A 51,022-nucleotide genomic window follows, 5' to 3' on the forward strand; every position below is an offset into this window, starting at 1 on the left:
AATAGCATTCCTCATGAAACTGGTTGAGAGTGTGTGCAAAGCTGTTGGTGGCTACTTTGGCAAATGGTGGCTACTTTGAAGAATCTAAAATCTAAAATGTATTTTGATTTGTCTAACACCTGTTGTGGTTACAACATGATCCCATATGTTTTATCTACAATGTAGAAAATAGTTCAAATAAAGAAAATGAGTAGTCCAAACTTTTGACTGGTAAAAGTATATATTTATATATATATATATTTGAATCAGTTTGAGAATAAGATGTCACTGTTTCATTTGGCCTACTAATCATATAAATCGAACTTGGAATGACAAGGCGGTTCTCTGGTGGAGTCTAGTGCCTCATCACCTTCTTGAAGAGCCCTCCAGGTGATGGGATACACTCTCATTAGTGCCTAGTTAGTGATTTTTGTCCTAGTGGATCCAGTGTCGGTATCTATCACATGCTAATGAACCCCTTCAGTCTGTTCCCTCTTTTCTATTCACTGTGGAATTTACAGACAGTGTAGGCTTCCTGATTATGACAGTAAAAAAAGATGTCTTGCTCAGAAAAAGAAGTGAAAATATTGCACTTTTGATGCACAATGGGTTTATAATAAATGGCTGATAAATGTATAACATTAGGCCTACTATTATTATTATCATTGCAGTGCAGCATCCAGGCGTTGCAGAGCCTTCGTGTAACGCTTGTCGTCTGGGGAAGGAGAGGAGGAGCAAGGTGCAGCATGGTAAGTGTTCATATTATTTAATGAAATATGCAAACTAGACAAAACAACAAACACGACAAACAAACAGTCCTGAAAGGTGAAACAAAAACACTAAACAGGAAACAACCACCCACAAAACACAATGGAAAACGGGCTACCTAAATATGGTTCTCAATCAGGGACAACGATTGACAGCTGCCTCTGATTGAGAACCATACCAGACCTACACAGAAATAGAAAATCATAGACAAACTAACATGGACAACCCACTCAACTCACGCCCTGACCATACTAAAACAAAAGACAAGACAAAGGAACTAAGGTCAGAATGTTGCAAATATTGAAGATATTTTTTGTGAGATTATTATCTACTTCACATTACATGCTATTCAAGTCTCGTTTCCTTTCAAAACCACAAAAGGGATGAACATCAATTCATTTAACTCTAGACAGTGGAACAACGATTTCAAATAAGCAGACGGTGGTGCACCATACTGCCAGAATCCATATAAAAACTGCATATTTATCGCCAGACTTCTGAGCAGGCATTAGAATAGAATCTAATGCCACGCATTCTCTCCTCTTATTTTCATTAGGCTGTGATTATTAGAGCCACTAACTAGAGCCACTAATTTCGCATTAAAGACCATTGACTGCAGTGTCTTGATTCGAGGGTTTCAGACAATAATCAATCCGAATTTTATCCCAGATCATTTACCTTGACTCCGTGAATATTTGCTCCATGCCATGGCCACATTTGAAAATTGCATGGTGTCAAAACGCGCGGCGGTAAATAATGAGGTGAATGATGAGAGATCAGGATGTGCACATACAGTATCTCGCCGTGCTCCTCTCCAACAATCACACATCTTCACACAATTAGTCATTCATTAAATGGCTTCCTCAACAACCTTTATTTTCTCTCTCTCTAACACACACACACACACACACACACACACACACACACACACACACACACACACACACACACACACACACACACACACACACACACACACACACACACACACAATTTGACATTTGATAGTTATATTTTTTTCTCTCATCTTCCACTAATTTGAAGCTACACATTTCAAATTCCCAATCGCTAAATTGATTGGGTTGATGCTCATTTACCGCCTTTCTATACAATTCAAAAATGTTCAAATGCATTTTGGAGAACAGAAAAAACAAGCAGAAATTACCCTAGCCATTATCAACTTGGTTTCTGGGGGTTCATTCACCTCAGTCCATCTACAAACACAGCCTTTTAGCTATACCATTTTAATGTTATACCCCCTGGCAGGTCACCCATGATACAAGTCAGTATTCAACGTCCATACATGTCTTAGGTCAGATGACCTGGAAACTGGCCACTAGGAGCAACAATGAGCACTGTTACCTTCAAGTAGGCTTGGGTAAAAATAAAAGGTTCCTGGAGTCAATTCCCAGAACACATTTCTGAACATTTCTGAACTACCACATTTGGTAGTGTGTAGAAACGCCAACCGGATGCTTCACAATTATATATCCTGTAGGGACAGACGCTGGGAGATGAGAAGCAAGTACAGGGAGTGAATATTTAATAAATAACTGACAAGAAACAAAACAAGGACAGCATCTGGACAGGGGGAACAAAAATGACATTAATGCGGACACTGGGAAGTGACAGATATAGGGGAGGCAATCAATAAAGTAAAAGAGTCCACGTGAGTCCCATGATGCACTGATGTGCGAAACGGCGGTGACAGGTGTGCGTAATGATGGGCCGCCTGATACCCTCGAGCACCAGAGAGGGGGAGCGAGAGCAGGCATGACACATCCTGTGAAATATATGTCTCATTGTTCTATCTGTGTTGCCATCTTGTAAAGATTCAGCAACTCCACAGCCATACCCCTCCTCTCCGTTTCTGCAATGATTTTATCGACTATTTTGCCAAATCCGGACAGAATGTTTCTGTCCACGTACATACCAAATTTGATCCTCATCTCTGAGAAAATCTGAAAGTCAATTTGTTTATAATGCATTATTAACATATCTTGGATTCAGATGACAGTACTTGGCTATGTTACAATAGTTGTGCTTTTTACAATTTATTTCTATCAGACTTTTTGTCTACTTTACAACGGCTGACAAAGGGAGTGCTAGGAACTGTTTTAAGATGTCCTTGGTGCCTTGTTGTTTCATAAAAAGTTCTCTCTCTCTCTCTCTTTCAGTCCTTTTCATTTTGTCTTGTAGGGAACTTATGTTCGGTCTCTTTTTCTGGTACTCCACCTGCATATGTTTTCAACATGTAACTTCTGACTGAAGGAATCCTCACCAGTCTCAATCTGAAAATTAAATATAAATGTTGTCAAATATTGATACATAAAGCATCAAACACAATCAAAGTCTATAGAAAAAGGCTAAATGTTCTGTATTCACAAAGCATCTCAGAGTGCTGATCAAGGATCAGGTCCCCACCTGTCCATACAATCTATTTATGATATTAAAAACTGATCCTTGATCAGCGGTTCGACTTTGACCCACTGAATATGGGCCATTATTTTATAAGCAGTTACATTGGCTATTCTGGTCAGGTCTTCATTTTTGGTGTCATCTGGGCTTATTTTTTTTCCCTTTCTGCATTTCCTGTACTTGTGCAACACGAGCAAGTATCCTCGTGGCCATCGCCGATCCACTTTTCATTTTCCATTTGTTTTGTCTTTGTCTTACACACCTGGTTTCATCCCCCAATTACTTGTTCATTATTTAACCTTCTGTTCTCCATGGTTGTTTGCGAGGGATTGTTTGTTTGTAATACAGTCCGTTATTGTATGCTCGGTTTATTGTGTTGTATTTGTGAATATTTTGAGTAAATTACATTTATTACTCATATCTGCTGTCCTGCACCTGACTCCTCTACACCAGCTACACAGGCACTATTACAAACCCAGGGGATTGACAAATTCAAATGATTCTACATAGAACTGCAGACGAAGGCTCTGGTTTGTTAGGTTGGGATTTGATTGGAACAATTCATCGTCAGTGAAGTCTTCCAGAATTTCATCATTATGTGGGTTTTGTTCTTGACTCAAGATGGCCCCGACCTCTTCATTACTTGCAATTTTTGCAGTATGCTGACAAATGGGTGTATTGAAATTACTTTGTATTATAACCTTTTTTGCTGCTTAGGGGCACTTCAATTGGCCTGACCATGCCCAATTCTTTCACACAGTAATGCTCCAGCATCCACTCAGAGCTTATTGTTAAGCAAGTCCCTGAGATCGTCATCGTCATCCACATTTATTTTCTTATTTGTAAGGTGAAACCTCAGGGCATCACTGTAGTGTGTCATAAATGCATAAAAAATGTTTCTGAGGTCGTCAACAATGCTATTCTCTACCGTAACTGGGATGCAGTGTTCTTCACTGATTTTCACAATAAGAATACATATTATTTTTGAGACCTTCATTTAGTTCTTCAGTGTCGACCTCTGTGACTTGAACATGTTCATGTTCAGCCGTTGGTAGATTCTCTACATCGCTCACACCATCTTTAAATGGGATCAGTCCCAGTCTCAAACTCATCGTGGGGGCAATTATCATCTAAGTTGGCGCTTAAAAGCTCTCTGTAGTTTCGGCAGATGTGTGACAAATAGGCGCTGAAACATCTATTTGTTTTCACACACCCATTAAGTCCACAGGAAATTAGAAAAAAATGGTTCATGCTGGCCAATATGTGTGAGTAGTCTGGACACAGAGAAAGTATGTTGAGTGAAAAGAGTTCTTCATACAGATTGTGAACCTTGGAATGATGGGATGGAATTATGGAGATCATTGGTACTCAGCCGGCAGACACCTTCAAGGGACCAGTCTTTCACAGCCACACTCAAATTCCAGTTAACACTAAAAGCAAAAGTGAAATGTATTAGTGAGGCTAAAGCATTACCTATACCACCCTTTCCAGACAACCACCTGTCCTCCTAATTTGTATTTCTGGTTGTTCCATAACGAAGAAGAGCTTGTCAGGAAAGGTGAAGGAAAGGTCTCTCCCTTATTTGTCTAACGCCATGGGAATTTGCAGTCCCACATTAAAGTGTTGACTCAGATAATATGATGCTCTTAATGGGGCATTAAGTTATTCTTCCATGTCAACCAAAATGACATAAAACGAGCCTAGTTGGGCAGTTATGAAGGCTTCTTGATATACAGTTGAAGTCGGAAGTTTACATACACTTAGGTTGGAGTCATTAAAACTTGATTTTCAACCTCACCAAAAATGTCTTGTTAACAAACTATAGTTTTAACAAGTCGGTTAGGACATGTACTATGTGCATTTTCCAAAAATTGTTCAGACAGATTACAGGCCCTCCGATTTGACACACTGATCTCTATCAGAGAAGTAGTTGGTAAACCAACTAATCATTTGTGAAACAAAGGCTGTCGAGTCTGTCAATAAGAATGTGGTGATTGACAGAGTCGAAAGCCTTGGCCAGGTCGATGAATACGGCTGCACAGTAATGTCTCTTATCGATTGTGGTTATGATGTTGTTTAGGACCTTGAGCGTGGCTGAGGCGCACCCATGACCAGCTCTGAAACCAGATTGCATCGCGGAGAAGGTACGGTGGGATTCGAAATGGTCGGTAATCTGTTTGTTAACCTGGCTTTCAAAGACCTTAGAAAGACAGGGTAGGCTAGATATAGGTCTGTAGCAGTTTGGGTCAAGAGTGTCCACCCCCCTTTAAAGAGGGGGATGACCGCAGCAGCTTTCCAATCTTTGGGAATCTCATACGATACGAAAGAGAGGTTGAACAGGCTAGTAATAAGGCTTGCAACAATTGACAGATCATTTTAGAAAGATAAGGTCCAGATTGTCTAGCCTGGCTGATTTGTAGGGGTCCAGATTTTTCCGCTCTTTCAGAATATCAGCTATCTGGATTTGGGTGAAGGAGAAATGGTGGGGGCTTTGGCGGGTTGCTGTGGAGGGTGCCGGGCAGTTGACCGCGGTAGGGGGAGCCAGGTGGAAAGTATGGCCAGCCGTAGAGAAACGCTTATTGAAATTAAATTATAGTGGATTTATCAGTGGAGACAGTGTTTCCTAGCCTCAGAGCAGTGGGCAGCTGGGAGGAGGTGCTCTTATTCTCCATGGACTTTACAGTGTACCAAAACTTTGAGTTAGTACTATAGGATGCAAATTTCTGCTTGAAAAAGCAAGCCTTAGCTTTCCCAACTGCTTGTGTATATTTGTTCCTAACTTCCATGAAAAGTGGGGGCTGTTCGATGCTAATGCAGAACACCACAGGATGTTTTTGTGCTGGTCAAGGGCAGACAGGTCTGGAGTGAACCAAGGACTATACCTATTCCTAGTTCATTTTTTTGTTGTTGAATTGGGCATGCTTATTTAAGGAATGCACTTTTTGTTAAGTTTTCTTCCGTCGAAGGAGAGGAGGACCAAAACGCAGCATGGTTATCTTGATACATGTTTAATAAAGATAATAACGAACAATACAAAACGTACCTTGAAAAACCAAACCAGCCCTATCTGGTGCAAACAAACAGAGACAGGATCAATCACCCACAAAACACTCAAAGAGTGGGCTGCCTAAATATGGTTCCCAATCAGAGACAACGATAAACACCTGCCTCTGATTGAGAACCACTCCAGGCAACCATAGACTTTTCTAGACAACTATACTACACCGCTATCCCATAACCTACAAAAAAACCTAGACAAAACACACCACATAAATAACCCATGTCACACCCTGGCCTGACCAAAATAATAAAGAAAACACAAAACACTAAGACCAGGGCGTGACACTTTTAAAGAATAGCCAGGCATCATCTACTGACGGGATGAGGTCAATGTCATTCCAGGATACCCCGGCCAGGTCGATTAGAAAGGCCTGCTGGCAGAAGTGTTTTAGGGAGCATTTGACAGTGATGAGGGGTGGTCGTTTGGTCGCAGACCCATTATGGATGCAGGCAATGAGGCAGTGATCGCTGAGATCTTGATTGAAAACAGCAGAGGTGTATTTGGAGGGCGAGTTAGTTAGGATGACATTTATGAGGGATGTACCTGAGTTGTACCTGGTAGGTTCATTGATAATTTGTGTGAGATTGAGGGCATAAAGCTTGGATTGTAGGATGGCCGGGTGTTAAGTATGTCCCAGTTTAGGTCACCTAGCAGCACTAGCTCAGAAGATAGATGGGGGGCAATCAATTCACATATGGTATCGAGGGCACAGCAGGGGGCAGAGGGAGGTCTATAGCAAGCGGCAACAGTGAGAGACTTGTTTCTGGAAAGGTGCATTTTTAGAAGTAGAAGCTTGAATTGTTTGGGTACAGACTTAGATAGTAATACAGAACATCTTTACAGTAGATTGCAACACCGACCCCTTTGGCAGTTCTATCTTGGCGTAAAATGTTATAGTTAGCGATGGAGATTTCAGGGTTTTTGGTGGTTTTCCTAAACCAGGATTCAGACACGGCTAAAACATCCGGGTTAGCAGAGTGTGCTAAAGCAGTGAGTAAGACAAACTTAGGGAGTAGACTTCTAATGTTGACATGCATGAAACCAAGGCTTTTACGGTTACAGAAGTCAACAAATGAGAGCACATGGGGAGTGGGAGTGGAGCTAGGCACTGCAGGACCTGGATTAACCTCTACATCACCAGAGGGACAGAGGAGAATTAGGGTAAGGTTACGGCTAAATGCTATACGAACTGCCCATCTTGCACGTTCGGAACAGAGAGTAACATTTGATTTGATTTGATTTGAAAAGGAGCAGGTTTTGTATCAAAGATAATTGCGTAATTATCGTATTTCGTCGTCCTAACGTAGTCTACACTGCTATCTGCCCGGCAGCTAGCCAGCTAGCTAATGTCCACCGTCTACCGTCTACCGAATAGCAGCACTGTAGAAACTATTACACTCAACTGAACAACTTGATTAGTGTAGTGTTAGCTAGCTACATAGTCGTCTTTGCTGTCTTCGTATCCAAGATAATTGTGTAGTTTAGAGTGTGTAGTCTTAGAGTGATTATCTTAATTTACCGAGGTTAGCTAGCCAGCTATTTGTCATCCTTTAACGTAGGAGACACTGCTAGCTAGCCAACAGCTAGCCAACGTATACCGAATAGAACTTCCCCACTCAACAACCCGGTCGCATTCCGCTTCGCTCCACAGGTAGTATCACATTTTCATTTAATTTCATTACAGTACAACGGTTTGATTTGTTTGATCGTAGCTAGCTACATAGCTAGCTACATAGCTGTCTTTGTATCAAAGATAATTGTGTAGACTAGAGCGATTTTCTAGGTTAGCTAGCCAGCTATGGTCGTTCTTTTAACGCAACGTAACGTAATCAACACTGCTAGCTAGCCAGCTAGCCCCCGAATAGCAGCACTGTAGAAACTATTACACTCAACGGAACAACTTGATTAGTGTAGTGTCAACAACGCAGCCACTGCCAGCTAGCCTACTTCAGCAGTACTGTATCATTTTAATCATTTTAGTCAATAAGATTCTTGCTACGTAAGGTTAACTTTCTGAACATTCGAGACGTGTAGTCCACTTGTCATTCCAATCTCCTTTGCATTAGCGTAGCCTCTTCTGTAGCCTGTCAACTATGTGTCTGTCTATCCCTGTTCTCTCCTCTCTGCACAGACCATACAAACGCTCCACAACGCGTGGCCGCGGCCACCCTAATCTGGTGGTCCCAGCGCGCACGACCCACGTGGAGTTCCAGGTCTCCGGTAGCCTCTGGAACTGCCGATCTGCGGCCAACAAGGCAGAGTTCATCTCAGCCTATGCCTCCCTCCAGTCCCTCGACTTCTTGGCACTGACAGAAACATGGATCACCACAGATAACACTGCTACTCCCACTGCTCTCTCTTCGTCCGCCCACGTGTTCTCGCACACCCCGAGAGCTTCTGGTCAGCGGGGTGGTGGCACCGGGATCCTCATCTCTCCCAAGTGGTCATTCTCTCTTTCTCCCCTTACCCATCTGTCTATCGCCTCCTTTGAATTCCATGCTGTCACAGTTACCAGCCCTTTCAAGCTTAACATCCTTATCATTTATCGCCCTCCAGGTTCCCTCGGAGAGTTCATCAATGAGCTTGATGCCTTGATAAGCTCCTTTCCTGAGGACGGCTCACCTCACAGTTCTGGGCGACTTTAACCTCCCCACGTCTACCTTTGACTCATTCCTCTCTGCCTCCTTCTTTCCACTCCTCTCCTCTTTTGACCTCACCCTCTCACCTTCCCCCCCTACTCACAAGGCAGGCAATACGCTCAACCTCATCTTTACTAGATGCTGTTCTTCCACTAACCTCATTGCAACTCCCCTCCAAGTCTCCGACCACCACCTTGTATCCTTTTCCCTCTCGCTCTCATCCAACACTTCCAACACTGCCCCTACTCGGATGGTATCGCGCCGTCCCAACCTTCGCTCTCTCTCCCCCGCTACTCTCTCCTCTTCCATCCTATCATCTCTTCCCTCTGCTCAAACCTTCTCCAACCTATCTCCTGATTCTGCCTCCTCAACCCTCCTCTCTGAATCCTTTGACTCTCTATGTCCCCTATCCTCCAGGCCGGCTCGGTCCTCCCCTCCCGCTCCGTGGCTCGACGACTCATTGCGAGCTCACAGAACAGGGCTCCGGGCAGCCGAGCGGAAATGGAGGAAAACTCGCCTTCCTGCGGACCTAGCATCCTTTCACTCCCTCCTCTCTACATTTTCCTCCTCTGTCTCTGCTGCTAAAGCCACTTTCTACCACTCTAAATTCCAAGCATCTGCCTCTAACCATAGGAAGCTCTTTGCCACCTTCTCCTCCCTCCTGAATCACAGTTGACAACTCCATTGTGTCCTCCTCCCAGAGCGCTAAGAACCTTGGCGTGATCCTGGACAACACCCTGTCGTTCTCAACTAACATCAAGGCGGTGGCCCGTTCCTGTAGGTTCATGCTCTACAACATCCGCAGAGTACGACCCTGCCTCACACAGGAAGCGGCGCAGGTCCTAATCCAGGCACTTGTCATCTCCCCTCTGGATTACTGCAACTCGCTGTTGGCTGGGCTCCCTGCATGTGCCATTAAACCCCTACAACTCATCCAGAACGCCGCAGCCCGTCTGGTGTTCAACCTTCCCAAGTTCTCTCACGTCACCCCGCTCCTCCGTTCTCTCCACTGGCTTCCAGTTGAAGCTCGCATCCGCTACAAGACCATGGTGCTTGCCTACGGAGCTGTGAGGGGAACGGCACCTCAGTACCTCCAGGCTCTGATCAGGCCCTACACCCAAACAAGGGCACTGCGTTCATCCACCTCTGGCCTGCTCGCCTCCCTACCACTGAGGAAGTACAGTTCCCGCTCAGCCCAGTCAAAACTGTTCGCTGCTCTGGCCCAACAATGGTGGAACAAACTCCCTCACGACGCCAGGACAGCGGGGTCAATCACCACCTTCCGGAGACACCTGAAACCCCACCTCTTTAAGGAATACCTAGGATAGGATAAAGTAATCCTTCTCACCCCCCCCTTAAAAGATTTAGATGCACTATTGTAAAGTGGCTGCTCCATTGGATGTCATAAGGTGAACGCACCAATTTGTAAGTCGCTCTGGATAAGAGCATCTGCTAAATGACTTAAATGTAAATGTAGGTTTCTGGGCACAACAGCATAGATTCAAGGCATAGTGTACAGACCAATTTAAGGTAGGATGTGAGTACATTGGAGGTAAACCTAGGCTTTGAGTAATGATGAGAGAGATATAGTCTCTAGAGATGTTTAAACCAGGTGATGTCATCGCATATGTAGGAGGTGGAGCAACATGGTTGGTTAAGGCATATTGAGCAGGGCTAGAGGCTCTATAGTGAAATAAGACAGTAATCACTAACCAGGACAGTAATGGACAGGGCATATTGATATTAGAGAGAAGCATGCGTATGGGTCCAGTGAGTGGTTGGGCTGACTGGGGGACACGGCGATTCAGACAGTTAGCAGGCCGATGCTAACAGTTAGTAGGCTGGGGCTAAACAAGCTAGCAGTTAGCAGATCGGGTTAGCAAGCAAGCAGTTAGCAATGGCTAGCAGTTAGCAGACTGGGGCAGGCAAGCTAGCAGTTAGTAGACCGGGGCTAGAAAGTTAGCCTTTGGGGGACGTCGCGTTGGGGGTAAGTCTGTTTTTGCCTCTCCGTGCGGTGATGTCGATAGACCAGTCATGGTGTTAGTTGTGTTCCAAGTAGCTCTAGGTAGCTAGCAGAACTAGCAGGTTAGCAGAATGGGCCTTCAGCGGGCGTCACGCCTGAGGGGCCTGCTGGAATCCTCGGGCAGATTGTCGGTATTCCAGTCGTAGAGGTTCAGTGGGGTTCCGTGCCCCGTACCGGCAGTAGAAGGGGTCCGGATATTGTAGCCCAGGAGTGAGCCTGGAGATAGGTCTAGCATGGGCTAGCCCCATGATATTTGGTGCTTGCTCTGGGACGGAAAAGTTAGCCAGGAGTAGTCAACACGGGTTGCGGTTAGCTAGCTGTGATGATCCAGATGAAAAGGTTCAGAGTTTGTGTTAGGAATTTGGGGATATGGAGAGAAAAATAGGTCTGGTTTGAAGAGCGTTGTACAAACTGGCGAGAGCTTTCCGAGCTAAAGGTTAGTTGATGACCACTAGCAGTGGTTAGCTAATTGGTAGCTGGTAGCTAGTTAGCTTCAGTTGAGGTATTCCAGTTCGGAGGTAAATAGAAATACTTTAGGGAAAAAAACAGATCCACACCACATTGGGTGAGGCAGGTTGCAGGAGAGTATTTTGAAGTTGATGTTTAGGAAAAATATTTAAAAGAACGCGAAGAAACATATATACACACAGGGGACAAGACAAAGACAAAGACTGACTGCTACGCCATCTTGGATCAGAAGTCATCAGAAGTCATGTTTAGGGAGCATTAATCCTCTCTAAATCTTTACCTGTAATCTAGCTAGGTTATTCCTCTCTCTTTTAATAGTCTAAATAAACGGAGTAATAATTTTGCCTATGGTATTAAAGGTGTAAGCCGGTATGGACAGTGTAAACATGCTGATGACGTAATTCAGTTTAGGAGCTTTAACCATTTTTATAACATGTGGCATACCCCACAATGAGATTTGTAGTTTATCCCAGTTCTTAAACTGGAGTTGAATTTTGCTCAAATATACAGAATGAAAAATAAACATTTACCTTCCCCTAAGAAAAAAACTTCTCTTCTCACATAAAAAAGAAATCAAAATGACAAACATTCACCCTCCAGAACAACCAAAATTCACACCGTAAATACCATAATTCACCATTCAGTTTGTATTGGAAAAAACACATAACACAGAACACACTATAATCACACTGAAAATACATCCACATTATTTAGAAGCTAACCTGTTTGTAGATCCATTATGAGTTGATATGGTCAGAAATACAGAGGACAGAACAGGCCGCCCCAATACACCAACCTGAAAGACATCAATTAGACACAAACACAACATAAACAACATGAGTATTCGATATAAAATGCATCTAATTAATCTGATCAGTTTTATGTATTCTTCTTTTTGTCAAGTGTAACAACCTACATTTGGTCGTGTGTGTGTGTCTTACCTGTTCGTGGAGGTTGATACATTTCTCGATCAGAGCTCACAGCCCCCAAACTCTCCACCACTTAACTGGACCTGGACAGGATAAACCAGGTACTAAAGGGATGGGCTAAAGGGAGGAGGATGGAAGGAGATGGTGAGAGAGTGTATCATGAGTTTAAATGAGGACCGAAATGTCTCAATATTTAATCTAGCTAACGTAAACTTGTACATCGCCTTGGTCCTTACAATTGCCCTTATTTTAGCGCCCCAAAAAGGTAATACTTTCAGATCTGTAATGGTTCTCTTGTGGTGAAGGAGAGTCGGACCAAAATGCAGCAAGTAGATTGCGATCCATGTTTATTCAACAAACGTAACACGAATCTAAATACAAACACTACAAAACAAATAACGTAACGAAAACCGAAACAGCCTATACTTGCGTAAACTAACACAGAGACAGGACCAAAGACACTAAGGACAATCACCCACAAAACACTCAAAGAATATGGCTGCCTAAATATGGTTCCCGATCAGAGACAACAATAAACACCTGCCTCTGATTGAGAACTACTTCAGACAGCCATAGACCTAACTAGAACACCCCACTAAGCTACAATCCCAATACATACACATCACATACAAAACCCCATGCCACACCCTGGCCTGACCAAATAATTGAAGATAAACACAAAATACTTCGACCAGGGCGTGACAGAACCCCCCCCCCCCCTAAGGTGCGGACTCCCGAACGCACCTCAAAACACTAGGGAGGGTCCGGGTGGGCGTCTGTCCATGGTGGCGGCTCCGGCGCGGGACGTGGACCCCACTCACTCAATGTCTTAGTCCCCTCTCCTCGCGTCCTTGGATAGTCCACCCTCACCGCCAACCATGGCCTGGTAGTCCTCACCCAGAACCCCACTGGACTGAGGAGCAGATCGGGACTGAGGGGCAGCTCGGGAGTGAGAGGAAGCTCGGGAGTGAGAGGAAGCTCGGGAGTGAGAGGAAGCTCAGGCAGGTTGATGGATCTACCAGATCCTGGCTGGCTGGCAGATCCTGGCTGACTGGCAGATCCCGGCTGACTGGCAGATCCCGGCTGACTGGCGGATCCCGGCTGACTGGCGGATCCTGGCTGACTGGCGGATCCTGGCAGATCCTGGCTGACTGGCGGATCCTGGCAGATCCTGGCTGACTGGCGGATCCTGGCCGACTGGCGGATCCTGGCCGACTGGCAGTTCTGGCAGATCCCGACTGACTGGCGGATCTGGAAGAGTCTGGTTGACTGGCGGATCTGGAAGAGTCTGGTTGACTGGCGGATCTGGAAGAGTCTGGTTGTCTGGCGGATCTGGAAGAGTCTGGTTGACTGGCGGATCTGGAAGAGTCTGGTTGACTGGCGGATCTGGAAGAGTCTGGTTGACTGGCGGATCTGGAAGAGTCTGGCTGACTGGCGGATCTGGAAGAGTCTGGCTGACTGGCGGATCTGGAAGAGTCTGGCTGACTGGCGGATCTGGAAGAGTCTGGCTGACTGGCGGATCTGGAAGAGTCTGGTTGACTGGCGGATCTGGAAGTCTGGTTGACTGGCAGATCTGGAAGACTCTGGCTGACTGGCGGATCTGGAAGAGTCTGGCAGACTGGCAGATCTAGAAGAGTCTGGCAGACTGGCGGATCCTGGCAGATCTGGAAGAGTCTGGCTGACTGGCGGATCCTGGCAGACTGAAATATCTGGCTGCTCCATGCTGACTGGCGGCTCTGGCTGCTCCACGCTGACTGGCGGCTCTGGCTGCTCCATGTAGGCTGACAGCTCTGGCGGCTTCTTACAGACTGGGAGCTCTGGCGGCTCTGTGCAGACTGGCAGCTCCTTGCAGACTGGCAGCTCCTTGCAGACTGGCAGCTCCTTGCAGACTGGCAGCTCCTTGCAGACTGGCAGCTCCTTGCAGACTGGCAGCTCTGGCTGCTCCATGCAGACTGACAGCTCTGGCTGCTTCATGCAGACTGACAGCTCTGGCTGCTTCATGCAGACTGACAGCTCTGGCTGCTCCATGCAGATGGACAGCTCCTTGCAGACTGACAGCTCCGTGCAGACTGGCAGCTCCGTGCAGACTGGCAGCTCCGTGCAGACTGGCAGCTCTGGCTGCTCCATGTAGACTGACAGCTCCTTGCAGACTGACAGCTCTGGCTGCTCCATGCAGACTGGCAGCTCTGGCTGCTCCATGCAGACTGACAGCTCTGGCTGCTCCATGCAGACTGACAGCTCTGGCTGCTCCATGCAGACTGGCAGCTCTGGCTGCTCCATGCAGACTGGCAGCTCTGGCTGCTCCATGCAGACTGGCAGCTCTGGCTGCTCCATGCAGACTGGCAGTTCTGGCTGCGCTGAACAGGCAGGAGACTCCAGCAGCGCAGTAGAGGAGAAAGGCTCCGACAGCGCTGGAGAGGCGAGGCGTACTGTAGGCCTGATGCGTGGTGCTGGTACTGGTGGTACTAGACTGAGGACATGCACAGGAAGCCTGGTGCGGGGTGCTGCTACCGGAGGGCTGGGGTGTGGAGGTGGTACTGGATAGACCGGACCGTGCAGGCGCACTGGAGCTCTTGAGCACCGAGCCTGCCCAACCTTACCTGGCTCGATGCCCACTCTAGCCAGGCCAATACGAGGAGCTGGAATATACCGCACCGGGTCTCTCTAGCCCCCCGGTAAGCACAGGGAGTTTGCGCAGGTCTCCTACCTGGCGTAGCCCTACTCCCTGTGAGTCCCCCCCAATAAATTTTTGGGGCTGACTCTCGGGCTTCCTTGCCAACCGTGTTCCCTCATATCGCCGGCTCCTCTCTCCGGCTGCCTCTACTCTCCTCGCTGCCTCCACCTGTTCCCATGGAAGGCGATCCCTTCCCGCCAGGATCTCCTCCCATGTGTAGCAACCCTTGCCATCCAATATAGCGTCCCATGTCCAATCCTCATTGCACCGCTGTTGCTTCCTTTGTTGCTTCTCCTGTGGCTCCTACCTGTTGACACGCTGCTTGGTCCGTTTGTGGTGGGTGATTCTGTAACGGTTCTCTTGTGGTGAAGGAGAGTCAGACCAAAATGCAGCGTGTAGATTGCGATCCATGCTTATTCAACAAACGTAACACGAATCTAAATACAAACACTACAAAACAAATAACGTAACGAAAACTGAAACAGCCTATACTTGCGTAAACTAACACAGAGACAGGACCAAAGACACTAAGGACAATCACCCACGAAACACTAAGAATATGGCTGCCTAAATATGGTTCCCAATCAGAGACAACGATAAACACCTGCCTCTGATTGAGAACCACTTCAGACAGAGATAGACCTAACTAGAACACCCCACTAAGCTACAATCCCAATACATACACACCACATACAAAAACCCATGCCACAACCTGGCCTGACCAAATAAATGAAGATAAACGCAAAATACTTTGACCAGGGCGTGACAAGATCAACTGTAATGTCAATAGCATTGTAAAGCACAATTTCTCCCCTTTCCAACAGAATCAATTACATGATCTAAACACTGCCCGTTTCTGCATAATTCAAGCAGGCAAATGAGCCCCGTCGGATCTTTTTAAAAATGGCGGGTGGGGAAGCGAAACTAATGCATGATAGTGAGAAGGAGAGATGTTGTGTGGGAAAATAGCTTTTTTTCACTCGATCTGTCCAACTTATCACCTTATCGCTTCTAAAATGTAAATAAACACTATAGAGAGTTTATATAATGTGTATTACATACCTTTTGAAGGTTTGTGTCGAATTTGAATCAGGTTTTTAGGGCGGTGCTAAAGTGATCTTAGAAGTAAACAGCGGCTATGAGAATGATGATCGCATGTAATGATGACGCAAAAAATGACTAGGTATCCCCCCCTTACCCCAGTCACTGTCCATTTCTTGTTTTTAAAGGATGAGAGAAGTCCTACACCTGGTGAAGAGAGATTGTAAGACAGAAATAGTTGCTTTATGCGTGCTGTACGTTACGACATGACACGCCACGATGTAACGGAGGGTCCATTTTTTAAACTTTTCTCCAATTACCATGTTGATCAACACTTGAATAGAAACCTAGTTCACACCCCAGATTTTGAAGTTAACACAGTAACTACAGTCCCATTAGTTTTCTTTGTAGCCTCGTTTGAATGTTGCGGTTGCGCACATTTGTACGGAATGGGGCTAAAGTTAGCTAACGTTAAGTTTAACTAGCTAGCTAACATTAGCGAAAACGTACCAACACTTATACAACAATTACCAGCTAACATTACAGGCTGTGTAGCTTGGCTAGATGATGAAAAATGAAGAGTAAATTACATTATGTATTGATTTTTTGTTATTTGATAGTAATTAATCAAACTACTATCTTAGTTAGCAAATAGCTAAGGTTCACCCACCTTTCACATCGATCTGTTGCAAGTCATCTCTTATCTGTCGCAAGTCATCTCTTATCTGTCGCATCTCTCCAACCATTCGCGCGCTTCCTGCTTCCAGTTGTCTTTGGACCAACGTTCTCAATTTGAATTATACACCGTTTCCTCATGAGCGCACTGGTGGTTCCAAAATGAACCCCTCTTTTGAAAAGTCTTCTTCAAAGCACCCCTTAAGTCTGCAGGGTTCAAAAACAAACAGATGACGGTGTATAGGTTCTTATATTAACGGTACGTTTTTTTTTTTTTAACCTTATATTATACTAAAGGATCCTACCTTAAAGTTGGTTTTTAACTTAAATGATCCTCAAGGATCATCCAGGAACCTTTAATTTTTACAGTGTAGTTGCTTACTTGAGCCTACTGTGAGTTTGTTTCAAGTTTCAGACTGCGAGATGGAGATGTTAGCCATTTGAGAGAGTGGTGAATGTGATGCTAAAATAGCAAATCCAGGAGGCAAATCAGGAGGACACGGGCGAACATAACGAACAAACCACTGTTCATGATTCCACTCATTCTGAGCTTTAATCAACACTGGGAGTAATATTTATATGTTTACCCATAATATATTTTCTTTATTATGTACAAAACATATACACTGACTATACAAAACATTACGAACACATGCTATTTCCATAGCATAGTGTCACATCCTGACCTTAGTTCCTTTTTCTCTATTTTAGTTCCCTGGGAGGTCGTCAATGGAACTAAGCATTTGTTATTAACTGCCTTGTTAAATAAAGGTAAAAAAATATATATATATTGTAACGACCCTGGGTTTATAAAATCTGCCACACAGTCGATGGCGCGCTGGACTTCGGGCTAGAAGGTCGTGGGTTCGAGACCTGCTCCCTGCCTGTTTAATTACAATATGGTTTCAGATCCGATGCAAGAGAAATTGTCCGCCATGTTTTTTATTTTTATTAACAACAAATCAATACATAAAGCACATGAGGGAACGCAAGCATACATAGATTACAAACAATGGACAATCGAGCTAGGGGGTAAAATATCACATTACAATTACACAAGGACCTTAAGGAACATACATATACTTACAATTCTAACAGCTTTTTTGTTAGTAGACAGTCTTAAAATACAGTTCAATTTATTTTTGTAGTGTACAAAAACGTGGTTCTGTTTGTAAATGTACATTTGTGTACATGAAATTTGGCCAAAATAATAATGAAATTAATTACATAAAAATGTTTCAGCTTATTTCTATTGTATATAAAGAATCCAAACAGTATATCTCACCACAGTAGTGTAAAAGTGTCCGCCATGTTTTGTGTTTTGCTTAGGGCTCAGAGGGACTTCACGCACTCAAGAAGGCTCAACCAATCACCCTACCCTACATCGCGTGCTTTACACACCAGGAACAGGAAGTGATGGACTGTTATGAAGAGTGAGTTTTGGAATACAGTCACGGTTCGGAAGGTGCTTCTTCAAACATGTATATCTTCCAGGTGGCTGCGTTATTGATAGCGTTGCTATATTATGGCAATGCTCAAACGTCTACTGTCGCTGTGAACCACACCATCCTGGGTTCAGAGCTGAGCGCAGACGGATTGAAGCAGCTCGCTGCGATAGTGGCGCCACAGTCGCCGGTGTTTCACCCTAGCCGCGGTTCCTATTTTTCTCTCAATCTGTTGTCGGCGTTTCCAGAAGATCTGGAGGTCAGCGATTACTGCGTCGAGCTGCTGGCTATCTTTGGGCAGCGGTATTCAACATATGTAAATTGTTTGGTGTCCGCCGCGCGTCCTGTCAAAGTGTGCCAAAATTGTTATGGTTCCTACGACAACCTTATGGACATTTACACAAACATATCATCAGACCAGGTAGGCTAAGTAAGTTAACATTTGTGTTTTCTCAGAGGACTTCTTTGAGTTTATCATTGTGTTTTTAATATTAAGCGTTTCCATGTTTTTGCCCTGTGCTGCGGGTTAATTAAAATATAATCTATGGGTTAATAAGTGCGCCACTGTCACATGCGTCATGGGACCGTTGCTGGTAAGACCCTGGCTGCAGTACAAAGTGTATAGTGGTGGGGTGTGTATTGTGTAGTAGGGGAAATAGGAGATCACAAGATTAGCCATCCTAGTCACATGCCTGGTGACTAGGAGAACAAAAGCCATGACTGACTGTTGCCATAATGTGGATACATTTACATTTAAGTAATTTAGCAGACGCTCTTATCCAGAGCGACTTACAAATTGGATTAAATGTGTATCCTATAGCCTAATGGCAATGTTTTGTCTCATCAATTTCTCAGTACTTTAAGCTGTATCCACTGAATCCTCAATATAAGATAATGTACTTAGTCATAATAAACAATAGGGATGGTAAACGTCCTCAGTGAGACTGCTTGTGTGTCTGTTTCCAGATGGGCCCAGGGAATGTGAGCTGCAGAGACAGCCTCCTGCGTTCTGATAGGCTGATGTTGGTGTTCCTGCTCTACAACAACCTGGAGGACATCTGGACTGGTTCAGAATGTAACAGTAGGTGGACTGTTTTCTATTATAAACACATTAAGCATGTTTTGTTTATTGCTGATCTGTACTCATGTATACCAACCATTAGGAACACCTTCCTAATATTGAGTTGCATCTCCCCCACCCCCTTTGCCCTCAGAACAGTGTTAATTTGTCGGGGCATGGACTCTACAAGATGTCAAGCGTTTCACAGGGATGCTGGCCTATGTTGACTCCAATGCTTCCCACAGTTGTATTAACTTGACTGGATGTCCTTTGGGTGGTGGGCCATCCTTGATACACATGGGAAACTGTTGAGTGTGAGACCCTGCAGTGTTGCAGTTCTTGACACAAACTGGCACCTACTACCATACCCTGTTCAAACACACTTGTCTTGCCCATTCACCCTCTGAATGGCACACGTACACAATCCATGTCTCAAGGCTCAAAAATAATTTTTTAACCTGTCTCCTTCACTTCATCTACACTGATTGAAGTGGATTTAACAAGTGACATTAATAATGTATAAACTTTCACCTGGTCAGTCTGTCATGGACAGAGCAGGTGTTCTTAATGTTTTGTATGCTCATTGTATATTATTACCTTTTCTATGTCTCAATAAGTCCCTTGCTTCCTCTCCTTGCCTCCTTTCCTTTGTGATAGATTCTTTTAATATAATTGATGTGTGCCAGGAGGCAGAGTATATAAGTTTGATCTTCAACCCTGCCATGGTACATCATTTCTGAATGATATCTGACTTCATGTTTCTAAGGTTGTGTAAGCCTGGGACTCCACAGCCTGACCAATGACACCCTTTACTTCATGGCCACTCTCAACCAGTCCCTCAGATGTTTTGAGAAGTTCCAACAGGTGGGTCACTGTTGTAAGTCAAAGAGAGAAAGATTGTTTAGCTAGTACATACCAAAATGCATCTAAAATCACTAGGGAGGGAGAGGGGAGTATAGAGATGAAGTTTATAAATAACTAAAACGGTTTCCACCTTTTTGTGTGATTTAATTTTTTTCCAGGGGAACCACTCAGCGCTATGTAAGGAGTGCAAGGCCACATACAGAGGACTGAATGAGCTGTACAGCCGCATGGAGAAGAATCGCACACTCTGCATAGACATCGAGGACTCTGTATGTATTTCACAGCCACAGTTTGTCATTACATCTTGTGCCTTGTCATTCATGTTAGCCTCTGAGGTCCAGGCTTGTCACATACTGTTTTAAAGCCTGGTGAAGTTCTCCTCAGAAAGACTATTAAAAAGGGGTGGATTATGATGGCATCGAGATGGAAACTAGTGACACGTTTACGCTTATCAAACCAATTAAATATTTCTTATTTCTACCTCAGAGCCAATAAAATGCAAGTGTTGAATGCCCGTGCTCCCATTCAAATTCAAAATCTAATACTGAAGTACAACAAACTTTCAATAATCAAGTCAACGAGATGAGATTTGGAAGGATGGCCACGTGAGACTACATTAATGTATAATGTACACTAAAGATATAGAATGTACTCTCAATAAAAGTTTTTGTGCTATATATAGTGGAATTCTGTTTGTGCACTAGTGCCCAGGAGACTGCAAAATACATTGGAGAAGTTTAGCAAGCTTCCCCACTTCAGTGAGAGAACAACTAATAGATATGTGGAAGTATGTGTTTTGTGTTTAGACATGCAGACAAATTGGTTGTTTGATTAATTAGATCAGATCTTTTGCCAATAATTGCCTGTCAAAACGTAGCCATTGAGAAAGAAACAGCGAGATGTCACCAGGGTTGCGGCCCAATCATCACTCCTTTCTGTCAAAGTGTGCACTTGCTCAATTTCCTTTATGGATATGAAAGGAAATGACTGGTATGGAAAATCTCTCTAGCCCAAGCCAACACCAATCCAATGCTTTTAAACTTGTGTGGAGTAGTGAATGGGTGCATACTTCAGAACAAGGAGAGATTATTGGGAAACACCCTAGTTCTGGTGGTGCCAGTGAGTTTCAAAGGAGGAGGTGACATAGAGACTAGTAACTAGAAAGGGCCACTCGAGACAAGGCCAAAGCCAGAAATGGAGCAAGGGAGTCAGATGGACAAAAAAAGAGTGAGTGACTTAAGAATAGAGAAGTGGGCGAGAGACTTTGTGGTTCTTTAAGCTCTTGTGTTGATGGTGGGTGGGGGGGATTCTTGCCTTGTTTCAGATGAATATGACCCGCAGACTGTGGAGCAAGAATTTCAATTGTTCCTTCCCCCGGGCAGAGAATGTTCCTGTCATTGCCGTGTCTAGCTTCATGCTCTTTCTGCCCATCATCTTCTACTTGAGCAGTTTCCTTCACTCGGAACAAAAGAAACGCAAGCTCATACACCGTGAGTAACCAGCTTAAAACATCCATTGTTGCACAGAGAGTTTTGACGGGTTGGTTGGGTGGGAGGCAGTAGGGGTGGGAGGCAGTAGGGGTGGGAGGCAGTAGGGGTGGGAGGCAGTAGGGGTGGGAGGCAGTAGGGGTGGGAGGCAGTAGGGGTGGGAGGCAGTAGGGGTGGGAGGCTGTAGGGGTGGGAGGCTGTAGGGGTGGGAGGCTGTAGGGGTGGGGGGGTTTATTGGGGTGTCACAGGCTTTTAAAGTGAAGTATGTATGGAAGCTGGGGTGTCTCCTGCATGCATTTTCCTGGTTTATAGAGATTTTATTGAAGGGGAGAAGGGAGTTCTTCAATGAGTGCCCCTAATAATGTGGGCTTGAGAAGGAGGGGTGAGGTAATCCAGGGTGTTGGGAGTGGTGGAGTTGAGCAGTGTAGGAGTTTCCTTGTTAATAGTGGGTTTTGGGCCTACTAACGATCTAAGCCGGAGAGTCAGAGTAATACCTTACGTTGTTTCTTTGACACATGTCATTATGGTGAATCAACAATCTTAGATGAAATGTTCCTGTTTTAAATGTTGTTTAGAGGTGATGGATGGTGGCTAACAGTAACACTTCCTGATTCCTCTCCAGCCAAACGAGCCAAGTCTAACACCAGCCTCGTGAACATCCAGGACAGGTTAAGCTGAGGAGAGAGAAGGATAAGGAAGAAAGCATTATGATGAAGAAATGGAAGAGGATGAGGAGGAATGTTCCTTTGGTTTGTCCAAAACCTCTCCTGTATGCAAATGTCATTTCTTCTGTGACTGTGGTTTCAACCAGTTCTGTAATGACAGAGAAGTCAAAAAGAGGGCGAGAAGGATGCCAATCATCAGTATTTTTTTTCCTAAGATATTTCCTAAGATATTATAGCAAACGGAAACAGAATATTTGTAACAGAAGATTAGTTATAATTGCACTGTTCATGTCCCGCTTTGAACCGCCTACCCCCACCCCACCCATTGCTTCTACAACAAACAATAGAAATGCACCATGACCTGCTGCTGATTTAAAAGCAATGGGGAGTTAGTCCATTTTTTTGTATTTAATTATGTGTCAAGAGATGAGAAATTGATTTTTGTCTCTACTGTAATGCCGCTGTGACACAGACTGGCAGACAGAAAGCACTTGATGTCTCTTAGATGTGACATATACCTACCGTGTAAAAGTGGATGACAGCTGAGGTCCAAAATTATTGGTCACATTTGGGAAAGATGAGCAAAAAAGACTATCAAATAATACAAATGTTCTGTATTGCATGCAAACAAATATATAAATGATATTCATTTACTAATACAATTGCTCAGAGAAAATAATTGGCACCCCTGTTTTCACTACTCCATCACCCTTCCCTTACATGTGAGCAAAGCTCTCTTTTTTCATGTCATCCAACAAATTTAAACGCCTGGAGCTTGCTAAATGGCATTTGCACTTGGATTGGAACTGGTGCTATGGTCAGATGACATGAAAATCGAGCTCTTTGGCCACTCATACCAGTGGAATGTTTTGCATCAGAAGAAAGATGCTTCTGCAGAAAATAAACCCCTCTACTGTAAAATATAGTGGATCTTTGTTATGGGGCTTCCACTGGTCCTGGGGCCCTGGTTAAGGTCAATGGTATCATGAACTTTACGTAGTACCAGAACATTTTCGCCAGGAGGCTGAAACTTGGCCACAAATAGACCTGCTAGCAAGACAATATCCCCAAGCACATATCAAAATCCACAAAGAAATGGTTAATTGGCCATAAAATCGCTCTCTGGACTTGAAAGCCATTTAAAACCTGTAGTTCGCATTGAAGAGGACAAAGACGAAGGATATCAGGGATCTGAAAAGATTATGTATGAAGGAATGGTCTGAACAAATCAATGTTTTTTGGTCACGTACACAGTTTAGCAAATGTTATAGCGGGTGCAGCAAAATGCTTATGTTACTAGCTCCTAACCATGCAGTAAAATGTCAAATGGGTGGGTCAATGACGGATAAGGTTTTAAAAATGTGTTAATGCTTATTAAAGTTATTTCTACCTTCATTCGTGTGTGTGTGTGTATATATATATATATATATATATATATATGTGTATATATATATATATATATCACACACACACTATCGATCAAACGTTTTACGAAGAAGGACAGTGATGGAATGCTGCATCAGATTACCTGGCCTCCACAATCCCCTGACCTCAACCAAATTGAGATGGTTTCGGTGGAGTCGGACCACAGTGTGAAGGAAAAGCAGCCAACAAGTGCTCAGCATCTGTGGGAACTCCTTCAAGACTTTGAAAAGCATTCCAGGTGAAGCTGGTTGAGAGAATGCCAAGCGTGTGCAAAGCTGTCATGAAGGCAAAGGGTAGCTATTTTGAAGAATGAAATTTCAAATTAATTTTGATTTGTTTAAAAACTTCTTTGGGATCGGTGTCCTTTCCATGGGACGGTTGAGCTTACGTAGGCTAATGCGACTAGAATTAGGTTGTAAGTAACAAGAACATTTCCCAGGACATATTGGCAGAAAGATTAACAATACTTTAAGCTAACTGCACTGTCCAATTTACATGAGCTATTACAGTGAAGGAATACCATGCTATTGTTTGAGAAGAGTGCACAATTTTGAACATAAGTTATTAATAAACAAATTAGGCACATTTGGGCAGTCTTCATACAATTGTTTTAACAGAAATGCAATGGTTCATATAAGTCTAAAACTTTACATATACACTGATACCATCTAGTGGCCAACATCTAAATTGCACCTGGGCTAGAGTAATACATGCCCTTTCTCTTGCATTTCAAAGATGATGGTTAAAAAATAAAAACAGTTATTTTTCTTTGTATTATCTTTTACCAGTTCTATTGTGTTGTATTCTACTACATCCCTTTCACATTTCCACAAACTTCAAGGTGTTTCCTTTCAAATGGTACCAATAATGTTATTTTAGGCGAGAGTGTAAAAAAGGGGCTAACCCTTAAGAGGTTTAACACTTTTTTGGTTACTACATGAGTCCATATGTGTTATTCCATAGTTTTGATGTTTTCACAATTATTCTACAATGTAGAAAATAGTAAAAATAAAGAAAAACCTTTGAATGAGTAGATGTTCTTTTGACTGGTAGTGTAGTTCAACACGTTTTAGTCACCGAGAATTAAATCCATTGATTTAAATTTGAATCATACTATTTCCCCCATGAATAATGTCATTCAGTAACTGTAATGGATTTTCAAATTACTTAATTATTTTTCCAGTGTTAGCCTTCAGCTGTTTATAGATAGTAATAGTTTGATATCAACAAATGTCTACTGCTTTGAAAATCATACATCTGGTATTTTCTACTAACATGATGTCATTTGCTGATTTCAGCACCCAAAATGTCACGCTCAAAAGTGAAAAAAGCAGGAAAATGTCTAAATGCTTTTCTGTAAAGGGGTAAAGATTGTCATGGATCAGCTTTAATGTGGCAGATTGTGGCTTCCATCAATGTTGTCTGCATCATTTCCAATCCCCCATATAAAAAATTGATATTTGAAAAACACCTTGAGGATTGATTATAAACAACGTTTGCCATGTTTCTGTCGATATTATGAAGCCAACACTGGGCCGTACGCATTAGCCTCTGAAGTGGAGGCCGAGCAATTGCCGTACCAGGCAATGATGCAACCAGTCAGGATGCTCTCGATGTTGCAGCTGTAGAACCTTTTGAGGATCTCAGGACCCATGCCAAATCCTTTTAGTTTCCTGAGGGGGAATAGGCTTTGTCGTGCCCTCTTCACGACTGTCTTAGTGTGTTTGGACCATTCTAGTTTGTTGTTGATGTGGACACCAAGGAATTTGAAGCTCTCAACCTACTCCACTACAGCCCCGTCGATGAGAATGGGGACGTGCTCAGTGTTCCTTTTCCTGTAGTCCACAATCATCTCCTTAGTCTTGATTACGGTGAGGGATAGGTTATTATTCTGGCACCATCCGGCCAGGTATCTGACCTCCCTATAGGCTGTCTCGTCATTGTCGGTGATCAGGCCTAGCACTGTTGTGTCATCTGCAAACTTAATGATGGTGTTGGACTCGTGCCTGGCCATGCAGTCGTGGGTGAACAGGGAGTACAGGAGGGGACTGAGCACGCACCCCTGGGGAGCTCCAGTGTTGAGGATCAGTGTGGCAGATGTGTTGCTACCTACCCACCTGGGGGCGACCCGTCAGGAAGTCCAGGATCCAGTTTCAGAGGGAGGTGTTTAGTCCCAGGTTCCTTAGATTAGTGATACGCTTAGAGGGTACTATGGTGTTGAACGCTGAGCTGTAGTCAATGAATAGCATTCTCACATAGGTGTTCCTTTTGCCCAGGTGGGAAAGAGCAGTGTGGAGTGCAATAGAGATTGCATCATCTGTTGTTCTGTTGGGACGGTATGCAAATTGGAGTGGGTCTTGGGTTTCTGGGATAATGGTGTTGATGTGAGCCATGACCAGACTTTCAAACAGACGTGAGTGGTACGCGTCTGTAGTCATTTAGGCAGGTTGCCTTTGTGTTCTTGGGCACAGGGACTATAGTGGTCTGCTTGAAGCATGTTGGTATTGCAGACTCAATCAGGGACATGTTGAAAATGTCAGTGAAGACACCTGCCAGTTGGTCAGCACATGCCCGGAGTACATGTCCTGGTAATCCATCTGGCCCCGCAGCCTTGTGTACGTTGACCTGTTTAAACGTGAGCTACGGAGAGCGTGATCACACAGTCGTCCAGAACTGCTCTCATGCATGCCTCAGTGTTGCTTTCTTCGAAGCGAGCATAGAAGTGATTTAGCTCGTCTGGTAGGCTCATGTCACTGGGCAGCTCGCGGCTGTGCTTCCCTTTGTAGTCTGTAATAGTTTGCAAGCCCTGCCACATCCAACGAGCGTCGGAGCCGGTGCGGGATTTCTTGTAAGCTTCAGGGTTAGAGTCCCGCACCCTGAAAGTGGCAGCTCTACCCTTTAGCTCAGTGCAAATGTTGCCTGTAATCCATGGCTTCTGGTTGGGGTATGTACGTACAGTCACTGTGGGGACGACGTCCTCAATGCACTTATTGATAAAGCCAGTGACTGATGTGGTGTATTCCTCAATGTCATCGGAAGAAACCCGGAACATGTTCCAGTCTGTGATAGGAAAACATTCCTGTAGTTTAGCATCTGCTTCATCTGACCATTTTTTAATAGACCGAGTCTCTGGTGCTTCCTGCTTTAATTTTTTCAAGGCACACTTAACCATCATGGCTACCACAGCATTCTGCAATGATACACCATCCCATCTGGTTTGTGCTTAGTGGGACTATCATTTGTTTTTCAACAGGACAATGACCCAACACATCTACAGGCTGTGTAAAGGCTTTTTGACCAAGAAGGAGAGTGATGGAGTGCTTCATCAGATGACCTAACCCAATTGAGATGGTTTGGGATGAGTTGGACCGCAGAGTGAAGGAAAACCAGCCAACAAGTGCTCAGCATATGTGGGAACTCCTTCAAGACTGTTGGAAAAACATAACATTCCTCATGAAGCTGGTTGAGAGAACCCTTTTTTAAGCTTTATTTAACTAGGCAAGTCAGTCAAGAACAAATTATTATTTACAATGATGGCCTACCCCAGCCAAATTGTGCCCTGCCCTATTGGACTCCCAATCAGGTCCAGGTGTGATATAGCCTGTATTCAAACCAGGGACCGTAGTGACGCCACTTGCACTGAGATGCAGTGCTTTAGACCGCTGCGTCACATGGGAGCACACACCTACTTGATACAGTAGGTGTGTCCAAACTTTTGACTGGTACTGTATGTATCCTACTGTATGTAGCCTACTGTCATTTCAATTTGTTTCGAGTAGCCTAGACAATGCTTCAGAATTCGCAGGCAGTCCAGCATAAAAGTCAATGCAAAACATTGAATTAAAAAGTTCTTCTGACAGGTCCACAACAATTTGCCATTGGTTTCTCTTTCAGAAACTGTCACAGTCCTTTGCCAGATACAGCATAAATTAGTGCAAAACATTTTTACATTCTGCCAACACAGTAAATAGACTGGTAGCTTTTGTAAAATATTCGACAGTAGGCTATGGGTAAGCTACAGTATTGCTATGACTGCGACGTCATAGGCCTAAACCTATTTAATCCCAAGCATATACCAAGTCAGAACATAGAAACACAATAATCTATTGATAAACAAAATATTGAACAAAAATGATTTATTTGCGTAGAAGTGTGAGCTGTAGCCTACTTTTACATTGTTTCCAATATGCAATCAATGTCAAAGAATCGCCGTGGCCTAATTTCAATAGTGCCATATTATACAGCAAATAAAAGGTGTTATTGTCACCAAAAAATGTGAATGGATGGTGTTTTCTGGGTGGAGTTGTAATACTTGTTCATGCGTGCACAGTTTTACCATATGACAGGACAGGTCTGATTTATAATTGGAAACATGCAGGTCTGATTTATAGCAGGAAACATGCGAATGTAGGCCTATGGCGCACATTCATTAATCTCTATATTTTTGGACATAGGCATTCTTTTCAGATATGGCTCACACAGATATTTAGTGTGAAATGTACAGATTTGTAACCATTTGTATTTGTATCTATTATTGATCCCCATTAGCTTCTGACAATTGACAGATTCCACAACACACTGTGTGCCCCTCAACCCCTACTCCACCACTACCACATATCTACAGTACTGTGTGTGTGTGTGTGTGTGTGTGTGTGTGTGTGTGTGTGTGTGTGTGTGTGTGTGTGTGTGTGTGTGTGTGTGTGTGTGTGTGTGTGTGTGTGTGTGTGTGTGTGTGTGTGTGTGTGTGTGTGTGTGTGTGTGTGTGTAACGGATGTGAAACGGCTAGCTTAGTTAGCGGTGTGCGCTAAATAGCGTTTCAATCGGTTACGTCACTTGCTCTGAGACCTTGAAGTAGTAGTTCCCCTTGCTCTGCAAGGGCTGCGGCTTTTGTGGAGCGATGGGTAACGATGCTTCGAGGGTGACTGTTGTTGATGTGTGCAGAAGGTCCCTGGTTCGCGCCCGGGTATGGGCGAGGGGACGGACGTAAAGTTATTCTGTTACATGTGTGTGTGTGTTGCTTCACAGTCCCCGCTGTTCCATAAGGTGTTTATTTAAAAAAATATATACAGTATATCACAAAAGTGAGTACACCCCTCACATTTTTGTAAATATTTGAGTATATCTTTTCATGTGACAACACTGAAGAAATGACACTTTGCTACAATGTAAAGTAATGAGTGTACAGCTTGAATAACACTGTAAATTTGCTGTCCCCTCAAAATAACTCAACACACAGCCATTAATGTCTAAACAGCTGGCAACAAATGTGAGTTTACCCCTAAGTGAAAGTGTCCAAATTGGGCCCAATTAGCCATTTTCCCTCCCCGGTGTCATGTGACTCATTAGTGTTACAAGGTCTCAGGTGTGAATGGGGAGCAGGTGTGTTATATTTGGTGTCATCGCTCTCACACTCCCTCATACTGACTGGTCACTGGAAGTTCAACATGGCACCTCATGGCAAAGAACTCTCTGAGGATCTGAAAAAAATAATTGTTGCTTTACATAAAGATGGCCTGGGCACATATGCATGTGTGTGTGGCATACCCCCTGTTTACCCCCTGCGACAAACAAATAGTCATATTCATCTTTCTGAGGTTGAGAGGTAGCTTAGACTGACCTTTAACCACACACACACACACACACACACACACACACACACACACACACACACACACACACACACACACACACACACACACACACACACACACACACACACACACACACACACACACACACACACACACACACACACACAAAGAGAGAGCAGAGCATGTGCAGCTGAGTAAATTGTGCTTATTATACACCTTTGAGAGGGGTCAAAGTCTGTAGATCCAATAGCTGGCTTATGGTATTATGATATATTATAGAATCATTCTCTTATGGCAGCAGTCATTCAGATGTAATCATATTCAGCTAGGCAGCTAGATGCAAAATAAACCCCTCAGCCCTTTTCTGAAGGACCATTGAAAATAAGGTTGCTCTCTCCTCCTTCAACCTACCCTTGGCTCCCTCAACCCTACAAAGGTCTTATGACAGGTCAGCTGTTGGTGACACGACAGATGCCAGATCATAATCAGAAACCTTTGCTGGCTGACTTATGTCCCTGTCCCTTTGGCTCAATGGCGACGACAAGAGAGAGGAGAGCCACTCGAGTCCTAACGGAGTGAGAACCCCAAGGAGTGTGGAGGGGGTCTTTCAGTGCTGCTGGGGAGGTGGACATCTGACCTCTGTGGGTGGTGCTGTGCACTGGACAGGAGGACAGGAAGGGCCCAGGCAGTCTGCCATCAGCCTGAACAGACATCTTCATAGAGGGGAGGGGGGTTGTGTTTCTGTACAGAGACAGCATAGATGGGGTAAGGTTGTCTAAGAAGATGAGGGGGATGGGGATACCAATGAGCCCCAGAGCTGGATTTGACAGAGGATACTGTAGGTCTACATCGGTCATTGTTGTACAGTGCAAGAAAGACCATCTACTCTTTCCTAACCTCCCACTCATGTTGAAGCTGCGCTGATAAATCACACTATGATGGTATAATACTATCAAAAGGTATACTGCTGCTCTCTGTTGGTCACATTCATTCAGTCAGAGAGATTGAGAGGAGCAGATTTCTAGACTATAATATTTGTGTGTGTTGTCCTATGCCCACTGGGGGGCACTTTAAAACTACTCCTGGCAAACCCATAACTTTTTGTTGCACTCACCTTCCCCTTAAAAGGCACCTCTCTCTTCAAGCTATGGAGAGGTAGTTGGTTTATGAAAAATATAGCGTATAAGTGACTTTCAAACGCATGCACGTACAAACACGTACGTATGTACAGTTGAAGTCGGAAATTTACATACAATTAGGTTGGAGTCATTTAAACTCGTTTTTCAACCACTCCACAAATGTATTGTTAAACTATAGTTTTGGCAAGTCGGTTAGGACATCTACTTTGTGCATGACACAATAAGGGGGAGGCTTGCAAGCCAAAGAACACCATCCCAACCGTGAAGCACGTTGTTATGTGAATTATGTGAATATATTGAAGAAACATCTCAAGACATCCGTCAGAAAGTTTAAGCTTGGACGCAAGTGGATCTTCCATATGGACAATGACCCCAAGCATACTTCCAAAGTTGTGGCAAAATGGCTTAAGGACAACAAAGTCAAGGTATTGGAGAGGCCATCACTAAGCCCTGACCTCAATCCTATAGAAAATGTGTGGGCAGAACTGAAAAAGTGCGTGCGAGCAAGGAGGCCTTACAAACCTGAATCAGTTACACCAGCTCTGTCAGGAGGAATGGGCCAAAATTCACCCAATTTATTTTGGGAAGCTTGTGGAAGGCTACCCGGAACGTTTGACCCAAGTTAAACAATTTAAAGGCATTGCTACCAAATACTATTTGAGTGTATGTAAACTTCTGACCCACTGGGAATGTGACAAAAGAAATAAAAGCTGAAATAAATCATTCTCTGTACTATTATTCTGACATTTCACATTCTAAAAATAAAGTGGTGATCCTAACTGACCTAAGACAGGGAATTTTTACTAGGAGTAAATGATAGGAATTGTGAAAAACTGAGTTTAAATGTATTTGGCTAAGGTGTATGCAAACTTCCGAATTCAACTGTACGAACACACACACATACATACACACAAACAAACACACCTTTTCCATCTCTCAGGTTCTATCAAGCACATGTTTCAGAAATGTCTCTTTCCTTGCAACAGCCAGGGAGAAGGAAGGTTACACCTTTCTGTGCTAAGGTGACTTAGTGCAGATGTCCCATGCACCTGTTTGGTAGCTAGACGGAGTTCACACTTCCCCCACTGGGACATTATTACACTGGTTATTAATAAGACTGAGAGCACACTGCTGTCCTCCATTTTTTTACGTTTATTTTGCAATACAATTTGGGTTAAGGTTAGGGTTAGGGTAAGCATAGGGACATCCCAAGGATCCATGATAGCACGTACCATAAAGTTTTGTTATCTTATATTTTTATCAAGCCAAAACCACGAGATGAGTCACGAGATGAGTTTCAATATCTGTTTGACTTCTGTTTTACGCTGACAAACACTATACATGAGTTTAGAGTCAAATAAGTAAGTCATGTTCAGGTATTAGAACAATGTGTAAGAGTTAGGACTGGCGCTGAGTGTCATATGACTCATCCTCATTGAAGCGTCAGACTAGAAAAATAACGTTTGAGAGAGACATTGAAAACCAAGACATTACCACCCCTCCCTTACTACCTGTCTGTTGTTTGGAGCCAAATAAGGGGAAGTGTGTTGGATACCGCTGCGGTTAGTCTACGGAGCTGTGTCGGTGGAGGTGGAGCCATATGGCAGTGAGGATCCAGAGAACTGTCAAAATCTGCCAAGACCAGAGGCGTCAATGAGGAATGAGATGTTCTAGGAAGGGCGAGGGTTGCAATTATTTTGTCATCAGACAGCAAAAACACACATACACACTCACAGACACAACAACAAAAACACACATAAGCACTTACAGACACAAGCTAATCACGTTATTAGCAAACTACTCCCCCTTTCGTTCATACCAACTTTCTCCATGTCTCCCTTGTCGCTCTCTCCCTCTCTCTCTTCCTGTCATCTCTCCCAGATTACTGTTGTGTGTATGTTAGCGACCACTGTATGTTAGCGACCACTCCAGTCCTGTCAGTTAGACTGGTTGAATATGAGCCTCAGACAAGCCTGGATATCTCCAGACAGAGTGTCAAAGCACGACACTCCAAACATATGTGGGACAACCAGGGAAATTACCACTAGCCAAACAGACCCTGTTGGTGTAGAGAAGAGATGATTCAAACTATTAACGCCTGAAGCCAGGTTATCAATTCTACAATCACTTATTTATTTTGTGATGTGTAGTAATGATTCAATTTTATGCTTTTTTTTGCCTTTAGGCCAATTTCAAAGATTAAATCATTACTTATTCCATCTTGCTTAGGTGGGACATGAACAGATCTATTGGAGTATATTAAGTGGATACCTATTTAGATACAGATCAGAAGATGGATGAATGAATAGATGGATATATAGATACATGTTCAGATTGATGCTTGTGCTGTTGCCGCGCAGCAGAGTGACTCCTGTCCAAACATGACTGTGTTGTTCAGGCATTCCACAGACAAAACGACTACTGTTCCTTCCCACTCTTTATTTAGCCCACTAGACCATAGCAGCTACAAATGTGGGATCTTAATTTAAGCCAGTCTCCAACAGCAACAAGAAATGTGAATTATTATGTGGACACTTTTGATAGACTTAAAGGGGCAATCTGTAGTTGATACATCAATTTTTGGACATATATATATATATATATATATATAAATAATATATATATTGTCTGTTGGAGTCGGAAGTTTACATACACTTAGGTTGTAGTCATTAAAACGAGTTTTTCAACCACTCCACAAATTTCTTGTTCATTATCTATAGTTTTGGCAAGTCGGTATCTACTTTGTGCATGACACAAGACATTTTTCCAACAATTGTTTACAGACAGATTATTTCACTTATAATTCACTGTATCACAATTTCAGTGGGTCAGAAGTTTATACAGTATACACTAAGGTGGCTGTGCCTTTAAGCAGCTTGAAAAATTCCAGCAAATGATGCCATGGCTTTAAAAGCTTCTGATAGGCTAATTGACATAATAATTGAGTAAATTGGAGGTGTACCTGTGGATGTATTTCATGGCCTCCCCTCAAACTCAGTGCCTCTTTGCTTGACATCATGGGAAAATCAAAAGAAATCAGCCAAGACCTCAGAAAAATAATTGTAGACCTCCACAAATCTGGTTCATCGATGGGAGCAATTTCCAAAAGCCTGAAGGTACCACATTAATCTGTACAAACAATAGTGAGCAAGTATAAACACCATGGGACCACACAGCTGTTATACTGCACAGGAAAGAGACACATTCTGTCTCCTAGAGATCAATCCCAGAACAACAGCAAAGGACCTTGTGAATAATATAATATATGCCATTTAGCAGACGCTTTTATCCAAAGCGACTTACAGTCATGTGTGCATACATTCTACGTATGGGTGGTCCCTGGAATCGAACCCACTACCCTGGCGTTACAAGCGCCATGCTCTACCAACTGAGCTACAGAAGAAGATGCTGGAGGAAACGGGTACAAAGGTATCTATATCCACAGTAAAATGAGTCCTATATTGACATAACCTGAAAGGCTGCTCAGCAAGGAAGAAGCCACTGCTCCAAAACCACCATAAAAAAGCCAGACGGTTTGCAACTGCACATGGGGACAAAGAACGTACTTTTGGGAGAAATGTCCTCTGGTCTGATGAAACAAAAATAGATCTCTTTGGCCATAATGACCATCGTTATGTTTGGAGGAAAAACGGGGTGGCAGCATCATGTTGTGGGGGTGCTTTGCTGCAAGAGGGACTGGTGCACTTCACACAATAGATGGCATCCTGAGGAAGTACAATTATGTGGATATATTGAAGCAACATTTCAAGACATCAGTCAGGAAGTTAAAGCTTGGACACAAATGGATCTACCAAATGGACAATGATCCCAAGCATAACTTTCAAAGTTGTGGAAAAATGGGCTATCAACCAGCTTACTTTTTCTCCGTATTCCCCAAGGTGTCTACAGCATTGTGACGTAAGTTTTACGCATTTATGTTGAAGAATACCTGTAAGCGGCTACATTGCGCAAGTGGTTACCTGATGCTCTCAGAGTGATTCTCGTGTAAAATACAGCAATAATGTAGCCATTATTCCAATCGGTCCTACCGAAAAACCAATTGTCCCGGTGGATATATTATCGAATAGATATTTGAAAAACACCTTGAGGATTGATTATAAAAAACGTTTGCCATGTTTCTGTCGATATTATGGAGCTAACTTGGAATATTTTTCAGTGTTTTCCGGGCGATTTCTCAGCCAAACATGAAGAAAAAACGGAGCTATTTCACCTACAAAAATAATATTTTGGGAAAAAAGGAACATTTGCTATCTACCTGGGAGTCTCGTGAGTGAAAACATCTGAAGCTCATCAAAGGTAAACGATTTAATTTGATTGCTTTCCTGATTTCCGTGACCAAGTTACCTGCTGCTAGCTGGACAAAATGCTATGCTATCGATAAACTTACACAAATGCTTGTCTGACTTTGGCTGTAAAGCATATTTTGAAAATCTGAGATGACAGGGTGATTAACAAAAGGCTAAGCTGTGTTTCAATATATTTCACTTGTGATTTCATGAATAGGAATATTTTCTAGGAATATTTATGTCCGTTGCGACTGACACTAATTATAGTGTCAGTCGATGATTACGCTCCCTCATGCAGGATGGGGAGTCACTAGATGAGGACACCAAAGTCAAGGTATTGCAGTGGCCATCACAAATCCTTGACCTCAGTCCGATAGAAAATTTGTGGGCAGAACTGAAAAAGCATGTGCGAGTAAGGCGGTGTACAAACCTGACTCAGTTACACCAGCTCTGTCAGGAGGAATTGGCCAAAATTCACCCAGCATATTGTGAGAAGCTTGTGGAAGGCTGCCTGAAACGTTTGACTCAAGTTAAACAATTAAGGCAATGCTACCAAAAAATGACCCACTTGGAATGTGATGAAATAAATAAAAGCTGAAATAAATCATTCTCTCTACTATTATTCTGACATTTCACATTCTTAAAATAAAGTGGTGATCATAACTGACCTAAAACAGGTCACTTTTAATTGGGTTAAATGTCAGGAATTGTGAAAAACTGAGTTTAAATGTACTTGGCTAAGGTGTATGTACATTTCCAACTTCAACTGTGTATATATCCATTGATTCTTGAGGAATATAACTAATAAATGCTTCATGTGCTCAGTTCAACCGTCACACTCCATGGAGAACCCAAAATATAAGCTGTTTCTTTCTAATTTTTGTAAATGTAAACACACACTGTAAAGCCTCATAACATGGTTAAAATAATAATGTTGATATCATGGATGGTCAGTCCTTGCATCACTAGCTTTGTCTATTAATCTGAGAGTGGTTCAATTTCTCTAGGCCCATCCTAAGCCTCACACTTATTTAGAAAGGCTAGCCTTCCTGAATAACGCCTGGTGCAAGATAATCCATACCCCAGAACCCCTATATCGGTCACACACATACGCACACACTTGCACACAACACAAACCTACACACGCATTCACACACAGACAGACACTTGCATACACACACACCATGCGCACACACACACACACAGAGAGACTCAAAACGGGCACCCCGCCTCTGTTTTGGTAAAAAGCTAAGGCTTTTTACCAAAACAGAGGCGGGGTGCCCGTTTTGTTGTTGTTTCATCTGTGGATTTGCCCTTTAAACAGCTGCATATTTTCAAGATATCAAAGTGTCACAACAAAAAGGTAGCATATGGCATTCATATTTCACATGCAAATATAGCACTTTTCAGTAGTACTCAAAGTATGCCATTCCATGAGCGCAGCATTTGTTTTTTCCAACTTGAATCAATGAGCCCAATCAGTCCTCCATGACAACAAAATCTTAAACTACGAAGTAGGGCTGGCTAATAAATCCTTCTTCTTGGGGTCATGCTCAGGTAAAACAATTTGACTAATCTATACCTCCATATATCCAAGTCCTATTCTTGAATATCAAGGGGATAGAAGAAGCCTACTTAACTAACCCATGAAGTAAAATGTAACATCCATATGGTCAGCTATGTAAACTTTAACATTGATTTATCCCTCAATAAATTATGTTCAATTGGTAACATACATGTTGTCTTCTTGTAATGCCTCTTAAGGGGAAAGTAATCTAAAGGTAACTGAATATAATCAGATTACGTTACTGCGTTTGGGTAATCCAAAAGTTACAATTTTGGACAGGTAACTAGAAAATGTAACAGATCACATTAAGAACGTAATTTAACCCACCCTGTAGAACTATTGTCTGTATTGAACATTGTTGACTCTGGTGATGGTATGTTGTTCCATCCAAAACAGGTTATTAGGAAGATAATCATGAATATTTACACTTCATCCAGGTAAAACATGTAGGACAGGACTCACAAGCGTATACTGTAGCACTGAATTTGCTGTGTTTCCTCAGATCCCCACAAAGGGGCAATGTTGAGGTTTTCAGCAAGGTAAATTAGTTAGGATTTTGTGTGCTGTGTGTACATGTTTAAGAAAGGTTATCACTGCTAGTGTGTGCTTGTTTGACCATTTAAGTCTCTGTGTGTGTGTGTGTGTGTGTGTGTGTGTGTGCGCATGGTGTGTGTGTATGCAAGTGTCTGTCTGTGTGTGAATGCGTGTGTAGGTTTGTGTTGTGTGCAAGTGTGTGCGTATGTGTGTGACCGATATAGGGGTTCTGGGGTATGGATTATCTTGCACCAGGCCTTATTCAGGAAGGCTAGCCTTTCTAAATAAGTGTGAGGCGGAGAGGAGAAAGGCTGCATTGTTATGGTCCAGATGACTGTCAGAGGTGACTTAGAAAATAGATTAATTCGCAGGGGGCTTAGGAGAAACACAGTTGGAAAAACCAACCCGCAGACCATGACTACGATCAAGCTCTTTTAATGGCAGTCAAAGGGTTAAAGGGTTTTATTACATCAAAATGTCATAAGCATTCACAAACTGATATTGAAGCGTCATAGGCATTCACAGTGAAATTCAAGTATAAAATGCATTCACACTAATATCAAAGTGTCATAAGAATTCATTTTACACTAACATTAAATGTTGAAAGAGCTTATCAAATGTAGGATTACATTTCACAAGTCCAACTATAAAGAACCTGAACACTGGTATTCAGCACTGTATTCAGGATCAAGATGTCATGTTTTATGTGAATCTCGCTCTCCCTCCTCCGCTCCAACCTTGTCTTGCTGTCTGGTTCCAATGTGGATTTAAATTGGGGCCAGGGGATCCTTAGAAGGCCACATTCCCGCATGTTCTCAGTATATGTTAAAACACACATGCAGGGTATTGAATTAAAGCTACACTCGTTGTGAATCCAGCCAACAAGTCAGATTTTTTAAATGTTTTTCGGCGAAAGCATGAGAAGCTATTATCTGATAGCATGCAACACCCTGAAATACCTGAAGGGGACGTAAACAAAATAATTAGCATAGCCGGCGCTACACAAAATGCAGAAATAAAATATAAAACATTCATTACCTTTGATGATCTTCTTTGTTGGCACTCCTAGATGTCCCATAAACATCACTATTGGGCCTTTTTTTTCGATTTAATCGGTCCATATATGCCCTAAATATCGATTTATGAAGAGTGTGTGATCCAGGAAAAAACAGTTTTTAAACGCAACGTCATTTTTTAAAATTAAAAAAGTCGACGATAAACTTTCACAAAACACTTCGAAATACTTTTGTAATCCAACTTTAGGTATTAGTAAACGTTAATAATCTATCAAATTGATCACGGGGCAATGTGTATTCAATAGCTCCACGTCTTGAAATCATGTTCGGAAATTTCTCATCCAAAACATCCTGTCGGAGACCGGAAGGAATGGGCTCTCTCTCACTCGTTTGACCAAGAAACAAAGCCCAGGCAATTGACAAGACTGGCGACATCGTGTGGAAGCTGTAGGACTTGCAATCTCAGCCCCATGTAATTTGCTTTCCAATAGACAATACATGCAAGTGGCGCATTGATATATTTTCCAGATTTTGGTGATCAGTTTTTCTTGCGCTTTTCAATGAAACACACGTTATGTTATAGTCACAGCTGTGATTTAACCAGTTTTAGAAAAATCAGTGTTTTCTATCCACACATACTAATCATTTGCATATACTATATTCCTGGCATGAGTAGCAGGATGCTGAAATGTTGCGCGGTTTTTAACAGAATGTTCGAAAAAGTAGGGGGAAGACTTAACAGGTTTAATGAACGTTTGAGTTTTAACGAGTGCTATTAGCATTTAGCGTAGAGCATTTGCATTTCCAGATGGCTAGATGGGACGCATGCGTGTCGGGTCGACTTAAGAGGTTAACGCTGCCAGTCAAGCATAGCACTTCATTGTAAAAAAAAGTGAAAAAAAGAATGAAGCACAGGCTCGATTAATGTTCGTCAATCAGTGTTTGTGTGTGTGTGACTGGATAGTATGGTAATCACATAATGGTTCAGTGTGATACAGATACCAAAATTAACATAATTCCATACATCATAAAATATGCCATTTGTATAATTAAAATGCAGTGTTACCAAAATGTTTCCAGTATGACGACGAATCATACATTTTCCACAATTTAGGTTAAGTGTAAATTCACGCCCTAACAGCATTCCATGTTATCCATCTGGGTCAGAATTCAGTCTACTACCCAGAGGAACAGATCATTCTCAATTTCCTTACTTCCTTGTACTGCTGATTCCTAAACACCCTTGTGGCTCCACAGAAACAGAGGAATAAATTCCCTGGCATCAAATGAAAGAAGGACAACTCCATGGCCTATTAGCGATTCATACACTTGTACTCCCTGTACTCCCACACAGCGTTAAAACTGTAATCCCACCGATTTACGATAAATGTGAATGTCACAGGAAAATAAATCTAATGATTTGAAGTATCCAGGGTGGAGTGCTGTGTTGTTGTTTTACTCTGACTTGCAATTCCCCAGTTAGTTATCGGAGTATAGTACTGAGGAGGTACTTTGAGTCATACTTTATTTTAGAACGAGAATTAAAAGTTTCACTGAGGTTGCAGTGCCCCATGGTGTATGTCTGCATAATGGATACAAGGAAGCCAAGGACGGACAATTTCAACATAGTCATTCCACAGACACTCCACAAGTAAAGACTGCATTCACTTGGGAGAAATCAAATACATACAGACTGAAAACCAACATGACTTTATTATAGAACCCGCAGCACAAGGACGCCATCTTGAACCTGACATCCTGAGCGTCAACTCAACAGTGCATCCACAGCAAAAGATGGAGCCCGATAAATCACAGAGCACCCAGGAGAGCCCAGAAAGAGGGCAGGATAACTGGGGGGAGGCATATAGGCAAGCTCCTGGTCTATGCCTACTCATCAAGGCCCAGAGGGGGCATGGGCCCAAGTGAGTCGTTGCCCATAACTCTCCCATTCTTTTGTGGCAGGGCTTTGTGTGTTTTTTTCTGTTCTAATTTGGAGTATATCAAGCTAGGGGAAATGCTTGTTGAATGGTGGTTGTTACTACTGCTGCTATTAGCTCCACACAGAGGCAAACCAGATGTCAGGGTGGGTTGTGTGAGGGAGAGGGAGAGAGAGTGTAATTTGGCCACACCTACAGTACATTTTTCTGGGAGTTTCTGACCTGATATGTTTCACCCGGTTTGACCAGTGGTGTAAAGTACTTGGGTAAAAATACTTTAAAGTACTACTACTTCTGTCATTTTTTTAGGGGTATCTTTACTTTACCTAAAAATATATATTTTTGGACAACTTTTATTTTTATTCCACTACATTCCTATAGAAAATTATTAACTTTTTACTACATACATTTTCCTTTGACACCCCAAAGTACAAGGTACATTTTGAATGCTTAGCATGACAGAAACAATGTCCAATTAACACACTTATCAAGAGAACATCCCTGATCATCCCTACTGCCTCTGACCTGGCGGACTCACTAAATACAAATGCTTCTTTTGTAAATTATGTCTAATTGTTAGAATGTGCCCCTGGCAATCCATTAATTATTAAACCAGAAAATTGTGCCATCTGGTTTGCTTGATATAAGGAATGTGAAATTATTTATACTTTTACATTTACATTTGATACCTTATATTTTATGTTATACCTTATATTATACCTTATACCTTATATTTTGATACTTTTATATTTAAAACCAAATACCTTAGACTTTTCCTCAAGCAGTATTTTACTGGGTGACTTTCAGTTCTTCTTGAGTCATTTTCTACTAAGGTATCTTTACTTTTACTCAAGAATGACAATTGGGTTATTTTCCCACCATTGGTTATTTTCCCACCACTGACCCAGTTTGATCTGGCTCTCGGAGAGTTTGGTAAATTGTTTGTTCTTGAGCGATAGCCTCCATTTTGCCTTTAGCTGATTTATCATTGAGCACTGTAATATCAGTGTGTGCTTAAAGTGTTACCCAAGGATGCATCTTCCTGTGTAGAGGTGAGACTGAATATAATTTTTAAGGAATGACCCATTGAATGTGTATTTTAAGGCATGGGGATTTTTAGATAACTTCTTATGTCATGTTATGCACATCATGCCACAAAATGGAAACTCTAAACCCATTTCCATCAGGAAATAACTTCATCATAATTTTCATCAACTGGGCACTGTAGCTTTGTGTTTCTGCTTCCTATGTGTTCCCGCTTTATTTAAAGATTTTTCTTTCATGGTCCTCATTCGCTCTCATTCAGGCCTGGAAAATTAGTTTTCGACACACCGGGGAAATCTGATGTGCCTCGGCTCATCTCACTGCTAATATAGTGGAAAATCGGTTCAAATATGACGCAATCAAGAACTTTGTGAAATCCATAGGCTTTTAATAAAAGAAGTATCGCAAGCCAGAGTGGTCCGCGGAACACACACCTTTCCAGAGCTCTCACTCTCATTTTATCCACATACATCCTCAGTCCATCCCCCATGCAAATGCAGTTACATCCCAATCCGTGCATCCTGCTTGTTCAGCCCAATAACGCCCATATCTGCTTTCCGTCAGATTATAATGATGACAAGACCCTTGTTTTGACCTAAATATAATATACGTCCCTCTATCCTATGGCCTATGCTTTGACCCTGTAATTAACTCCATGAGTTCCTTTGTATGTGTGTCTTTTATCTCAGATCAGCAGACTGTGTGTTTCCTCTAGTTTTAGTGTGTCCAGCTGTCCTGGCGCCCATGTGTCGCCTTCTCTTCATGTGGTTGTCTAAGATCAGCAGACTATGTGTCTCCATTTTTAGTGTTTCCAGCTGTCCTGGCGCCTATGGCATCCTCTGGTCTCCTTTCCTATACAATAGACAATGTATTTTACCAGAATGGCAAATGCACTCTATAAGTGTATCTCTCTTTTGTGTTACATTATTTATGGTCTTCCATATATGTAAATCAATTCTCCCATACTAATTAGCGTGTGAACTAATTGCGAGGCTAACTTTAGTTCCATCTGTCCACTCTGTAAAAAAGATGTTGAGGGAGCTAGTGGGAGCTAGCTTAGCTGTGACACAGTATCTGCTTTTAGAATCTTCTAGCTAGTTATATTGCCAGTGGAACTGCTTGTAATCATAAACTATAATTTATATATATATATTATAAACTATAGATAGTGCTTTGTAAAAAGAATCCTGTTGTTTTTACAGTAACTTACTGACCGTCATTTATCTGTAAGTTACTGTAAAAAAAACGATTTTACCCATGACTGTATTTGTTAGTGACAGAGACATGGCTTTTGGATTCATCTATGTTCAGTCCTGTTGCTTTCACCAAGTGAGATCTTAAGTGAATATGTTATCATTAAAATTGCATTCAATACAATACGTATTTCATAAAGCCTTATTTTGATGGCCTAGTTTTACCCTAATTTTACCCTAATGCAGAGGCGTGTGGTTTACAGGCCATATCAGGCCTGAAAGTAGGGTTACAAAATTCAGGTAACTTTTCCCAAATTCCCAGATTTTCCAGAAATCATGGTTGAATTATTCCCAATTTCCTCTATTTCCTCCCATTTCCAGTAATCTCCCAAATGGGAAGTTTTCAGAATTTTGCAACTCCTACCTGTAAGTCACATTATGCTGTTTTACAAATTGTTGTGTTATTCCTTTTGGAATCCACCAAGATTTAGGATATCAAACCGTTTATTCACCCACAATCTGCATTCAGCATGACTGTCAGGGTTAGGAACATTGTGAGGTGTCTACCTAAGCCATTTTAACTGGAACAAACATTTCAGTAACGTGTGTAATAAATCTAATTAACTGAAAGGATTAGTTAAGAAACATGTATGATAGTTATCTATGTGCAGCATAAGATTAATCATTCTGCAGTAAAGCATGCTGGGAAATATGATTATGACAATGACATGTTTTACAGTAACTTACAGGTAACTGGCTGCCAGTAAGGTACTATAAACAAAACAGTTTTATGGTACCAGTGTTACTGTAATCCATTTGACAGTACATTACATGTACTGTAATCTATTGTAAGGGGTGGGAGAGGGGGGAGAGCGGTTTGAATTCTGGCGAGGTGATGTTGCAATTTGCCTAAATTCCACAAGAGGCCTTCGATTAACATGTTTTCCTATTTTTTGCGTGCTTGTTTTACTTTTAAAGGGTCTCTCTCAATCTCAATTTGAGCCTTTGACCAACCCCTTCAAATGTAAAAAACAAAAAAATGCATTGTGGTGATAAATTGTGGGTGGCGGAATTGCACATACATATTCTTTTTGGAAGTGGGTAAACATAGTTGTACCCGATCCCAACACTTTCTCGCTAAAGCATGTCTACCAAAAAATCTACTGGTACGCTCTGATAATAAAATTATAAGCAGCGCGAGAAAATATGGCTCTTGACAGTTACCTCACAGTGGTAAGGCACAGACACCAGTCTCAACGTCAATCGTGAAGAGGCGACTCCGGGATGCTGGCCTTCCATGCAGAGTTCCTCTGTCCATTGTCTGTTATTTTGCTCATCTTAGTATTTATTTTTATTGGCCAGTCTGAGATATGGATTTTTCTTTGCAACTCTGCCTAGAAGGCCAGCATCCTGGAGTTGCCTCTTCACAGTTGACGTTGAGACTGGTGTTTTGCAGGTACTATTTAATGAAGCTGCCAGTTGAGGACTTGTGAGGCACCTGTTTCTCAAACTAGACACTCTACTGTACTTGTCCTCTTGCTCAGTTGTGCACCGGGCCCTCCCACTCCTCTTTCTATTCTGGTTAGGGCCAGTTTGCGCTGTTCTCTGAAGGGAGTAGGACACAGCGTTGTACAAGATCTTCAGTTTCTTGGCAATTTCTCGTATGGAATAGCCTTCATTTCTCAGAACAAGAATAGACTGACGAGTTTCAGAAGAAAGGACTTTATTTCTGGCTATTTTGAGCCTGTAATTGAACACACACATGCGGATGCTCCAGATACTCAACTAGTCTAAAGAAGGACAGTTTTATTGCTTCTTTAATCAGAACGACAGTTTTCAGTTGTGCTAACATAATTGCAAAAAGGTTTGTAATGATCAAATAGCCTTTTAAAATGATAAACTTGGATTAGCTAACACAACTTGCCATTGGAACACGAGTCATGGTTGCTGATAATGAGCCTCTGTACGCCTATATAGATATTCCATAATAAAACAGCAGTTTCCAGCTGCAATAGAATTTACAACATTAACAATGTCTACACTGTATTTCTGATGAATTTGATGTTATTTTAATGGACAAATAATTGGGTTTTCTTTCAAAAGCAAGGACATTTCTAAGTGACCCCAAACTTTTGAATGGTGGTGTATGTTTTCACTTTTCTGCATTAGAAGTGTGTGGGTACGGAATGAATATTGTAAATTTAAGGATTTAGAATTTTGGGGGGGATTAGAACTATTGAACTATGAGCCAACTGTTTTAGCAGACTGCGTCACCAAATTAGCGTTTTGGAAAAAATACAGCGAGTTCACATAACCACTATTGTCATCTATTTCTTGTTACGATGGATGTAGTTATGAATATAAAAGTATAATCCACATAGCCTACATGTTTTTTTTCTTCTAAAAACCCCACAAAGATGTGTATGAAACGCTATGCAAAAACCATTGTATTTGGTCATATGCGCCTAATACTGCTTTCACGTGCTGGTTGGAATTATGAAAATCCCAAATGTCTGACTTTCTAACTGCTTGAATGTGGCCGTTGTATAACTATTTCTTGTTAGCAAGTCGGAAATATCAGAGTTTTCTAGTTTCAACTATCACTTTTGCAACAAACTGTGAAAACTAAGACCGGAATTGGCGTGATTCACTGTAACCAATCCTCTGGTTTTCTATGAATTTGTCATGTTTTTTCTATAACATAAAACAGCACAGCCACAAACAAAGCAATGCACATAAAATAAGCAAACGGGTACCAATTTACTGAATAAAATATTACATTTTTACTGATTTACAAAAAAAAATTCTCTCTTGCTTCAGAGGATGTGATTTGATTTAGTTGCCCATGTGCTTTTTGTGTGTCATTCTTTTTTGAATATCCACAAATGCAGTAAGTCAAACCGCTAATGTGTTTTTTATACAATTTTTCATGGTATTGTCCAAAATAACCTGCATCAAAATATTTCCCTGCTGTTTAATTTTCCCCCACAATGCAATGTAATTTACGGTAATCTACTGTATACAGTTTGTACAGTATGTTACTGTTGATTATACAGTCATTTCTCCTAGTTGAACTGAATCTATGTGTTTGATGGTAGCCTGCACTGAAGGGGGTAGTGAGAAATTCCACAAACAAATGTGCTTCATACAGAAACCTCACGTTTTCCTATCGTCCTGATTTGATTTATCAAGCCAATCAGCAAGTGAATCTCATTCTTTAAGCTTCCCATAACATGTGGGGCATATTCAATAGAAATCAGTGTTGCAAATCAGAAAGCCACCTTTCATAATCACTAGACACCTAATGTCTAGATTTACACACTTCTCCCAGTCTCAATGTGAAAGGAATGGCTTTAACAAGACTCTCTTTGTGACAGACAGTAGCCTAGAAGTTGGTCTGAGGTGATCTAACCCAGATGAGACTCAGACTCTCATGTGACCCAGCCTGCTCAACATCCCTCTCTCCTGACTGAAGTAGAGCCCCCTCACCTGGCCCCTTCTGGTGCTGAGTGGGGCCTGGCAGTCAGAGCTTGGAAGGATAGAGGGGTGGGGAATTCCTCAAATCGTGGATAATGGGAAATGCAGATTACTGTATAGAGGGGTAGGAGAGGAAGGAAGAGAGAGTGGGTACAGGTCAGGTTCTGGAGTAGTAGATCAGATATCTGGGTCGGAGAGGGAGGGGGTCAGTGCGGGAGGGGGAAGAGGGGGTATGTAGTGTACAATAGTACTCTATTTTTAATCCGCTAACTGTATGAGCTTGAACATGCAGCAGGTTGGTGTCATAGGAGATCTGAGGTAGCACTCTGCTATGAGGTTCATAGCATGTGTAAATTGAAACACTCCATACAGGGACTCTCCTACAGCAGATCTCAGGGTAGGGTTACTGTTGGACACTGAGCTCATACAGTAGAATCATGGTTGTGGCCACTGTAGCTCACTGGCCTGTTGTATTCAAATGATCTCATTTCTGGCCTTTCATGTCCAGGGAGGGTTAGAAGTGTAAAGAATAGAGCCCATTTGGGTGGAGGATAGAACAGAAGAGACAAGAGGTTATGGGACGGTGGGAAGGAGAGAGAGTTAGAAAAGAGGAAAAAGGAGGAGAGCGATACAGCAGGTACTTCTCATGGGATTCTCTGTCTGCATCACTGCCCTGTTGTAACTGGAGATTGTGATGACATCATCATCTGTGGACAGTGCTTGAGAGCAGCTGCTGATGATGTAAGACACAATGTATGAAAGGAAGGAGGATGACAGGCATGTATCCCCAAGGCAACAACAGTGATCTGAGAAGAAGACATTAATTTTTTTAATCTCTTGTCCTGTTCAGGTGTTTGATGGATGATCAAACACTTGTGGAAGAACACCTGCCCTCAGGTGTGTCTGTTCTCCCGTCTGCTCCCCTAACACACACACACACACACACACACACACACACACACACACACACACACACACACACACACACACACACACACACACACACACACACACACACACACACACACACACACACACACACACACACAGAGCGAGAACTTACATAACGGCACGGCACACACAACATGCGGGCACACACAACCACATAGACATTGGCAACCCCGTCCTAGGAAACACTTGTGGAAGAACACCTGCCCTCAGGTGTGTCTGTTCTCCCGTCTGCTCCCCTAACACACACACACACACACACACACACACACACACACACACACACACACACACACACACACACACACACACACACACACACACACACACACACACACACACACACACACACACACACACACACACACACACACACACACACACACAGAGCGAGAACTTACATAACGGCACGGCACACACAACATGCGGGCACACACAACCACATAGACATTGGCAACCCCGTCCTAGGAAACACTGTTCACAAGACAGTATTTTTCTGCCAAACACCAACAGTATGTGTGGACACAATAGTGGAGTTACAGGAAGACCAACTGTGCCATCCTTTCACTACCACTGGGCTGAAAATAAGATAATTTTGTTATTGAGCGATGCACCTCCGACAGAGCAAATCATAATAGAAAACTGTCTGCAGATTGTTGTATATGGGCACAATGATTGCGATGACAGGCACAAGGTATCTACTTCCTGTGTCGATCAGATAGGAGCCATTTGTCTCTGTCTGATCCACTAAGTGTGAGATACACACAGGGGAAGAGAACTGGGTTGGGTTGTAATTACTGTTTGTACAGACACTTGAAGACTATAGGTAAAATAGGAAATGTGTAGTCCTGAAATGGCTGTTTCTGTTCATCTGTTAAACTTCAGGCATATCCATCTGAATTCAACAAGTAGAGATCTTGAATCAATATTTCAGTCCTGTTGACTCGTGATAATGAACCTGAGTGAGAATAGCTTTATCAAATATGGATGGATGAGTATTTAAAGGGATAGGCCCAGTTATGTCACTCTGTATCAGTCATATTAACAAGCCAAATGATAACAAACACTGATATGTTATGTAGGGTGGTGTACACCATTAAGTAAGTGTCTATAAACACTCCAGTCCTAATAGGACAATGTAACCATCATAGCCATAAAAATGCGTGAGGTGTGATGATAAATCATACACGTGGCATTTCACCCTTGCTCCCCTGCCATCCTATCAGCAGGCAGACTGGTGAGTGTTGTGGGTAGTGTGCAGCTGTCATCAGAGATGAGGCATTTCCTGTGGCGTTCACGTGTTAATGGCCATAAATCCTGGCTAGCCTCTTTGTCATACACTGATCTTACAAAGGTTCGCTCTCTCTCTCTCTCACTGAAAGGGTCTCACTGAATACATTGGACTCAGTGTTTTCTCAGCTGATGGTGGAGATAAGCTTTCTGTGTGTGTGTGTGTGTGTGTGTGTGTGTGTGTGTGTGTGTGTGTGTGTGTGTGTGTGTGTGTGTGTGTGTGTGTGTGTGTGTGTGTGTGTGTGTGTGTGTGTGTGTGTGTGTGTGTGTGTGTGTGTGTGTGTGTGTGTGTGTGTGTGTACACCGCAAATGCTATAGATCCCACAGCCGGCAGGGATCATCAATGGCAGGGATCATCAACAACTTTTTTCTTTAGCGGATGGTCTGGGGGCCGGAACATAGTTACAAATCAATAGTCCACTGCTAATTGACCCGCAAGAAGCCCAAACAAATATATTTGACTAAAATATAATGATTTCAAATTTGTATACGATCACGTGTCTCGATTATGCGTGGGAATACTTGGGAACAGATTTCCAAAATGAGCTGATATCCTGGTGTTTTTACAGTATTTCATGTCCAACAATTAAAATAAAATAAACAAAAAACATTGTTCTTGTGTTTTTGCTCAGAAAACCTGGGGGGCCAAGTGGGGGGCCATGCGAGGGGGGCCATGCGAGCCACACGTTGGGGAACCCTGGCCTATATGTCTATACAGTCTGGCAGCTCTGTGTGTGTGTGTGTATAGAGTTAAAGAGTCTGTGAGAGAGTGTGCATCTTGGTATTTCTGTGTGGAATAATACAAATATCAGACACCATTTATCTCTGACTTAATTTACCCAGAGGTTTGTCTTTCCACCGTCTCCATAGTCTGTGACATTGACCCGCTTAACCAACACTCCACCCATCCCTTTCCTCACCACAACTACTAGTGAGCACAGACACACGCAAACACACACGCAAACACACACGCAAACAAACAAACCCCACCAGTGCCAGTCATTAATGGTTGTTTGGAGCATATACTAAGTTTTACCAGGCTTTAGGGGTTTTGTAGTGACACACTTCACTTCACCCATAAATCTCTGTGTCTCTAAGACAACATGTCATGCGTGTAGCTGTAATTGGCTCATTAGAAATGTTCAGACGTGGTCCTAATCCCTACTATGTAAGAGTAGTTGGCGTAACTCCCTTGTTAATGGTTTATAAACCCAACATTCAATTATCCACATATTGCCTTAATTGTTTACTTGTGTCTATCCAGATACAATTTAATGCTTTTTCACAAACCTGCTACACCACAATGGCTTATTGCAGCTAAGGAGTAGACCTATATCTGTACTTAAATGACATAAACAGTGATAATCCTGGGTAATTATTAGACTTTTCTTCCAGCAGGGCTTAGGTAATTCTATTGAATGGAAGGCAGTGTGCATTATGTGGTAACAATAGTATACACTGAGTATACAGAACATTAAGAACACCTGCTTTTTCCATGACATACTGACCAGGTGAATGCTATTCCTTATTGATGTCACTTGTTAAATCCACGTCAATCAGTTGAGACATGCTGTCACAGCCGTCGAAAGAAGTGGACCAAAGTGCAGCGTTGTTGAGCGTACATTTTCCTTTTTATTTCAAATTTCTCCAACAAAACGACAAACGAAGAAACAACTGTGAAGCTTTACAGGGCTATAGTGCCACTAGCAAAAGTCAACTACCCACACTAAAAGGAGGGAAAAAGGGCTACCTAAAAGTATGATTCCCAATCAGAGACAACGATAGACAGCTGTCCCTGATTGAGAACCATACCCGGCCAACACATAGAAATAAAGAAACATGGAAAACAAAACATAGAATGCCCACCCCACATCACACCCTGACCTAACCAAATAGAGAAATAAAACGGCACTCCAAGGTCAGGGCGTGACACATGCATTGTGTCTGTGTACAATTCAGAGGGTGAATGGGCAAGACAAAATATTTAAGTGCCATTGTACAGAGTATGGTAGTAGGTACCAGGTGCAACCGTTTGTGTCAAGAACTGCAATGCTGCTGGGTTGTTCATGTTCAACAGTTCCTTGTGTGTATCAAGAATTGTCCACCACCCAAAGGACATCCAGCTAACTTGATACAACTTTGGGAAGCATTGGCATCAACATGGACCAGCATCCCTTTCGAACGCTTTGAGGCTGTTCTAATGGCAAAGTTGTTCCAAATGTTTGTTATACTCAGTATCAGTGTAGTGGGGTGCGTAATGGGCGGCAGAGAAGTCAGGCGCAGGAGAGCAGAACTTGGTGCTAACCGGAGATTTATTAAGCAAAACCAACGGCATCCAGAACAACAAGAATAAATGGGCACAAAACAATCCGTTGTGCGCTCCATGGGAGCATGCACAAGCACTTCAAAAACGATCCCACACAAAGACATGGGGGGAACAGAGGGTTAAATACACAACAAGTAAATGAGGGAATTGAAACCAGGTGTGAGGAAAAACAAGACAAAACAAATGGAAAATGAAAAGTGGATTGACGATGGCTAGAAGACCGCCGAACGTCGCCCGAACAAGGAGAGGACCCGACTTAGGCGGAAGTCTTGACAATCAGTCTCTTCTTAGTTCTATTGACATGTTCTTAAGTTTTGGCTTGTTGACAACATGCACTAGTTACATTATGAGAGATGAGATCAAGAAGTCACTTTTCATCAAAGCCCTCTGGTCCCTCTATGCTATAAAGTACTAGTTTTGAAAACAACAAAACACTCAACAAAAACTAACTAATGCATTGACATTAACAGAGGAACATAAACATTGGTAAATGCAGGAAGTGTTTAGGAAGTTATCACTGAGTCCCGACTCATCTGAGATCAAAGACCCATTTGTACAGAGTATAATTTACCTCCATTACTCAATGCTGCTTATTCAGGTTCCAGGGAAAACTAGCTACTTTACCGTGTCTGTAGCCATACACTCTTTTGTGGATGACTCAATCCATATAGTATTGTTGCATCTCTATGATATTGTTTTTGTCAGAATGTCCTCCATTCCTTGTTATTGTGATTCCATTGATTATTTTGTTTAGGCCTATCCACAAGACTGGAATACAATATGGGGTAATATTCCACAATCCAAATACCTAAAGGAAATATGTGTGAATCATTGTTTATGTTAACACACTAGCAGCTGACTGTTTGACAATAATATTATTATATTAGACTTTCTGAGCAGATGTCTAATTGCTAGCCTGCTTGTAGATTAGCAGTTATTTGCGGTTAGCCCTCTTCATGGGAGGCTGCTGATGTTCATTTAATCTCAAATAGACAGCACAGCCATAATTGGACATCCAGAGTCCAAGCTCTA

At 42.5% G+C, this 51,022-nt stretch overlaps 1 protein-coding gene and 1 long non-coding RNA gene across 4 annotated transcripts; one reads left to right on the plus strand and one right to left on the minus strand.

Moving 5' to 3' along the window:
- Positions 1-929: 929 nt before the first annotated feature.
- Positions 930-18,068, minus strand: LOC123991044. 3 transcript variants are annotated; one of them, XR_006830744.1, is made up of 5 exons: positions 16,981-17,194; positions 16,671-16,882; positions 12,298-12,402; positions 12,079-12,152; positions 930-3,038 (listed from the first exon to the last, which is right to left on the minus strand). It is a non-coding gene; the product is annotated as an uncharacterized LOC123991044 (long non-coding RNA). The 3 variants fall into 3 exon arrangements; XR_006830745.1 differs by lacking the exons at positions 16,671-16,882; positions 16,981-17,194 and adding an exon at positions 17,961-18,068; XR_006830743.1 differs by having other exon boundaries at positions 16,671-17,172.
- LOC123991043 (osteopetrosis-associated transmembrane protein 1-like) lies at positions 16,819-23,591 on the plus strand. The gene is made up of 7 exons (XM_046292179.1): positions 16,819-16,934; positions 18,005-18,541; positions 19,087-19,201; positions 19,947-20,044; positions 20,203-20,313; positions 21,369-21,534; positions 22,154-23,591. Exons 2-7 carry the CDS (start codon positions 18,155-18,157, stop codon positions 22,207-22,209), a joined length of 933 nt encoding a protein of 310 aa, XP_046148135.1. The 5' UTR covers positions 16,819-16,934; positions 18,005-18,154; the 3' UTR covers positions 22,210-23,591.
- Positions 23,592-51,022: the final 27,431 nt, after the last annotated feature.

This window comes from Oncorhynchus gorbuscha, linkage group LG12 (genome assembly GCF_021184085.1).
Source record: "Oncorhynchus gorbuscha isolate QuinsamMale2020 ecotype Even-year linkage group LG12, OgorEven_v1.0, whole genome shotgun sequence".
Lineage (NCBI taxonomy): Eukaryota > Metazoa > Chordata > Actinopteri > Salmoniformes > Salmonidae > Oncorhynchus > Oncorhynchus gorbuscha.

What these genes read in the sequence shown, in the direction of transcription:
- LOC123991043 (XM_046292179.1), top strand. Translation starts at nt 18,155, where the DNA reads ATGTATATCTTCCAGGTGGCTGCGTTATTGATAGCGTTGCTATATTAT. An exon ending in GACTGGTTCAGAATGTAACA is followed by an intron (nt 19,202 to 19,946) that starts GTAGGTGGACTG and finishes CATGTTTCTAAG; the next exon opens with GTTGTGTAAGCCTGGGACTC. An exon ending in GCATAGACATCGAGGACTCT is followed by an intron (nt 20,314 to 21,368) that starts GTATGTATTTCA and finishes GCCTTGTTTCAG; the next exon opens with ATGAATATGACCCGCAGACT.